Source organism: Delphinapterus leucas, chromosome 2 (genome assembly GCF_059928025.1).
Source record: "Delphinapterus leucas isolate spDelLeu-1000000601 "Yukka" chromosome 2, BTC_Dleu_Yukka2, whole genome shotgun sequence".
NCBI lineage: Eukaryota > Metazoa > Chordata > Mammalia > Artiodactyla > Monodontidae > Delphinapterus > Delphinapterus leucas.
Window position 1 is genome coordinate 1759570 of NC_143130.1, and position 72089 is coordinate 1831658.

At 45.1% G+C, this 72089-nt stretch overlaps 1 long non-coding RNA gene across 2 annotated transcripts; it reads right to left on the reverse strand.

Moving 5' to 3' along the window:
• Positions 1-39640: 39640 nt before the first annotated feature.
• LOC111178134 (uncharacterized) lies at positions 39641-48889 on the reverse strand. Of its 2 annotated transcripts, XR_016391837.1 has the most exons (4): positions 48035-48889; positions 44085-44147; positions 42000-42732; positions 39641-40507 (listed from the first exon to the last, which is right to left on the reverse strand). It is a non-coding gene; the product is annotated as an uncharacterized LOC111178134 (long non-coding RNA). The 2 variants fall into 2 exon arrangements; XR_002645594.3 differs by having other exon boundaries at positions 39641-42732; positions 48035-48888.
• Positions 48890-72089: the final 23200 nt, after the last annotated feature.

Here is a 72089-nt window from a genome sequence, read left to right on the forward strand (position 1 = left end):
GATGATGAACTATTGGTCATCATCTCACAAAAGTGCTGGAGACCCTGGGATGAGGGTTAACCCTTAAAGTAAGGCGGCGTCATTCTTTGAGGAAACCCTAAGCATCTATATAGGAATTGGGGGAATAGGAAAGGGAAGGAAGACCGGATCTAACTTCTCTGTGGTCTTAGGCTCTACACCCTGATAACAAAAGGTAGGAGAGGAAAGGGAAGGAGAGGAACAGAAGTGGTCCAGGTACAAGAGTTTTCCTTCACCAGCTGCCATTTCACCCACACGTGCCCCGAAGACAGGTCTTCTCCTCGAAGACCTACTGAGAACACAGGAAACTGGTGAGACATTCTCCAGTGCCTCTTGACTCAGCTCATGCCATTTCCCAGAGACCTGGGGCTGCAAAGATTCTTGGCATCTCTCACGATGCCAGCCCAGAATGCTCCTTGACTCTGAACATACAAGAATTGAAGCCTGATAAAGATTTGGGTGGTCGCCTCTCTCGTCCCTCTGTCTTCGGGCTAGAATTGCCCTGTCCTGAAGTATCTCAGCTTCTAATACCAACCGCAGATGTCACTAAACTTTCCCAAGTCTCCTTTCCAGCCAATCCGTACCCCAAATAATATTAAGAGCAAGCACGCAAGATAAATGGGGTAATGATTTTGTTACTATATTGATAGGGATATTGTGACTGTGTAGTTGTTGAGTGCCTCAGGCCAAACTGTCATCTTTGTATTTCCAAGGCTTTAATTTTCCTCAATTCCATTCTCCTCTGTAATCTTTGGCCCATTCGCTGGGATTTTTTCTAGAGCCCGGGTAGAAAACGTCAAGGTGTAGTGCCAAGGCTAATTTATTTTTTTCTCTCCAAACGCTCCATTTCCCACTTAGCAAAAGCTGGCTCCACGCTGACTTGCAGAAGTTGACGCCTCTGAGAAATCCGCCCTTAAGTGCAGAGTTAGCCAGGACACATTTTCCTGGGACGACGCCCCTTACCTGACAGAGCAGGGAGGGGGTCCTTCCTTCCCAGGCCCACATTTGCTTGTAAGGCCTGTCTGATCATTTACTTACAATTATGCTCAAACCTAACTTGAAAGAGGTGTGTTTTTTCATTCCCACTTCCTGTGGCCTGAAAAAAACCTGACAGTTCCTGACAGTTTGAATTTTATCTTTCCACTCTGGGAGCCAGCCGCACAGCAGAATTATATTCCTTAGTCAAACAAACGAACTACAGAGGGTCCATTATGTTGCCGCTTCAAAACAGGAAGCTGGGGCGAGTGATGGCAGAGGGCTGATTTTACATAATGAGGGATGCTTGGGGCAGCCATCGCCGGCCTGCCTGTTCCAGGCTGGAGTTTGGAAAGCAGGGCCCTTCGGGGTCTGCTCTTTCCCACCCTGGGGGCTTTGTTCAGCTTGGACAGACCCCCCACCCCGACCCCGGACCTGGATGTCCAAGTTCCTTTCCCTGGAGAAGCGCCGGCCCCCATGTCTGGCACAGGATCTACTTGTAGCTCTGAGAATTGACAGAACCATGGGGAAGTTTCCAAATACGCTCCCCACTTCTTCACTCTCCTCTGGGCCTCTAGGGTAAGTTTGTCTCCGGGCCCTGTGTAGGTGGGCCCAACCACAGAGGGAAGCCTCAGTGACCTCCGAAACCACCGAAGGAAGAAGGGAGCATCTAAAAGGTCCAGATGTGACCAATCAGGATGAGAAGAGGGAGAAGGAGAATGGTACACGCCATCTCCCTTCACCTCTGCGGTCACCCACCCTGGATGAGGCCAGTGCTTCCTTTTGTAACTATGGCTCCAACGACTACAAAGAACCTTCCAAAAGGCCACCGGGAGGCCTACGTTTGAGAAACCCATCATTTCCCCATCGCAGAGAAGCGGCCAGAGCAACCTAACCTTGCCCTCACCTTGGGTAACTGGACTTGGCTTGCAGTGCTCTGAGCGAGTAAACTCCTGATAGGCCCCCAGAGAGCCCTGTGCTGCTCATTTGTGAAGTTTTAAAACAATCTCACGTCCTCTGCAAACGGCCTGCAGGGGCCACCCACACGGACATGAATCACTGGTCTGTGTATCACTTTCATCTTCCAACAATGCCACCCACAGGCTGTGGGACCCAGGGGCTTTCAAGGGAAGTTGCAGGCAGGGAAAGGAGCCCAATTTAGGTCCAAGTTCACCCGCTCGGAGGGTGTGTATCCTTCAGGCCATGGAGGGGTCAGATCAGACCTCCTTTAAAATCCTTCCTAGTGACCCCCCCGGAGTGAGTTAAACCAGCAGGAACTTGGTTTCCTTCTCTCCCAGACCAGATTTCCTAAGCAAACTCCGAGATCCCCGGAGAGCAAGAGATTTATGACCAAGGTCATAAATTTACACGTGAATTTTCCCATCAAAGGCTATTAAGAATACAACTTTATAATATGGCATGCGTGCACATTTTTATTTTTACTTTTAGAAGGGTCCACGTGCTCAAAATAGTTGGCATCTCTGGTCAAAAGTCATCATGAGAAAAATCCACAGTTCTCTTAAGTAACTGTTACAGCTGAACCAGGTCCTAACACCCCACGCAGTCCAGGGCGCCCAAGCCCTGTGACCAAGCAGAAATGCATCACTTAACTGGTTAAAAAAAAAAAAATCTGGCAGGAGGATACCTTCAAGTTCCAGAAATGCAGACCTCAAGCTATGGGCACAACTGATTTATTGCATGTTCCTGCTCACCTGAAGAGTGTGAAAATAGGTTCATTTGATTATTGAGAGACTTGTATGCCCACCAAACAGAGGCCATTAATCACTGGGGGACAAGATTTGCTTTCAGTACTGGGAAATAAACTTTAATCTGTCAGGTACAAAAATGTTCCTGGGAATTAATAATGCAAGTAGCGTGGTGCTTCTGAGTGTGGCTATAAAAGACTGAAATGACCTCCTGTTGTGTGAAGCTGTGGATTAACTTCAACCTTCAGAAGATCCCAGGATCTGAGAGTCAGGGTTTGAACTCCTTCTGAGAAAAAGAAATGCTAAACCCTAAACTACCACTGCGTGAGGAATTCTAGTGACCCCGCTGCACAGCAACCGTTCCCAGTGTGGGGAGAGCCTACTTGGGCAAAACAAAGTGCCTGGAAAGTTTAACACCACTGAGGCTAGTTTATGTGAAAACTACACGAATACTTTAAATGCTTAGCATCTGATCAAAAAGAGATTAGCTCTAAGCCTTGGGAAGGTAGTATAGGAGCCATTACACGTCATAATCATTTCTGGAGAAAACAGATTCAGGCAAAATTCAACTGGGGTGAACATTTAATTAATTTGAGCCACGGGGTCCCCATTTGGGAACTCTGTCTGGCCTGTGGCCGGGCTGACTCGCACACCCTCTGACTCGGTGGTATCACCCGGTGCCAGCTCACATCCTAGAGGCAACAATGAGAGCAGAGCGCCACAGGTTGGGAATCTGGTGGCAAGAAGGACACAGCGGGTCACGGAGCTGAACGAGAGGGGTTCAACGGTGACCCATACGGATGTTACAGAAAATAGCCACACACCAAGGTGCCAGAGTTTTCACCCCAGGCCACTGTGGAGAGTCTCTGAAACTTAGAACTTTCCAAAACCAAATAAGGAAATGAATCTGAGAGGGTATCTCCCCAAGGCCTTTGGCCTCCCCAGGCCCACACGCCCACATTCCCAAAAGGCAGATGCCTGCGTCTTTGGTGGGATTTCCCAAAGCCTCCTGCCAGGAGGTGACACACTCGCCAAGATGGAGGTTCACGGTGGAAACCTGGGATTGACTTTGAACACTGCCGGTCTACACGCGCTCCAGAAAGTGGCCCCCTGCAGCTTATCTCCTTTGTTCCTCTGACAGCCCAGGGAGGGAGGGATGCTCTGGGGCCTGCTTCCTTTACTGCAGAAGGAAGGGAGCACATCACTGCAGCCTGCTGGTAAATTGCATGCCTCCCCTTCCTAAGGGTGAAATCAAACAGAAAAAGTTGAAACCAAGGGATGTGGGAAGATGGGGAGTGAAACAAAGGAAAACCAACTTTGTTTGCAAAACAAAAGAAGATAAGGGAGGGGAATCCCTCCTCCGGATCTCCTGGTGAGGGGCTCTGTGGTAACCAACCGCATGGTGTTTACACTGCACAGGACGAGGGTGGGGGCGGGGGGCAGAGGCCACATCCTCAGCATTTGGGGCTCCCCAGTGTCTTACTCATGCCTGGGACACAGTTGGAACGTGGCAAGTGCTCCTGAATAAACAGATACTAAAGGGAAGAAGTCAGAGTGGATTTAACTTAGAAGAGGGTTAAAAGAAAGATGTGCATCCCCCCCACACCCCCATAAGTCCACAGAAAGTGATTCGAATTAGGATAAATGTGAAGGCAGGATCTCTGGGGGAAAGGGCTGGCAGACAAAGGAGGTAGGATTCTAGATTGTTCCTGCAGACTCCTCAAGTATCTTTTCAAATACAAACTCCATCTTCACTTTGGAAGCGCAAAGAGGTAGAGCTTGGGATTATGTTTGCTGGCAGCCTCTTTCACCCAGTTGAAAGGGATTCAATAGAATAGTTGAGGCTGGTGTGCCAGGACTCCCCCTGAAATCTCTACTCTTGGGACTGGGAATACTGGCCAGGACAACTATCCCGAACAAATATACTGTGTATATATACTAAATACACACACACACACATATACACACACACACATATATATCTATATGTGTGTATACATATATGTATTTTTAACTTCAAGATTGGGCCTGTGAAAAGGCATTTTGCTTTTCTTTTTTAAAAAAGAATTTTCCACAGGAAATTGAATTTCCAAGACGTGTTCTTTCTAAATGGGAAGCTGAACCATAAAACAAAAGATCTTCATTTTAATAATTAACTTTTGATCTAGTCACTAACATACTAAGGGGGTTTTTTTGTTCATTTTTGGGAGAAGAGCTCAAAATAAATATTTTTCCTGAGTTTTGGTCATCTTACAAGATCAGGTTTGGTTCTTCATTTTTTTTTTTTTTTTTGCAGTACGTGGGCCTCTCACTGTTGTGGCCTCTCCCGCTGCGGAGCACAGGCTCTAGACGCGCAGGCTCAGCGGCCATGGCTCACGGGCCCAGCCGCTCCGCGGCACGTGGGATCCTCCCGGACCGGGGCACGAACCCGCGTCCCCCGCATCGGCAGGCGGACTCCCAACCACTGCGCCACCAGGGAAGCCCCTGGTTCTTCATTTAACACTGTTCTTCTTAGGTTGGGAATGCTATGATACAGACTTCTGGGAGATTTCTGAGAGAATGGTCGAGGTAAGCATTATGGACAGGTTAAAACTAAGGGAAAAAATATGCTATCCAACCTCTCCAAACGTCTTGCCTGTTCTCCTAGCATCCAACACCCCCTGGAGTATGAGATTACTGTGACAGTTAGAGGAGTTGACCACCTGGGTCCCATTTTCACAAAACGTTTGCTTACATTTATCATTTCTTTGTAGGCTTTTCTCAGCTGAGATAAGCTCTTTGGATTCTTTACTTACAGAAAAATTTCCATCATAGCTTCCGTATGCTTCTTTATTTCTTTGTTGCGTGGTTCTTCCTCACAGCAATGCTCCCCCTTATCCGCTCATTAGTCTAGCATAGGGCTCATTCATTCATTCCGTAACAGTCTTTATGGAATAGTGACAGAGTAATAGTGACACAAGCTCCCTGACCTCATGGAATTGCATTCAGTCAGCAACCAAGCAACAAACCAAAAACTAGTTACAAGGAAGCTTTTGGGGGTTTACTGCAAGATGAAGAGAAAGTAATTTAATTGACCCCAGGAAAACATTTATCCCCTTAAGCACAAAGGGGATAAGGTGTAGGGAAAAGCAGGGCCCTGTTCAGGCTGGGAGTCCAGCGCCAGCGTGTGACTCCTTGAGAGACGAGGAAGGGGACGGGTCTCAGCAGTAGGTCGTCACTGTTCCTTTAGAGCGGCTCTGCGCTGAGGCGTCTTCCAGGGCCCTGCTCGCAGCCCCACTAAGTGACTTCTTTCCAGCCGGGGAGTTATTTATGTTTGAGCCATCTACTTAGGCCACACCAAGGCTGCCCTCACCACAGGAGGTTTCTAGATGGAAACTTGCCCAGAGAAGAGTGGAGAGTAAGCCCAGGCCTGCTCGGTCTGTACCTGGATGTCTTTACCAGCGGGCTTCTCGCCCTCCACCACCGGCCCCCGGCCACCCTGGTGGTTCTGCATGGCCTCCGGTAGAAGCTGACTTTCCTTTTCTGCCTTTTCAGGGCGTTTACAGGCTCCGCCCACAGCCAGTCAGAAGAGGGCGAGAGTCACTGCTTGCTGTAGGGTCTGCAGTATGATGAGGTCGACGCCTCATTACCTCTGGTGGTGGCATCGCCGCCAGCCTGGCTCTCTTCCAGGTACAAATCCCACACCTGCAGACACGATGGCTACACCCACTCCCCATGAGCAGCCCCTAAGGTCTGGGGCAGGAGAGCTGGGCGATTTTGATGAGGCGTAGATGCAGTGGCCACGTGTAAGAGCGCCGTGAGGGAAGTGTTGGTAACAAAGTCAAGTGCGCCCAGCTGCCCACCGCACCCCACACCCAGCTGCATCCACACTCAATCTGACCCCCTCCCCACCTGTTTAGCTGTTACACAGTAACCGTGGGCACTTAGTAGACCCCGTGAAGGCCAAACATTGTTTCTTTGTTAAAAAGAAAAATACCCACATCTTGAAGGAGAAAATACCTGGAGCGTTTGCACCACGAGACAACAAACATTGCTCTAAAGAGACGGTAACTATGACCATGTGGTGTTGGCACCAGGGCAGACAAACTGACCAATTGCCAAATATGGAGTCCAGAGATATGCCGGTTCCTAATATGAAGACCTGATTTGTGACAAAGGGAATACACCATTTCATTGGAAAAATCTCCTCTTTTGAATAAATGGTGCTGGATCAATGAATATTCCTCTAGGAAAAATATGTATCTTGACATCATACTATACACAAAAAGTGAACTCCAGATGGATCATAGATTTAAAGTAAAATCATAAAAGAAAAAAATATAAGAAAATATTTTTATGACCTTGGAGTTGACAAAGACATCTTAAACAAGACATTAAAAAACACTACCCACAAAACGATAATGTGGCTACTTGGATTATATTAAAAATAAGAACTTCTGTCCATCCAAAAACACTATTAAGAGAATGAGGAAAGCAACCCAAAGATGGGAGAAGTTATTAACCACATATACATCTGACCAAAGACGCATATCCAAATATATGAAGCACTCCTACGAATCATTTTTTTTAAGTCAGCCCAATAGAAAAATGAACAAACACTTGAAAAGACACTTTATAAGTGAGATTATCCAAATGGCTTGTAAACCTATAAAAAATGCTCAACTTTACCAGTCATCAAAGAAATACATATTGAAATCACAGTGACATACTACTACATACTACCCAAATGATTTAAATGTAAGTAAAAACTGCTAACTATTGGCAAGAATGTGGAGCAACTGGAATCTCCCTGCACGGCTGACGAGACTATTAGTTGGTACAAGCACTTAGGAAAATTGTCTGGCATCACTGACCAGAGCTAACACATGGTACCTTTGGATGGGTACTTCCCAGGTAGGACTATGTCCAGCAGAAATGTGTGCCCATGCTCACCCAAAGACAGGTACCCAAGGGGCTTGATCTACATCCTTGAATTCTAGGCAAGGATAGTTATTTTATTTCTTGATAGTTAAACACATTTACAAAGGCATCTTCAGTTTTAAAGGCGGAGACAATACATTTGAGGCTGAGACGGAGGTTGTCCGTCTGATGGTAGTTTGGATGGTGGGTCAGCCGATAAGTCTACTCCTCCCTCTCAGGAGGAATGGCTGGTTGGAGAAGGGGAAAAAGGAAACTGCAAACTCTGACTCATTTGCTGGTGTGACCAAGGGGGCGTTGAGGGATGAAAGCGACACACCTGAGCCAGACTTGGAAGCCCATTGCAAAATTGTCCCCAAAGCGTGGTCCAAGTAACTTAAACATTTTGTCATATCTGGAACCTCGGGTTTTCAGCACTATTCCGTTTCCAAGTATTATGGGTTGAAGTGTGTCCCCTTAAAATTCATGTGTTAAAGTCCTAGCCCCCATTACTTTAGAATGTGACCTTATTTGGAAGTAAGGTTCTTTCAGATATATTAGTTAAGATGAAGTCTCCTAATCCAATATGACTAGTGTCCTTATAAAACGGAAACATTTGAAGACACACGCACATACACAGGTTAGAACACCACTGGAGGTGATGCTTCCACAAGCCAACGACCACCAAAGAGTGCCAGCAAACTACCAGGTGCTGGGAGTGAGGCCTGGGACAGGCTCTCCCTCACAGCTTCAGAAGGAAGCAACCCTCTGAGAGCTTGATCTCAGACCTCCATCCTCCAGAGCTGTGAGACAATAAGTGTCTGTTGTTGAAGTCTCCTGGCTGGTGGTTCTTTGTGATGGCAGCCCTAGCAAACGAATATACCAGGGGTTAAGATTTCAACAGTCCGATACAAATCACAGACTCCTCAGCCAGTGACCCACAAGAGCGTGTTAGCCGCAGTTATAATGATATCAAGGGCATGTGTATCTGAATATGGAAATTGCAGAAAGTGTTACTTTTGCCTTTGAAAACTAATCAAATATTTTGCCAGTTCCTTCCCCAAGAAGTCTTCAAAGTTAATGGGGCCTTGGAGATCACCTAAGGTCCAAACCCTCATTTTAAAGATGGTGTTGAGGACCAGAGCTGGGAAATGACCTGCCCAAGGTCAGCTGGCTTGCTGGGGATACACCTGAGGGTCCTGGCTTCCAACTCCCAAGTCTGAGATTTTTCTACTAGCTTGTACTTCGACCCTTGGAAAGTTTATGCAGACAAAGGAAATGTATGGTCCTCCTGTGAAATGCAGCTGTGAGCAAAGTGGCAGGAATCCCACCCGAGGCCCTGGCGAAACCATTACTTCACATTGTCAAGATTAAAAAACAAAAGTAGCAAAATGCTTCAATATTCCCAGTCCAAAGAAAAACAGATGAGGCCAAAATCAAATTATGTCCCTGAATCTTTGCTTAATCCTACAGGTTACTTGGCATTCCTATTTCCACATTTTTTGGAGATTCCACTATGGAACTAAACACATTGGGTACATTTAATTTCAGACTTGTAACAAATCCGATGTGCCAAACCACACAACTCCATCTCAAGCTAATTTTCCCCAGTGGGAGAAAATGTAACACGGCGGCAGCCAAAGCGTGTGCGTGAGTTGAAAACACCCACATTCCTAACCTAAGTCTTATACCCCTGTCATCTGTGTCTCTCCCGCCCTCTTCCCCACTCTCTCTGAATCCTTTCCAGCTCTTTGATTCTAGCAGAAAACGAAAGAAAAGAGACTTTCATACCAAAACCTAGATGATTGATCAATTGACCTTGAAACCAAATTCAGTTAATTCATGACTGTAAAGGTGTGAACTTGAATAGTACAGATAGCTGCTGGAAAAAAGCTTTTCATACTGAAGGGCAGAAGAGAAAGAATGAGAGAAAGGTTTACTTTTTCAGTCTATTCAACCTTGATATGACTCTTAGTCTAGAAAAAAATGCATTTTGGATAATAGATCCCAACTTTTTAGCACTCTGGTGGCAAATTCAAATGGCTCATTACTCATTATTTGGCAAACAAATAGTTAATATTAATCCTTCTAAAGACCAATGAGATTCTCAGGAAAATAAAAAAAATACTGTCCTAATTACAAAGGGAGGGAAGGGCAGTTTGAAAAATCATAATAGATTGGAAAAGAACTGACAAGGTAGCATTTAAAAGCTGCTAATATATCCAATGTATACAGCATCTACCTAATATTTTCATGATTCATCATAAGTTATAATCCAAAATGATTATTTGTCTCTGAGCCAGTAATCTTAGATAAAAGCTTATGGCAATATTTTATTAATAATTTTACATTTATTTTTCTGCCTGTTTTTTTCCTCTCCTCTGAAATGAAATGGTGGTAAATTGGCCTAAATTAACACATATTTGAAATATACCAGGTTAAACTTGTCTAACTGTCCAGGTCAATGCATCTAGCAAATACTTTTGTGGCACAGAGACCGGAATGAGGGAATGGAATCCCTAGGGACCTGCCTTCAGCCCTGGGTCACGGACCAAACCAGCACCTGCACTGGTGCTGAATGCAGAGCTCAGCTGGGGTAACAGATGCAAAATACATATTCATTCAACAAACAGTGATAGAGAGTCATTGTGTAAATATGAGAGTCCAATAGAAAATGTATTTGTAAATAAATTTTCAGGAAAGAAAGTTTCCCATGCCCATCAAACCTGGATGTTCAACACATTCAAGATGTTTGGAACTCCCATCTTTCAAAAAAGTTTTCCTTGGAAGAATAAAAGCAGAAGAGACGCCACCTACTGGCTGCAGTACGATAGTGCTTAAGACAATCCCAGAACTGTATCTGTGCAGCCCTTGGGGCACAGGAGGACAGTTAAAGGGGATCCATTTCCAGATTCTCAATTTCCACAACGTATTCTTCCCTAAAACTGCCCAAGAGCACATCTGCATTTTCTGGTTCTCTTTTTCCATCTCCCCTTTCACAATCACTTTCTTTCATTTTACTAAGGTAACACTTGCTTTTTCCCATTTCACATCTTAGTAGCTGTGCATTGCCCTGAGGTGTAAAAATGTACACCAAACACAGGATCATTTAAAATATAGGGGTAAACAACATAAAAGGAATGTACAAATGCTTATAACTGAATCACTTTGCTGTACAGCAGAAATTAACACAACATTGTAAATCACTCTACTTCAATAAAAAAATTAAAATAAAACAAAATAAAATATTGGGGTAGGTGAGGCCTCTTGTTAAGACCCAAAATCCATTCCCTTCCTATCCATCGCATTAAGAGATGTGGTTCCAATACATTTTTACTTGTAAGTTTAATAATTATAAAAGTATGTAAGATATTTGTTAATTTCATAGACCATGCTAATAACAGCTGTATTGACAGCTATTGAAGAAAAGAAATAAAAGCATTTTTAAACTTTGATTTTATAATCTTATGTTTGCTTCAGAGAAGCAGGAGAGTTACCAGTATGAAATTTTCTAATAAAAGTATACTAACATGATATTTGGGAAAGAAAATGGGATAAAAATATGATTTCAAATGAAATTTCCAACTCTTGAAGAGCTTATTCATGATTTTTAATGAACGCTAATAGGTATCAAATAACTAATATTCAGCTTCTACTAGATATGTTTAAAGAGAACTATAACAGGTTTATTTCTCAATGTCAATATTTGTACTAGACTAGAGATTTATAACTTTTATAATTATTTAAATTTATGATGAAAAATTTTAGGTGTCAACCTAAAATGGGCCAGCAGATATATAATTTTTCTAAATCATTTTAGGGAGAATTGAACAAAAAGCTAGAAGACTACTGTTCAAGACAGTTAGGGGATAGGGAAGAAGGAAAGAAGGAGAGAAAAGCAGATTACATCATATGTTGAGCTGAGTGGGTAACTTGAGGCCCAAAACAGTAACAGGACGTAAAAGGTTATAAGAGTGAGATGCTCTTAACATAAGAAACAGGAGTGAACAGGGCAGGTTGCTATGATTTGAAGCTGAGGAGAGATGCCCATTGAATATGTGTAAACAGACAATAATGATTCAGGAGTAAGAGTCCACATGTAGCCGAGTTTCCTGAATTTGACGCATCCCCTTCCATTCAGGACAAAAGGCACATAGTGGTTTTAAAACCCCGTAGTAAAATCAGGCTTAGAAACAGCAAATGGCTTGGTAATTCGTGCACATAAAAATTTATGCTAAGGTGCTTTCCATTAGGGAAGCTAAAGCTTAACTCTAATATTTATAACCTTCCTCTTAAAAGCTAAAATGAAAACCTCAGGTTGGTGAGAGTATTCAGAGCCTAGACTGCAATGCTTCCAGTTAATTGCCCCTGTCTGGAAAAGAAAACACTGCTTTCACAATAGGCAGTTTTCACAAGTGTATTGAAAGCCACTGACCGGAAAAAAATAATGAGTACAACTTCATTTTCTTCTTCCCTACATTTGGGTTAGGAAGAAAGTAACTGATCTTCACTCTAAAATCCACTCAGCAGACAGATTCTCTTCAAAATGTAATTATAACCTTATGATATCACTGATATGTGGAACCTAAAATATGACACAAATGAACTTATCTACAAAACAGACTCAGATACAGAGAACAGACTTGTGGTCGCCCAGGGAGAGGGATGGTGGGGGAGGGATGGATTGGGAGTTTGGAGTTCACTGATGCAAACTATTATATATAGAATAGATAAACAACAAGGTCCTACTGTATAGCACAGGGAGCTATATTCAATATCTTGTAATAACCTATAATGGAAAAGAACCTGAAAACATATGTGTATATATATAACTCAATCACTTTGCTGCACAGCAGAAATTAGCACAACATTGTAAATCAACTATACTTCAATTTTAAATACCATATACTGGGCAGCTTCAACAGCTGACATTTGTTTCTCACAGGTCTGGGGGCCAGAAGTCCAAGATCAAAGTGCCAGGTGATGGGGTTCCTGGTGAGGACTGTCTTCCTGGCTTTCAGAGGGTCACCTCCTTGCTGGGTCCTCACACAGCAGGGAGAGAGCAATCTCATCCCCTTCCTCTTCCTATAAAGCCTTCTAATTACCTTCCAAAGGCTCTGTCTCCAAGTACAGTCACATCAGGGGTTAAGGTTTCCAACATATGAAGTTAGTGGCAGGAGGGGAACAATCCAGGTCATGGCAATACTCTTCTCTTTTCTAATACTTATGAGAAAAGCTATTTACTCTTGAAAACCCAGACCCCTTTTAAGCTCCTCTCCCTCTAAGTATTTCTGTCTTCCCCATTCAGACATGGCCTCTTGAAGATAATTACCCCAAAAAAGCAGCTCTTCACCTAGTTAGGCAAGTCAAATCTAAAACCATTTTTGTGTTTCCCCAGGTGCTCTTTCCAGTTAAAAGCTAAGCAGAGACGCATGTCCCTGAGAGGAACCTCAGGGAACCAGAGGTACATGGGCAGTTCAGGTATGTTGCCTGAACTGGAAGCTTGTGGAATCCTGCCACTGTCAGAAAGTGAGATGGATGGAAGAAAGTAAAATGATTCCATTTTAAAAATGTAAATTAATCAGAGTAGACAAATTTAAATTATGTATAAATATGGGGTCCCTGGAAATTACATTTCAAGGTCAGGGTCCGGGGATGACTAATGGGAAAAAATACAAAAGATGTATCGTAGAAGCCTTGATTACTAGGGGGTGAGGGGAAAGACCTTGAAAAATGCTAAGTTAGCCAGTATATGAATGGAAGCATTGATTTGGGAAGCACATGCTTTTTTAAAGTTTTCAGTCCGAAAGTTAAAATTTACACCCAAAGTTTTGTTTCACTGCATCACATGTTGACCAAATATCTCGGGGAGTCTCCTTCCTTTAAGATCTTTCACAATTGACCCTGTTATAAAGGCTGATTTCCACTAAAGATACTTTTTTTCTGGTTTTCCTTCCTTATAGAGTTTTTAAAAAGTAGACGTGCTGTCTGAAACTGCTTTGCTTGATATCTATAACATGAAAGCAAGTCTAAGAATGACAGAGGTTACTAGGGAAGTATCACCCAGCTTGTAGCTGTGTGCTCTCCGGAGGAGAGCAACCTGTCTGCACAAAACCCAAACCTTATGGTATAAATGGCCTGGCTGTCAAATCAGGGCCATCCGGTCATGTACCAAATAATTCAGCAGAAGGACTGGGTCCGTGGGCCACCCAAAACTAAGTGCAGTGGCTGAGACTGTGTGGGGATGTGGCCCTGTGGCCACATTCAACATAAATACTAGAAGTGGGTCACCATGGGCAGGGGTGAGAACAGCTCCATCTACTGAAAAGCACCTTCCCCCAGCCCATCACGACTGGGAATAATTTCTCTGGATTAAGGCAGTCTGTCTCCTGAAAGTTCTTAATAAAGGGAGAAGAAACTATGTGGGTAATGGATGCATTAAGCCATCATCACCCAATATCACCTTTATATAGGTCATTCATTCAGTAAATGGTATCTGAAAGTCTACTGTTGGGAAGGTCCCACGCTGGGCACTGACAGGATGGATTGGATGCGGACCAAACCTGTAAGGCTCTGTGATCATGGAACTTACATGGAAGTACCTTTGACCTTTGGAGCGTCTTCTCAATGTTGTTCGTTCTGACGGGGTTAACAGCTTGACTCTGGAGCCAGACCACCTGGTTGAATTTAGGCTCCATCACTACAAGCTGGTGTCCTTGGGAACGTGAAATCGGGCTGACAAGAGTTCTTCTTCTTGAGGTGGCTTCAGGGATTAAATGAGATGACACACAGGAAATACCACACAGCGCGTGTACCTAGCATGTGTCTGTGTTTGTTGTTATTAGCCCCGTTGGCATTACTAATTTTTACTGCTAGAATGTCTCTGACATAGTCTAGGAGACGCATACATTGCCTGCTCACGTTCTTTAACAGATGAGCTACAATAACAACGACTACGTAAAACAAATAGAACAAAGGTACCAATGGCGGCAGATGCGTGGTGAAGGCTAGTGTCGGACACAGCTGTAAATGCAGGCAAGTTCCTTAAACTTTCTAAGGTTTAGTTTGCTAGCCTGTTAAATGGAGACGATAGTAGCTACCTCGTTGTTGAGATTAAATGAGTCAGTTTATGAGAAATGTTTGGCAGGTGCTATGACAGTGCAAATCTTTAACTGCATTGTCATTTTTAATTAAAAGACGAGGGCACTGGCCAACCCAGGATATCCACTGGGTGGTGCTAGGAAACACTGCCTCACGGCGAGGAGGTCCTCTTCAGGGGCCTGGGTTGCAGACAGCATCAGGACGGGCAGTTCTGATAGACGCTCCAGGCCACGTTCCCTGAATCCCTTTGGAAGTGTCACCTGTGCTTGAGGTTCTCAAACATTTTTGCTCGACCCTGCCTTCTGAGTGGGATCCTCACTCAGCCGACAAACAATTACTGAGTGCCTCCTGCATGCTCAGTGCTGGTGATGCAGAGATGAATGGGACACAGCCCCTACCCTGATCATCAACTCCACCTTGAGCTCATTGATTTGAGGTTTCTACGGTGCTTCCAGGTGGAGTTGGATATTCAGACAGAAGCTCAGGAGTGACGTCCAGAGTGTAGATCATAACTGGGGAGACATCGCCCTGGGTGGTAGTTGATCACGAGCGGGGAGCGCATGGCCCAGGACGGGGCATCAAGTGAGAAGAGCTGTGAGTGGGGGACCGGGTGGGTGTCCAGCAAGAACAGAGGGTCTCAGGGTCAGAAGGATGGCCCAGGGGACCACAGTCAGAAGCCAGACAGGAGAGTGTCCAGAAGCCAGAAGCATGAACGGACAAAGCAAGAAAGTCACCAGGAAGACAGAAGGACGCCTCCTGGATTTGGAACAGGGCGAAGCCCCTGGCCAGCTGCCTGGGGACGGGACGGATGGGAGACGGTAAGTAGAGACAGGCATCCTCCAAAGGCGTGTGCGTGAGAAGAAGCAGAGAGAGGTGGAGGCCCTACCAGGGCCCTGAGGGTTACCTGTGGGAGGAGGGCTCGGGGTTTTCATTTTTGGGGGGGTTTTGTTTGTTTTCTTTTTTAAGTTGGAAGAAAGAGATCTGATGGTGTTTATGGGTGGAGGGAAGCAGCCGGTGGGGAGGGACAGGCTGACTGCAGCCCAGGTGGGGAAGGTGGGCCTGCCCGTCCCCTTCATCTCAGACAAGCCGGGTGCCCGGGAAGACCTCCTGCTGCCGCTCACCCTCACACTTCTCACCTATAAAGTACAATATACCGAGTGAAAGGGAGAGCTGTGTATAAGGCTTCTCCATGCCCCAGTTCCAGCCTTTTAGCCATCTGGACCGTAAAGGGAAGAACTGTACAGGTTAAGTGTGTTTAGGTAACTTTCTTTGAAATGGAAACCAACCTTACAATCTGACATCAGCAAATGAGTGCGTTCGATAAAATGCAAAGCAGCCCGTTCAAAATCGTCGTTCGCTGGGGTGGCTGATTTGTAAGTGACATGCATCTCTCTCCTCCGCACTTGAATTAGGGGCCCCGTGGACTCACCCCTCAAGGCCCAGTCGAGGCTTCTCATGGAGACTGTTTACATTTCCATGTTTGAACACTGGGTGATGTGATCCTGGTACAGCCCTGTTGCCAACACAGGGTTAACACTTGGATTTATAAATCATTTATAATTCGACTTTCTGGCTAATCACAATAGAGAATTTGTATATATGCACGTGAGGATATTCAGGCACAGAGAATATTCAACAGTCTATATATACACCTCGCAAATTGCAGGAAACATATTCAGATTACTTCCATTAAGGCCCAGACCATGTTTAATAAATAGGCCCATTTTAATACGGAATGTTTTGACTAGTATCCTCACAAGATACTATAGCACTCCACAGAAAGCCACAATTGTCTTGTTCATGAATATCGTAAAACTCGTGGCCATGAAGCCCTTGGCAGGCGTGGTTTGGGACCCAGCCATGGAAGGGAAGTGGTAACTTCATTGCCTTGATGCACAGACATCCTGAACGTCTTTCTATGCGTTTCCAGGAGCCCGCATGCTCTGCATCTAGATTAGCTGATGGCAGGTCCCACGGCCACTCAACAGACAGCTTTGAACTGAGTGACACGAACAAGCAGAGGACAAACTCCATTACCTTCCGTGACCTAACAACTCGCCAGGGCGCTGGCCCTTCCTGACTCCTTCCAGACCTGACAATACACAGGGGTCAGCCCGCAACACAGAGCCCGGCCTCCAGACACAGGAGCCTCTCAAAAAGACACAATTCGGTGACCCTGTTTCTCCATCTCCAGGATGATTAACACGCGTGCGTTTGGGGACAACGTTAAAGTTTCTTGATTAGCCACGATAATGGCCGAGTTCAGAGGTCATTCAGGACCCCTGCTTTTCCCACCACAAGGCAGCCCCATGGAGAGGGGACACACAGGAAATCAAACTGGTCACTTTGTTTCCAGGATCGGTTCTCAGGTTGGGAGACTTGCTGGCAGGAGAGCAGGGTCGTTTGTCCAGGAGAAGACGCTGTCGTGTGTCTGTGTCCTGCACCCCCCTGCTCCCCCGAGGGCCGCTGTCTGTCTGACACCAGCGTGCTGGCATTGATGTGCCCCTCACCTTCCATGTGTTCAAACACTCTGTGGTTTTAATTAACTGGTTGCTGCTCCAAGAGCTGACATCAGATGCTCTTGCAATCTTCCCTGGTGAAGCAGGAGCTGCTGGGCAGAGGAGATAGGAAGTGGCTCCGCCCCCAGCCCCTGCTGGGCCACAAACACCCCATAAAGGCTCGGCTATCACTTACTAGAGAGCGTCACTGGGGAGTCGCCCAGCCCAGTGGCCTCCAGCTGAGCCCAGGCTGCCCGGGGGAGGGGAGGGAGGGAGGGCCCGGGGGATGCACGTCAGCTCACACTGATCAGCCGTGAAACCCTGGCCCGCACTGTGCAGATAAGGCACAGCAAAGGGGAGCTGGTGACCATTTTATGAAAAAGGCGATTCCGACGAGGTTTCTCTTTAAATCGCTGGAATGAGTGTTGCAAAAGAGCTGGGGTGCAGAGAAGTCAAGTCGGGAGCTGAAACAAAATGACTTAATTGCTTTGCCACATACACGCATTTTTGAAAATGAGAGGTGCAATGGGAAAGACTGCATCACCGCGATGTTAAATCCTTGGTTACTGCAAGCAAACACAGCCGCAAGCCTGGACGGAAAGCCCGTCCAAGTTGAAATGGACGCGAGACTGGCTCTAGTACAAACGGGGAGAGGTATGGGCTTGTGGGCAGACAGCTTTTGCATTCCTCTGGCCTGATGTCATTTTCCAGAGACGCAAGGCTGGACACTCCGAGCCAGAGGTTGTGGATGCCGACCAGACCAGGCGTGTGGTTCTGTGTTTCAGCTGTCCTGGAGGTCTGTGACCTAGTGGCTCAGTCTCTGCTGTTTGTAGATGAGCCGCATCTTCCCGAATAATTAGCAAAGCATACATAGTCCTCTTCTGCCATGAGCTTTCACCTCGGACGTGTAAAATGCAGAGCTGAGAGGGGTTTGTGTGGCCGAGTGGACTTGGCCTCTCTGCTGAGCCAGGTCCCGCCTGCTCCCTCGTAGGTGCGGGAACTCAGGCAGGTCAGCTTCTGTGAATGTCCCGTTCATTACCTCTAAGATCGGGTGAATAAGAACAATAATAATAACAGTACCCACTGTATTTGTTATCTACTGCTGCCCAACAGATTACCCAGAACTCAGCAGCTGAGAACGACAGACGTGTACAATGTCACACACTTTCTGAGGGTCAGGCAGCGAGAGCAGCTCAGCGAGGATGCACAGGTTCGGGGCCTCCCACGGGGCAGGTGACGGCCGGAGCCCCGTCCTCTGGAGCCTCGTCTGGGGCTGGGGGTCCACCTCCCTGCATGAGGCTCCCCACATGGCCGTGCGCCTGAGGCCTCATCTCCTCCCCTCGTGGGCCTCTCGGGGCCACTTGAGTGTCTTCACGATATGGCAGCTGGTGTCCCCCAGAGTCAGGGATCCAAGGGAGGTGAGGAGAAGCCACCGTGTCTCTGGCGTAGCCTCGGGAGTAGCCTGCCATCACTTCAGCTGCGCCCTGCTGGCCACACAGACCCACCCTGAGTGCGGCGACTACAAACGCACAAAGCCCGGGCGGCAGGGTCGTGGGGATGCCACGCCCGCTGAAGGGGGCCCTGGGGATGAGTGATGACCCTCAACTAACAGGAGAGAGAGGGAACTGATAAAGGAAAACGTGTACAAAAAGGGGCAAGTAAGAGCAACTTTCACGCATTCTGCCCGTGTTCACAGAGCCTCCCATGTGCCAGACACTGCTCTGGTTACTTGGATTATATTAATACACAAAGCCAAGATCACTGCACTCATGCAGCTGACATCCCAGGGAGGAACACGAGCCATTGAAACAGACATAATTAGTCAGTAGGTTGTACAGCCTGTTACAAGCAAGGAAGGGAGCACAGATGAAGTGGCATCAGGAGGGTAGGTGTGGGAGATGCAGATAGAAGTATGAAATATGGGGTCGGGGTCAGCCTCCCAGAGACGGGAGGTGGAGAAGGGGATGGGGGACGCGAGCCAAGCCAGTACCCAGGCAGGGGCGGAGTCAGGTGCAGGCCCTAAGGCGAGAGCACACCTCACCTGCGGCTGGAAGACGCCACCATAGAGCTGAAAGTCAAAGAGAGAAAGCCCGGGGGAGGGACGAGATCACACGGGGCCTTGGTTTGGGTGGGGGCTTACACACCCCCCAATACAGGAAGTGAAACCGACCAAGCTGCGGGGATAGGAAACCCAGGCTGTGTCTGCGCCGAGGCCACGCTTCCCAAGGCTGCTCCCAACCAACGCCGGAGCAAAGCAGGGCTCTGATCACACACTTGTCTGGGAAATACGGACTCCTCTGCAGGGGATGCCAGAGGCGTGCCCAGCCGTCAGGAGCCCACGCTCGGCCTGGCACCTTCCACCCACCTTTCCTCCGTCTCTCTTCACCTGGGGGCTGACTCACCTTGCAGCCTGATGGCTCTCCCTGCATCGTGCTCTCTCCCGATTTTTCCTTATGGGCAGGTCCTCTAATAAAATCCTCCCTCATTTAATGCCACCTTGGTGCCTGCATCTCAGGGGACAGACTAACGCCCCAGGGGAAGAGATTGTCTTGCATCAGATGAAGAGGTGGCTGTTGCAGTGTCTGGAGCAGAGAGGGGACACAACCTGAGGCGTTTTTAAGGAATCATTCTGGCTGCAGTTTGGAAACAAACCCTCGGGAGAAACAAGAGTGCAACAGGAGTCCAGGTGGAAACACTGCAGTGAGTCAGGCAGCGCTGAGGCTGGTGTGGGCCAGGGTGAAACAGGGGGGACTCTGGGGGGCCCGAGTACAAATCCTTTCCACACCGCCTCCGTTTCTTGTTTGTGAGAACTAGGCTTCATTCAGCCTCCTTGACCTTCCCTGAGCTCCAAAGTGCAGGTCCAAACAGCTGCTTCTCAGGGAAGGGAGGGGATGCAGGGACGAGGCAGGAGCGGTCAGGAAACCACAGTGCATCAAAAAGCCTACAAACAATAAATGCTGGAGAGGGTGTGGAGACAAGGGACCCTCCTACGCTGGGAATGTAAGTTGTTGCAACCACTATGGAGAATGGTATGGATGTTCCTTAAAAAACTAAAAATAGAGCTACCATATGATACAGCAATCCCACTCCTGGGCGCATATCCGGACAAAACAATAATTCAAAAAGATACACACACCCCAATGTTCACAGCAGCACTCTTCACAACAGCCAGGACATGGAAACAACCTAAATGTCCATCAGCAGATGAGTGGATAAAGATGTGGTACATATATACAATGGCATACTACTCAGCCATAAAAAAGAATGAAATAACGCCATTTGCAGCTACATGGATGGACCTAGAGATTGTCATACTAAGTGAAGCAAGTCAGAAAGAGAAGACAAATGTTATATGATATCACTTACAGGTGGAAGCTAAAAAAAAAAAAAAAAAGAACTCATTTATATAACAGAAATAGACCCACAGACATAGAAAACAAATGTATGGTTACCAAAGGGGAAGCAGGGGGAGGGGTCAGTTAGGAGGATGGGATTGACACACTACTATATATAAAATACATAACCAACACGGACCTACTGTATAGCACAGGGAACTATACTCAATATTTTGTAATAGGCTATAAGGGAAAAGAATCTGAAAAAGAACAAATACGAACCTTAAAAAGAAAACAGTGCAGTCCTGGGGCAGGGCCCTGGTTCCTCCTCATGGAATATACATAACAATATCTTCCGGTTCTCCTGCAGGAACAAAGGCCCCCATCCACGTGGAGGATGAGGACGGTGAATGCAGGCTGAGCGCAAGATTCCTGGAGCACCGCCCTGTTACCTCACCACCAGCCAATCAGGAGAAAGTCTGCACACAGTGGAAGATAACGAAGACTCTGACCCCCTCCCCAAATGATTCTCCCTTTAAAAACTTTCATGGTGGAGCAGAATCTTTGAAGTTGGTTTTTGGACATGAGTCCACCTTCTCCCCAGGTTGCTGGCCTCCTGAATAAAGCAGCCTTTCCATTCCAACTCACGTTCATCTCTGGAGAGCGGGAAGCAGCCAGACCTGCGTCTGGTAACGTGGGGGGGGGGTCGGGCAGGCGGGAGGTGAGGGGCGGTCTGATTCGGAGCACAGTTTGAAGGCAGAGCCGATGCAGTTCCTGGTGCGTCAGAGGTGAGACGTGAGAAGAAAAGGAGTTAAGGATTTTTCGCCCAAGAATCTGGACCGATGGAGTGGCCAATGCCTGGGATGTGGGAAAGCTGTAGGTGCGGCAGGTTTGGGGGAAATTTGCACACATCAGGGCTGATGTGTCCTGGGCATTCACGTGAAGGTCTTGAGTAGGGACTTGGATATATACACTTACGTGCGGTTTGGGACAGAGGTGTGAGCTGGGCTAGTCATCTGGGAGCTACCACGTGGGTGCATGGAGGGGGATGGGGCCTTGAGGTCAAGCAACTTGAAGGCCGAGAACTGGCCATTGGATTTAGCAACGTGGTGGTCAGAGGTCGTTAGTGAGTGTTAAGGAAAAAGATGGCCCCCGCCTTCCCTCTAAGAGGCCACCCCTCCCACCTGGGGGCGCTGCCCATCGTCCCCCGGACCCGGGCCCTGGACGGCTCTACACACCAGCCTTCCCAAGCAGCTCTGCGTGCCCTAAACTCCCTTTCAGGGACAGCCTTCCGGTTAGGCGAGCCGCTCCCTGCTGTGGTGGGGACCAAGTGCCCGCGGTGGCAGCTGCACTGCACACCTGAACAGGTGGCTTCCAGACATGGCGTTTCTCAGTCTAAGGAGATTGTTTGCGTGGATGGAACTTCACCTTGGAGAGCACGTCTGGACTCGTGGAAGTAGCACAGGGTGACACAGGCTGGACCGGCCGTGATGGGAGCAGCTGGCTCTTCCAGTTACCAGCTCTGCTGCTGCGCTATCACAGCTCACCTTTCTGGGTCTGGGCTGCTGGTTCTCTGAAATAAGGGCTTTGGGCTGACAGATGCTCACGTGTCCCGAAGCACCACACCGGGAGCATCTCAAAACATCATGGATTTCTGATAGATCTAATTTTATCATAAGAAATTGTTTAAAAATTCCAGCACAAAAGGAAAATTCGGCCTTCTCTCCATAGGCTTGTTTGACTGATTGGACTCTCTGTGTCTTATTCGACATGGGCTATGGGAGCGGGTAGGGAACAACTGTTGACCCCCATTTGTGGGCCTCCGGAGTCGGAGTCTCAATGTCGAGTCATGTGTTGCCTATTCAGTTAGAGATGGGCGGTATTTACAATGATTTAAGAAGAGTGCATGGGAGAAAACTGTAAGTTGAGAAAATTCTACTCATTAACTTATTTTTTTCCCTGGGACTTGGGGGAAAGATCAACCACCAATGATTACAATTCTGGAGCGACTTTGGCCGTAGGAAACTAGTTTTCTAGGCTAGAATCACCCCTAGACAATTGCTAAAGCCCCCCTCCAGCTGTATAAGTGTCTGAGATTCTGCAAAGGGACCCCTTTCTCCCCTTCAGCAGAGGGCTGCGGAGGCCGCCAGAGCTGAAGCTGCCTGTGACACTGCGTGCAGTGTGGGCCCCCGAGGCCAGGCTGCACCCCCAGCATCTGACTGGCTTCATTTTATTTTAGTTAATGAATTAAATAAGGTTCCGGGACAGGAGGCAGAGGGGACATCTAAAACTACCAGCTGTATCAAAGTGGGGAGCCAGAGGACAGCGTAGAAAGACCATTTAGACTTTCAGCCTCAGAATCAAAATATCTGTGAAGACACAGACACGTTTGAGCATCCCTTAGAAAGTAAAGCAGGGAAAGAAGAATCAATTAGTTCTCGCCGCACCCACCCCTTCCTTCTCTCCCATTTCTTTGCTTAGAGAGGTACCAGTGTAATTACCCACATTAGCCGCGAGATGGCAGTCAAGGAAAGGAAAGATAAAATTCTCTGCTGAAATAGGGAGACCAGCAGAAAGGGCTGGATTCAAGCTATAAAAGGAAATATGATTTTTAAAAATACAGTATCATAAGAGTAAATAGGTAAAATGTGAAAAAAAAAACCTAAGACAGACAATTCTTGCATATAATACATAACCTACCAATCCTTTAAGAGAAATCCCGTTAAAATTCTACCTGGAATTTTGAAACCATACCAAATCTATAGCTTACTTGGGATATGCTTTTGCTAGTCCACAGTTGCAAGGCCAGTATTTACGCTTCGTTTTATGCAACAAATGCTAATGTACTACGTGACTTCTGAAGTCTCTAGGTTCCAAAATTCCCTGAATATACTCCTGAAAAGTGGTGCAAATTCAGTTTTTGTAACCTGAATCGTACGTATATGCTGATGGATTTCAACGCAGTGTTCATTTTCATTGTTCTGCTCTGCCTAGCAGTTGCTAACCCTTTGGAACTAGTATCTGAAATGAGTCAGTGATATTTCCTGGAGCCATTCATTCGTGGGAGAGCCTTGCGTGGGTGTCCCCTTCCAACACCCCCCCACACACACCCCCCCCGCAGAGCTCCGGTTGCTCTGGGCATTGTTGTTGCCTTAAGGGTCCGGGACCTAACACAGAGCAGGGGTTCTGCAGTGGGGCCACCTGTGCGTCGTGGGTCCTTAAATGAGCCGGCAGCTCTGCTGGGATGGGGGTGGGGCGCTGGACCCCCGAGGGCTTCTGCCCCAGCGCAGGCCTGTAGTCTAGTAACAGGTTGCTGGGACCACCTGGGTCCTCTTCCCCAGAGAGACCTGAGTGCAGAACAAGGCACTGAGGCCAGAAGCCTCTTGGAACCAACATCTCAAATGAAGAAGCAGACCTCACGTGCAAGGTCAGCGAAACTTGAGGCCAGCCAGCTCTGCAAGAGCAGCGATGCAAGCTGGTAAAACCCGGGCCAAGGATCCAAATGACAAACTTCCAGTTTCATGGATGAATGGCCGCCTGGTATTTCGCTCACGTAAAACCTTATTAATATGCAGTTCAGAGAAAAAAGTGTGCTTGACGCTCCAAAGTGTTTAGTGTCGAAATTTCTTTTTTAAAACACTAAGGAACTTTCACAACAAGGGAGACTCATAGAGTCGGGACGGACCCCAAGAACTCACCTGGTTAGTTCCATACCTCCAGGTAGAGCAGGTCCTCCATCACACCAAACACAGAACACGAGCAAACCAAAAACCCTTTCCTTTTTGTTGAGTTTCCAGAGGAGACTGACCAGGTCCTCTGCCTCTTTCTCTTCACTGTTAGCACGTTTTTGTTCGTGTTCGGCTATGGATTAAGACAGACAACTCACATTCCGGCTCCTCCACTTACGGGCTGTGTGAGTTTAAGCAAGTTATCTGCCCTCTCTGAACTTCACTTTCCGCACTTGTAAAATGACTATTAGAATACCCCCCAATTAGAGGTGTTTCAAGGCTTCAATTAAAAAACTAATGAATATATCCAAAAAGAAACAAACTCACAGATATAGAGAACAAACTAGTGGTTACCAGTGGGGAGAGGAGAGGAGGGATGGGTGAGATGGGGGAAGGGATTAAGAGTTACAAACTACTAGGTATAAAATAGATAAGCTACGAGGATCTATTGCACAGCACAGGAAATATGGCCAATATTTTATAATAACTATAAAAGGAGTATAACCATTAAAAATATGAATCATTATATTGTACACCTGTGACTTATTTAATATTGTTTGTCAACTCTACCTCAATAAAAAAATATATGTCAACAACTGCACCTGTGGCTCAGCCTCTACAGCCGATCAATCTCTCCCCTACTCCCTGGGCTGGGATGGTGGGGTTGGCATAACGATGGGGGAAGTGTGATGGTCTGGGGTACCAGACCCTATTTTTCTCCCTTTAGTCCCGCAGCATGAAAATCATCTCATGACCCGTATGGCTGTCAAATAGCTGAGCATTCGCGGAGCTGACAAAGCCGGAATGATCCCAGCCCGGAACATAATTCCACTGCACACATAAATGGAGCATTTCCCACATGGTTCCAAACACACTGAGTGTCCTGGTACTGCACACTTTGTTGTTGATCCAAGGAAGATGGTTTTGTGTGTTGTTTGTGTTGACAATTTTGTAAAATCACAACCACGTTAGGTCTAGACTAAAGTAGATGAGTCACCCACTCTGTGTAACTCTGTCCGTCCACACTTGAGTGGGGGAGCGCTTGGCGGTTAAGTGCAGAGGGACACTGAAATCACCCATCCGTTGTCTCATCTGTTACGTCGACTTAGAATGAGCTTTGTGTAAAGGAGGTTCTATTAGCCATTCATTTCAGCATAGAAAAAGGGGTTTTAAAAAATTCTTTATGATCAAACAAGGGCACTGGGTCTGATTTGCAGCTGTCACAGTTGGTGTCCACAGCCCCCAGCCCTCAGGGGTCTTCTGGGCCTCCCCCTCTGCATGTACTCCCAGGAGGGTGGACCCTTCTCGGGGAGGGTCCTAGAGGCTGCGGGGACCCCTCTCAATGCACCCTTGGCGTCAGGCCTTGTTCTTAGCAACAACCAGGTTTTCTTAGTTTTTAATTGAAGTGTACTTTAGTTTCAGGTATACAACATAGAGATTTGATGTTTTTATAGATTATACACTTCAAATAAAGTTATAAAATATTGGCTATATTCCCTGTGCTGTACAATTACATCCTTGTAACTTATTTATTTTATACCTAGTAATTTGTACCTCTTCATCCCCTTCCCCAACCTTGCCCCTCCCCCTCCTCCTCTCCCCTCTGAAAACCACTAGTTTATTCTCTGTATCTGTGTGTCTGTTTCTGTTCGGTGGAATCTGAAAAATAAAACCAATGAACAAAAAGAACAAAGCAGCAGCCAGCTTTGAGTGAGGTCCCCAGGGGAGTCCCCTAGAGATCCCCACTCACCTGAGCTTACTTTCCCTCCAGCTCAGGCCCAAGGGAAGCTGGCCATCCCCTCACCCCGTCTCAGCTGAGAAAGACCCCTGGGGCAGCCAGGGCAGAGTCCCAGCCTTGGGGCAGGCCCAGCTGGGGGCTCACTTCCCCATTCACGTCCCCCCCAGAGCTGCCAGACTTGGCAGATCACTCGGCAATCTGGGGACATACTTACACCAAAATAACGATGTGTTGTTTCTCTGGAATTCAAATTTAACTAGAATCTGTGTCTGATCTGCTCCCACTCCCCACGCCTCCCCCCCAGGGTGATAGGTCAGAGGGGAGTCAGGGAGGCCGTGGAGAAAGAGGCCTGGCCAGAGAACCTGAGGAGGACAGGTCGCCTGGCTCAGACCGTGGCCAGGAGATGCCAGGGTTGCCTGCGGAGCCTGGTTGCAATTTTCGACACCAGGACCAAGCGGGTCCTCAGTAAGCTTTCCCAAGCCCCCTCCCCTTGAGAGTTAGGACTGTTCTGTTTAGAGTCAGGAAAGCATAGATAGGCTTTTGTATACTGGCGTCTGCAAAATCTTGTTGTTCTAAAGTGAAAGAAGCAGAAGGAGACACACAGTCCTGTGACCCCAGGGGAACCCATCAGGCCTGGGGGCTCCCTGATAGGATGACCTGGTCCGTCACAGAATCAGAGCTAATACAGGAGCTTAGCGGTCACCTCTGGGACTAGCCCACTGGTCAGGGGAGCACACCGAGGCCAGAGAAGCCAGAGGGGCAAAGCGACTTGCCTCGGAGCCCAGAACATTGTTCTCTCCAGGCTGCTGGAGCAGAGGGAGTGGGAGAGCGGGGTCTAGACCAGAGTCACGGTAAGTTAGGTCATCGCCCCTAAATTTCCTGAGTGATTCGGGGTTTCCCTGGGAAGTTATGAGTTGACGCATCACGAAGAAAACTGTCTATTGGGCAATCATAAGTTACCTGCAAATCTTGATCTCTTGAAGGTGGAAGCTGTGGTTGTGGGACTAGATAAGAACCTTTTTTTTTTTTAACATCTTTATTGGAGCATAATTGCTTTACAATGGTGTGTTGGTTTCTGCTTTATAACAAAGTGGATCAGTTATACATATACATATGTTCCCATATCTCTTCCCTCTTGCGTCTCCCTCCTTCCCACCCTCCCTATTCCACCCCTCTATGTGGTCACAAAGCACCGGGCTGATCTCCCTGTGCTATAGGGCTGCAGATTTCCTCAGTACCAAGGGCTTCATGACCTAAGTTGTAAGGCTTGTGCAAGATGTTTACGACATGTGCGTGTACCCTCTTGTGAGACAACAGAATATGTGCATATTGGTCTCTGCTTCCTGTTCCCAGCACAGAGCTCCTGAAACCCTTGTAATTTCCTAGGTGGTAAGAATGCTAGGAGCGACTCTTCTTCTACTATTTGGTCTTTGACCCCAGTTCCCGACACAGGGCTCCTATGTCCCTTGGGATTTCCTTGGCGATAGCAGTATCTTTTGTTCTTTTTTTTTTTAATTGGAGTATAGTTGATTTACATTGCAGTGTTAGTTTCAGGTGTACAGCACAGTGTGTGTGTGTGTGTGTGTGTGTGTGTGTGTGTATGCATATCTATTCTTTTTCAGGTTCTTTTCCCTTCTAGGTTATTATAAAATACTGAGTATAATTCCGTATGCTATGCAGTAGGTCTTTGTTGTTTATCTATTTTACATATAATAGTGTGTATCTGTTAATCTCAAATTCCTAATTTATCCCTCCCCTCCCCACATTTCCCCTTTGGTAACCATAATATTGTTTTCTATATCTGTGTCTGTTTCTGTTTAGTAAATAAGTTCATTTGTATCTTTTTATTAGATTCCACATATAAGTGGTGTCATATGGTATTTGTCTTTCTCTTTCTGACTCACTTCACTTAGTACGATAATCTCTAAGTCCATCCGTGTTGCTGCAAATGACATTATTTCATTCTTCTTCATGGCTGAGTACTATGCCATTGTATATATGTACCACATCCTCTTTATCCATTCCTCTATCAATGGACATTTAGGTTGTTTCCATGTCTTGGCTACTGTGAATAATGCTGCTATGAACACAGGGGTGCATGTATGTTTTTGAATTAGAGTTTCCTCCAGACATATGCCAAGAAGTGGGATTGCAGGATCATACAGTAACTCTATTTTCAGTTTTGTAAAAGTGTCTTTTGTCCTAATGAGGTGACTCTGGGTGTGCCCCTGGCTGGGTGCTTGTCACCAGCAAGACCACGCCAGGATTAGAAGCTTGGAATTTTCAGCCTCACCCCCGGCATTGTCCAGAGAGGGGAGAGGGGCTGGAAATGGGGCTAAGGATGGATCATGCCCACGTGAGGAAGCCTCCCTAAAATCCCAGGTTGGTGAGCATGCGGAGGTGCTGGGAGAAGAGCGCCCCAGGGGGAGCAGGGAGCTCTGCACGCCTCCCCACACACCGTGCCCTGGGCATCTCCTCCATCCTCACCCTCATCTGTGTCCTCTACCGTGTCTTTTACCATGAACTGGGAAACAGCAATTAGCTGGTTTCCTGAGCTCTCTGAGCCGCTCTGGAAAACCAGTCAAACCCAAGGAGGGGCCTCCGATCAGAAGTACACGTGACAACCTGGCCTGATTGGTGTCTGAACTGGGGTCCAGGGGGCCGTCTCGTAGGACTGAGCCCTTACCCTCTGGGTAGACAGTATATGAACTGAGTTAAACTGTAGGACACCCAGCTGGCATCTGCAAAATTGCTTGGTGTGAGACACGCGTGCGTGCACACACACATCTGGTGTCAGAAGTGAGTAGTGTGAGAGTGAAGGAGAGACACACACCGGAGAGAGAGGTTTTTTCCTACTCACCTCTGCTTTCAACAGTTAAGGTCCCCTCGACCTTGAACTAGGCCCTCGAGGGGCTGAGCCCTCTCCTGGGGGCTAACTCATGACACTGCATCTCCTAGGATCTGCGTGGGTCTGGCACTCTGAGCGGGGCAACCCTCTGTTGCAGGGCCGACCTGTGCACTGGCTTCTACCCATTCAATACCTGTAGCATCTCCCCGCCACGTTGTGACAGCCAAAAAAGTCCCTGGATGTTGCCGGGTGTCCCCTAAGAGCCAAACTGTCTCCCCGTCCCACCACGGAGGATCCCAGATCCACAGCCCTGGACCCAGCTCCTCTTGTATGCTGTACATCACGTGTTTGTAACTTGCTTATTTTATACGCAGGAGTTTGTACCCAGCTCCCCTCAGACACCGCTCCAGCCTCGTGTTCTGTGAATCACCACGTACACACACTCGGTTGAGTCCCACCAGCGAGGGTTGCAGTGATAACTCTTTAGCCAAAGCTCAAGCCCAGATACCCCTGTTGCCAGGAGAGACAAGATTGGCTCAGCTCCACACACACCCAGACCCATCCGCCCACATCACGGGGCCGTAAAATCCAGCGTGAGCTGCAGGGGCATTGGAAGAAGCCACCTCTGATCCCCTGTATGTTTTCCATTTCCTCGGACCCGGGTCACTGGGCTCCACCCCCAGCTGTCTCACTGCTCCCGGACCCTTCCTTTTGGTAACTCCCTGGATGGGCCTTCTACCATCTAGATCCTTGCCCCTGGCTTCCACGGCCCCTCTAACTCTACTAAGAGCCCCTGCTTCAGTCAGAGCTGGCCGTCACAGCCAGGAGGGCAGGGGTACGTTGGAATTTACTAGAGTTTCAAAAGCTAGCAAGAGTACCCCGGTCAACCCAGAAGTTTCCATTTCTGGCGACCAGGTGAATAAATCCAGAAGAAGCTTCCAAGCTTTCCACCCAGCTTCAAAAGGGTCACCACAGTCAAGAGCAGAGGAAGAATGGAGGGGAAATGAAAGGAATTCTTGTTCTGTGTTGTGTTGCACAAAGACCCATTAGGGTGAGCAGTAATCCATGCTACAAGGTCATGGGAGCAGCACACTGGCCGGCGGACAGGGAAACTGAAAGAAAACTAAGCCAAGGTTTTGTGGAAAGTCCATGGGACAGAGCAGACCAAGTGGATGTGATGTGAACTGCCTCCCGGGCCCCGTTCCTTTTTTCGTGGGTGGGTGGGAAACCGCACACTTGAGGAATCGAGCTGTGTGCCTGCTGCAGAGGGGACAGCATCCCCTGAGACTTACAGGTGGAAGCAGGAGGCACAGCTGGGGGAAGGCAGTGGCCCCGGTGGGGAGAGTGGGACTTGACGAGAGACAGACGGAATCTCCACAACCTAAGAAACAATGAAGATGTTTTTGCAAAGCCGGTGTGCTTAATGGGTTGGGGAAACAAAGGGCCCTTCTGACTTGTACAAATTACATTTGGGTTGGGTAACCTGATGGTTAAAAGAGATATCAGCCTAGACAAACGGTGAGAAGGTTCCAAAAGTTAATCACTCACCAGGCTTCCTAAGGGCCAGATTGCCCGGCAAGAAAGTCCACCGTCTGGCCCCGAAGGCGTGATCTGTCATAAGGCTCCGGAAGAAGAGGGAGGATGATCTGATCTTACAGATACCTCCCTCCCTGTACATGTGAGGCCGGGGGAAGGGGCTTCCTGCCTCGGCGGCTACCACTGGCCTCCAGAAACGTAGTTGCGTCGTGGGTGAGGTATGCAATCTATCTTGGGCTGTTATAACAAAAGTACAGCAAACTGGTGGCTTACACAAGCATTTGTTTCTCACAGTCCTGGAGGCTGGGAAGTCCAAGGTCGAGGCGGCAGCAGATTGAGGGTCTGGTGAGAGCCAACTTCCTGGTTCCTAGAGAGCATTTTCCGCTGTGTCCTCACATGGTAGAGGCGGGATGGGCTCCCTGGGGTCTCTTTTCTAAGAGCACTAATCCCATTCACACACGCCTTTATGAACAAGATTGTATCTGGTTTTACAGGAACTTATTTCAAGAAAACAAAATGCCCAGCACCTTGTACAGACCCAAACCACGTTCGTTCTCCTGTTACCCCTGCAGCTCTAGATTAGTAGGTTGGTCTGTTGGAGCAGGGTTTCTCAAGCTATAACACATCCAGGAACCCCTGGGATGACGTGAAAACAAGGATTCTGCTTCAGCAGGTCTGGGCAGGGCCTGAGATTCTGCATTTCTACCAAGTTTCCAGATGGTGCCAGGGCTGCTGGCCTGTGCCATACACTTGGACTAACAGGGAGTCGGGCTGGCCCTGCATAATTGATGTGACTATAGGCCCTGCTCGGTTGCTGTCATCGTGACCTGCCGTCTCAGTACTGTTATCCTGCTTTGAGGGCGTCCTGCAAACACAGCTTAATGGGCCAGTGTGTAAGAAATTGCCCATAGAGTCCTATCCAGTAAGTCTATATTTCTGGACCTAAGTATGACTTTGCCCAAACTCCCAAGAAAAGAATAGGTTCAGACCCAGCTGAGTGAAACCACTTTGTTCACTAAGATGCCCTACATCCTGATGACGGGACCCATCAGGAAAACACAGGATCATACAGACTTGACTCCCCCATAATTCTTCCCAGACCCTTTCTTTGGCCTCTGTGACCCGAATCCTCAGAGGAGAAAAACTCTCCCACCCCGCCACCCACAGTTGCCAGGATTTAGAAATCCTTAAGGAGCCTGAAACTGAGGATTGGTTTTTGTTCTTGTTTTCTACTTCTTTTGGAGTTTAAAAAGTTAAAACAATTCTAAGCTCACATGCCAGACAAAACGGATCATTATAGTAAAACTAGAAGGGCAGACTTCTTGTGCCAGAAAGTAAGGAAAACTCAAAGAATGGTGGGGATATGTCAAAAGGACACAGGCGCTAGCTTGGGGTTCCCTGTAACAGCCTCATTTCCTGGTTTCTGTGTTTGATGATTTGACATCTGGGGCCTTGCTGACTCTGGAGGGACTGCCCCTCCGGAGTCAGCTAATTCCTAGAGACTGTCAGTGACTACTCCAGAGCCTGCTTTTCATATGCAAACCAACCATTTTGGGGCCCATATCCCAACCACATCCTCTATTGGGCTCTCAGACTCAGGGTGCTGTTCCCTGGCCTTAATCAACCAAGGCCAGGTTCCAGAGAAGGAGAGACGACCCCGGGGCCCCAGGGCTGCTGAAATGATCAAACCAGCTGATCCTAAACCTGCCCACACAGCCCACCCATTCCTTCCTGTGGAAATGATAATAAAGCCTCCCTCATTCTCCCCTCACTTCCTGTGCCTTGTGACTAACCCTGGTGCTTCCCCTGGTGAGCATATCCTCCTATTTCTAGGGATCAGCAAGAATAACAAGTGTCTCATTTCATGACAGGCACGGCCATATCTGCACGTCCTACCATACTTGATTAAAATAATCCTGGGCACCCTTAAAGCCCTACCCCTAGTCAAAGTGGAGACAACTGACCATCAAAGTAAGTAATGATAATAATGGATTATACCCTGCTGCATAGAATAAGAATCCATGAGCTCTTATTGATAATAATTAATTAATAAACAAACAAAATAAATGGGGGAAAGAGAAAGCCCTTTCTTAGAGAGTCAACCAATGAATGTAAAAGGAATGAGGAAATCAGAATCCACTAACAATAAATGTTAAAATGAGTGGTTAAGGTTTGATAGGAAAAGGAGATTTATATAGACTCAAAGTATCTCCCCACAAATTACTTTTTAATTAGAAAGGAAAAATTAGTAACTTTATGGAAGAGAAACCTGGTAGCTACCACCTTGACTGAAGAGGGAGATGGTTCAGCGTGGTGGACAGGGATAAAGCAAGCAAGAGGCCACGTGAAGCTTGGAAAAATCTCTAAGGTCTGCATCAGGAAGGACTTTTAACTAAATCTTGGAGAATATCAGAAAATCAAATTAAACACAGGCTTTTTTCCCCAGGCACTCCAGCTGGTTGAACATCTCCCAACTCAAGCAAGTTGAAACAGGGTGGTGTGAACTAAAGCTACCTGGCATTTGGGTAATTCTGTTATTTCCAAAGTACTTTTCCAAATAGTATCTCACATGGTGCTGTTTTTCACAGCAGTTCTGTGATGCAAGGTATTGTGATCTCCTAATTTCACATATGAGCAAATTAAACCCAGAGGTTAATGACCTGCCTAAGGTCACACAACAGAGCCATGACCTGACCCCAGGGTCCTGCCGACACTGCCCCAAGGTCCCTCCCACACTGCACTGTCACCCGTATTCACTAGCACCACCTGTGTCCCTTGAAAAATGCCAGGCGACCTCCACATTACAAAGGAAAATGTTCTAGAGGGGCAAGAAAAACACCCTCACACTTCACGGAAGACACCTCCACCACCGCGGCACCTGTGTTTTTCTCTGGGGATCACAGTGACTTATGATATTAAATCTTTCAGAGGTCCATTTTTAGAAACATTACTAAATTCCAGCGCTAGTTGCATGAACTTGTCTGCAAGGTCTTATCATGTCCGCATCTTACGTTAAAAGAAGGAAGTTTCAGAGCCTACCAGAAAATTGTATTTCCACATCTGTGAGGGAGACGGTGTGAGGAAGGAAAGGCTGGAAAGTAGGATTGTGTTAAACACGTGCAGCACCTGTGAGGAGAAAGGCCAGCTCACGTGGCCAGAGTGGACCACGGGCACAGACCTGGCCAGTTTCCCAGAAAGTTAATTGGACAATCAAATAATTACATCTGCTGGTCTGAAGCTGTTTCCCCGATGGTAAAACATTCCATTGTGGTGCTGTGATTTCTCATAGCCATTTTTCGGGTGGAGCAAATGATTTACTCCATTGGTATCTTTATAAAACTACTACCTCTGCAAAACACCGTCCTTCAGTTCCTCATACAGGTAAGGATGAGGCAGTCGAGTGCTTTAGTGCATGGCCTCTGGTCACACAAACTGCATTCAATTCTTGGCTCAATACTTACTGCTGGAGACAGCTTGAACAGTCTATTTAATCTCTCAAAGACTTAGTTAACTCATCTGTGAAATGGGAATATTAACACTACCTGCCTCAGGGTTGTGAGGATTAAGTGAGTTATTAAGAGTAAAACACAGTTCCCTGCAAATAGTGAGCAGGGAATAAACACCGCCCATGGCGATGCTGCTGATAATAATTTGCTTTGCATAACACAGGGGATGGTACCAATTTACCATCAGTAGAGCATGTGCTCCAAGCCGTGTTTCTAGCTGTGGCAGGAGCGATGGTGACTCCTCGTGACTTATTCCCATCTTCCTTACCAAGTAACTACCCTTGTGCATGTCTACAAGAGAATGAACGGCAGGGGTTAAAGGAAGTCAAAGTGACCCAACACAAAACAGCACACCATCATGCAAATGGCCACCTGTTCCTTTTAACTGACTCATATTTCGATCACCTTACAAAGCAACGTCACCATGGTAGACTGGATAAGCTATCATGGGATGAAGATGAGCTGTGGGTAATAAGTACATGTATGCATCACCTTCGGGCTTTACACACTCCATTAAAGGCCAATTTGGCAATAAAAATATTGAACCATACAAAAGATTCATTCCTTTTAACCCATACCCATAAATTTAGTCTAAAGAAATAATTACAAAGAAAATAGTTGAATGTGCAAAATTATTTCCAGTATGAGTATTTATAATCATGAGGATCTTGTAAACAACATATAAATCTAACCGGATGAGAAGATTAAGGAAATTATAGGGTATTATTTGATGAAATTGTGTGCAACCATTAAAATGATAAATGTGAAGACTGCATATGGAATTGTCAGGATACAAGACCAGTATACAAAAATCAAATGTATTTCTATACACTTGCAATGAACAATCCAAAAATGAAATTTAAAAAATGGCTCCAGGGCTTCCCTGGTGGCGCAGTGGTTGAGAGCCCGCCTGCCGATGCAGGGGACACAGGTTCGTGCCCTGGCCCGGGAGGATCCCACATGCCGCGGAGCGGCTGGGCCCGTGAGCCATGGCCGCTGAGCCTGCGCGTCTGGAGCCTGTGCTCCACAATGGGAGAGGCCACAACAGTGAGAGGCCCGCGTACCGCAAAAAAAAAAAAAAAAAGTCTATTTCATTTAGCTCAGTAAACAACTGGCATAGAGGTGTTTGGGAATTTGGGGGAGGGGAGATATTTAAACAATTACAATGAGGAAACAACCCAAGATAAATGAAAGTACCCTCCAAGAATTTCTTGCAGGTAATTTCAATATATACTTAACCAGGCATCATAATCCATGTTTACGCGTTATTGCCGACTTTTCTGACTTAAGTAGGATAAAAAGGAGAGAGAGCCTTTTCATTTGGTCTTTTGACAGGTCATTCTCTCTCCCTAGCAAAGTGGGGCAGTCCTGGGCCAGGACGCTTGGTACCGAGAGGCTGCTGCATCAGGGAAACCTCAGCACAGCGGGCTCTGGCTGAGTAAGCACACCGCCACCTCCTGGCAGGAAGGGGAAATGCAGATATTCCGGCCCTGACCTCATCACGGTGGGGATGCTGCTCCGGGATGGGATGCGGGCCTGGGGGTCCCGCCCGTCTCCGACCGACACAGACAGCAGACAGCCCAGAGCCCTGGGTACGCAGCTCTGCGGGGAGTCACCCTGAGTGCACCCTGAGGCATGTGTGTATTCTTTTCCGAATTTTCTCCCATTTAGGTTGTTATATATTATTGAGCTGAGTTCCCTGTTTTATACAGTAGGTCCTAGTTGGTTATCCATTTTAAATATAGCTGTGTGTACATGTCAATCCCAAACTCCCAATCTATCCCTTCCCCTTGCACTTCCCCCCTGGTAACCATGAGTACGTTCTCTAAGTCTGTGAGTCTGTTTCTGTTTTGTAAGTAAGTAAAGGGATCTGAATTTTTGTAAATAAGCAAAGGGAGCTGATTTTTTTTCTCCAAAGAAGACAAGGACCGGGGACTTACATCAGGCCCGCTGGCCCTCATGGTCTAGAGGTTAGGATTCAGCACTCTCACTGCCGCAGCCTGAGTTCGATTCCTGGGCAGGGAACTGAGATCCTGCTTCAAGCCCCTGCACCCCGAGGTCCCTGCCCCCCCCATCAAAACTAGCTTGCAAACTAGTGCAGCTGGAGGGCTCTGAATGGAGGTTTCCAGATTCCCTGTCAATCTGTAGATTTGAATCTCAAAGGTGGGCTTCACGTGCCTTCCCTGGAAGGAGAGCACCCCCTGCCAGAGAACGTGATGGGGAAAGGTTTGTAGAAGAAAGATGTCATTTTAAACAAGACCAGGATTTACTGAGCGTGGACAGTGTGCTTTTATCTCACTTAACCCACTTATCTCAGAAACGTCGTGATGGTATGAACTCAGACCCCTTTTTACGGATGAAGAAGATGAAGCTTGGAGAGGCCAGCGACCTGCCTGGACCACTCGGCTTGTCAGAACCTCAGCAGGGTGCTGGTGACATTGCATCTCTTGATTTGTATGGTTATTAAATAGAATTTTTAATTGGTGGAAATTTACAAGCTGTACAATTATGATTTATGCACTCTATACCTATACATTATGTTCTTATTTGAAGAAAAACTTTTTAAAATTGGCCATTAGTTAATAACTGTTCAAGCTGGATAATGCATACAAGGCAGTTTACTACACAATTATCTCTATATTTGCTCGTTCTGGATTTTCTATAACGAGCTAAAAATTTTATACTACAGAGTCCGAAAATGAAGTTTGATTCAAATTTTATCTGGAAAAACCAAACTAACAAGGGAAAAAACAAGTTTATCTGACACTTAACACGACGTAGGTTAAAACTGTATCCATTAAAGAAGATGTGGCACATATATACAATGGAATATTACTCAGCCATAAAAAGAAACGAAATTGAGTTATTTGTAGTGAGGTGGATGGACCTAGAGTCTGTCATACAGAGTGAAGTAAGTCAGAAAGAGAAAAACAAATACCGTATGCTAACACATATATATGGAATCTAAGGGGAAAAGAATGGTCATGAAGAACCTAGGGGCAAGACGGGAATAAAGACACAGACTTACTAGAGAATGGACTTGAGGATGTGGGGAGGGGGAAGGGTAAGCTGGGACAAAGTGAGAGAGTGGCATGGACATATATACACTACCAAACGTAAAATAGATAGCTAGTGGGAAGCAGCTGCATAGCACAGGGAGATCAGCTCGGTGCTTTGTGACTGCCTGGAGGGGTGGGATAGGGAGGGTGGGAGGGAGGGAGATGCAAGAGGGAAGAGATATGGGAACATATGTATATGTATAACTGATTCACTTTGTTATAAAGCAGAAACTAACACACCATTGTAAAGCAATTATACTCCAATAAAGATGTTAAAAAAAAAAAAAACTGTATCCATGCACCAATTCTCAGAATGAACAAAGGGAATGCTCAGTAGATCTATGATGGGCTTTGCCGCACTGTTGAGTTTCACAATGAATCCATAAAGCCCGAAATCCAAAATCCAAAATTGCTTTTGCCCAATTCAAGTGCTTCATCCCTTTTCGCAGGGACCGCCCCTAATCCTTTGGTAGTAAGATCACACTCTGGAACGACATCTGAGGTCATCCTTGCTGAGCTTCTCTCTATCGCTGGCCGCTCTAATTCGGCCAGGTCCTCATTTGTCAGTGACTTTACAGATGTTTTGAGCAGTTCTCTCAATATCACTTTCGACACTCTCATGAAATCCCAACTGTTTTGCAAGATTTGAAATCCACTTTGCAGTAATGTGCATTCTGTTGGAGCTATGCTCTCCAGAAGCTGACCACAGCAGACAACGTGGAGAGAGTGACCAAGAAAACAATGGGTGGAGACCAGTTCTGCTTCTTCATTTTAGATAGAGAGAAAAATCCTACTTAAAACATAATACAAAATATAATCTTGGAGTAAAAAATGGGGAGAGATTATTTAGCATTGACTGACTTTATGTGTGGCCAGAGCATTAGGGAATGTTGTCACGCTAGTTAGCCTGGACTTCCTCCAGCAAAGTGGTAGCTGGTGCCACATGACCCAGCAAACCCGCTCCTGGGCACATATCCAGACAAAACTCTAATTCAAAAAGATCCATGCGGGCTTCCCTGGTGGCGCAGTGGTTGAGAGTCCGCCTGCCGAGGTAGGGGACACGGGTTCGTGCCCCGGTCCGGGAAGATCCCACATGCCGTGGAGCAGCTGGGCCTGTGAGCCATGGCCGCTGAGCCTGCGTGTCCGGAGCCTGTGCTCCGCAACGGGAGAGGCCACAACAGTGAGAGGCCCGCGAACCGCAAAAAAAATAATAATAATAATAAAAGATACATGCACCCCTATGGTCACAGAAGCACTATTCACAATAGCCAAGACATGGAAACAACCTTAGTGTCCATCAACAGATGAACAGAGAAAGATGTGATATATATATAGATATAGATATGATATATATATACAATGGAATACTACTCAGCCATAAAAAAGAATGAAATAATGTCATTTGCAGCAACATGGATGAACCTAGAGATTATCATACCAAGTAAAGTAAAGCCAGACAAAGACAAATACATATGATATCACTTATATGTGGAACCTGAAATATGACACAAAAGAACTTCTCTATGAAATAGACTCACAGACATAGAGAACAGACTTGTGGTTGCCAAGGTGGAGGGATGGATTGGGAGTGTGGGATTAGCAGATGCAAACTCATATATAGGATGGATAAACAACAAGGTCCTACTGTAGAGCACAGGGAACTATAGTCAATATCCTGTAATAAACCACAATGGAAAAGAAAAAAACTGGCAACTGGGGGGACTCCGATAATCAATATCCAGGTAGCAAGGACCCTATGTGTAAAGGAAAAGAATCTGCTCCCTCAAAAGCATTAGCGACTGGTGAAGAATTTCTTGACATTTTTTGGAAGAATCCCAGAAGATGCAGGATGCATCGTGTATCTCACATTAAACCAGAGGTCCTTCCCAGACCGTGCAGCTTCAAGAGTTTTTCTTATCTCCCCATCCCTCCTGCCATGGCCACCTCTCTTGATCCCATTTTCCTTCTCCTAGTTTGGCATTTTGCTCCTTCCCAAAACAGACCTCAAAATCCTTTCATTTCTCTTACATAGAAAGATTCAGCTTGACCCCCAACTCCGATCCTGGAACTGCAGACCCCATTCATTACAGCTTGAAGCACGAAATGATTCCCAAGCCCCCAGCACCTCTCTGTTTAGGAGGCCCCAGCAGACTGGATTTTTTTTTTTTTTTTGAGCTTATCGTTTGCGGCCTCCACCAATCAAACCATCAGCATGTTCCTTTCAGACAGGGACCATGCTCTCCCCACAACAAACTGGTGAATGCTTTTCCCTTCACCCTGGATGTAAGGAGAGAAAACTGAAAAACTGCTTTAACGTGGATTATCTCAGAGTGGAGAAATTGTGAGAGATGTGTGTTTTCCTCTTTTTGCTTATCTGTATCGTCTGAATGTTCTATAATAGGAACATCTATTTAAAAATCTTACCTCTTTCAAAAGATTGCATTGAGCATGAAGTTAACATATGTAATAATGTCAATGAAACCAACTTTTTACCTAAAAATTATATTTTAAAGAGAAAGGTGTATATTTTTTTTCCTTTATCTCAAAGTGAAGAAGCATAAAAGCTTTTCTATTCGTTGTGTTTTTTCCTATCTGTCAACCACTTGTATGCTCCATTGTTTGCTTTTTCTCGCATCATTTTTGGGAAAATGTTATTTAACAAGGATTCTGGTAAATGCAGCAGAAATGGCCAAGGAGCAGTTTGTAATCAGCACATTGCTAGTATAATCAAGAGGGCTTTAACCATTCAGGAAGGAACTTCCTGCCCTTTGTTTAATTAAAACAGCTTCTCTTGAAGATTAAAAAAAAAAGAAAGAAAAGAAAGAAAAGAAAGGAAAACCTCTTTCCTGACTAGTATTTACACGAAGAACTGCCTGCATTAAAAAATCCACAGCCCATTAAGTGACATCATTAAGCCAACTGCTTATTCCATCGTGTCAATGACCACGGTCACATGGAAGCAGGAGAAATATCTTCACCTCTCGAGTAGGGAGAGCAGCCAGTCCGATCACGAAGTGAGGCTTAGTCTCCGCACGCTGTGATAACAGCTTCTGGGAAATTTCCTCTGGGCTGTATATCTATCGAAATCAACAAGTTTGCGATTGATGGTGTCACATTTCTGACCAAGGCTTGATTCTCTTCCTCATACTCCAGCCAAAATCCTCACCTGGTGCAATGAATTAAGAAGGCAAGGAAGGCAAGTTCCAGTTGGATGAACTTGACCAGTCATGTGTCCAGCAAACTGAGCCAATGACTAATGGCTCTGCCATATTAGCGCTGAGAGCGTTCTGCAGAGGCTGAAAAGGTCCCTTCCACCGCTGGTGTGTCTCCTCCTGTGTCCCCACGTCAGGGCTCTCACGCCTCACCAAACGAGACCCCCAGAAGTCACCCTGACTCTTTCTCCCTTACTTCACACAGCCAATCAAATTTAAGTTCTGCCAGCTCAGCTTTCTAAACATTTCTTCATTTATCTCTTCTTTCCATTCCTGCCCCTTCGATACTGCAGCTCTTTTCAGTTTTTACTTATACAATTCATTCTTTGCAGCTAATTAAGCTGAAGAAGCCTGGGAATAAAGTTTGAAACAAAGGTTAATAAAGTCTTGGCCTCGTAACAGCCACAAAGCTGGCACCATCTTACTTCAGGTCTTCATTCTCTATCCAGTATGCAAGGATAACAGGCTCCGATGGTCTCACCCTTTCAAACCCACCATCACGTCTTCGGCATTACTCCCTTACTGGAAATCCTCCACGGCTCACTCTGCTTTACAAGATGAAGTCTACTCCTCAACCTGGTTCTCTACAGCCTCTGACCCCTGGACAGGCTCTGTCCACCCGCCTTCTCATCCTGCCCTACCTCACATTGCATGCTTCCCCCACGTCTCATACACATCTCACGACTAACCCCTACTTGTAACTTACAGCCTAATCCAGTATCTCCTTCTTCAGACCTTTCCTTATTCACAGCTACCCCCAAACACACACACAGATCTCTGACTCCTGGAATGCCCTGTGCGTGTCTATTATGACACTTAGCACGTTGAAGTAATATTATTTTTCTATCACTCTGCTTTCTCTCTTGAAGGCAGAGTTTTGTATTCATCTTTATATCTCCATGCCCCAGCCGAGTATTCAGAAAACTCAGTGAATATTTAGTGACTGAATGCACGAATGTCAGAGAAGAAGCCACAATGAGGTTAAAGTTTTGGCTGAAAGATAAGACTTTTCAGATAGAAAAGATGAATCTTTAATGAGAGATGCATTCTAATGGTGAAATTTAAAGAATCGTTGATGAGCAAGTGTTTTATAGCTAACAACTTTCCCTATCATGTGATTCTGAATTTTTTTTTTCGTATTGCCAATTCCTGTCATACAGAAGACAGGGTTCTACACAGAGATTTATGTAAATAATATTGATAATTTCAGGTAATTGTAATATAAAGATTACATATTTAATTTGGGAGAGAAGGTCAAGGAAAACATTAAGAAATATAAAGAAGGTTCTTCTTTCTTAATTAAGGGCTATCTTTAAGAAATTGAAAAGAGGAAGTAATGAAGCTACATGTGAAAGAAGCATGAGCGTCCATAAAAGCAAAGGAAATTTCAACATTCTGGTGTTACCCCAAGTAGAGAGAGGAATGAGCGCAGAGTTAAAATATCTAACAACTAGACTATTCTTACAAGAGAAACTAGAAAGAAGAGAAGGGAAAAAATAGAAGCACAAGAAATATCAGAAACAAAACGGGAGTGACTAAAGGAAATTATTTTCTTTCTGTTTTATAGAAAAATAAATCCATATGTTCAAACAGAATAGTAGCAGCTGCTCTGTTGCATCTCTGAGAGTTCTGAGTGAATGGGGGTAGGGGTGGTGATTCTATGGCTTATTTCTTCTGTACTGGCATCAACTGGGATCTTCTCGACAGTGAGATATCCCATTCATTGTATCAGTTATCTATTGCTGTGTAACAAAATACCCAGAACTTAGTGGGTTATTGTTCATGATTCTCTGGTTGGCAACTTGGGCTGGGCTCAGCTGGGCAGGTCTTCTGCTGGTCTTACCTGGGGTCACTCATGAGGTTCCCAATCATCTGATGGATTGCTTGGGATGATTCCTGTAAGATGGCTTCACATGTCTGTCTGCCCTTCTCCATATGTTCTGTATCATTCTTAAGGAGACCAGCCCAGACTTCTTTACCTAGAGGTCTCAGGGAGCAAGCGTGACCGAGCTCCAATACGCAAGTGCATTTTGAGCCAACTTGTGTCGCGTGTGCTAATGTCCCTTGAGCCCAAGTAAGTCATATGGCCATGCCTCTGTTTCAGGGGAGGAGCTAACGTACCCTATCTCTTGATAGATAGCCACATTGCATATTGCACAGGGCATACACAGAGGAAGAGGAGGAATTTGTGATTGTTAAACAACCCTCTTCAAATACCTTCTAACTTATTTCTGAGGATCCTGCAGACTCTCAAGATGCCAGTGGAATTCATACCTGGCACTTCCAAAAGTTCAGTCTAGTGGAGGCTGCTGAAGGAATTCATAACGAGCAAAGATCTCAGAGACCAGGGTGTTGTCCATGGATTGGAAGGTGTGTCCCACTCATTCCACACACGCACTCAGCATGTCACTCTGTGTTTAAAAATCATCCTGTTGGGCTTCCCTGGTGGCGCAGTGGTTGAGAGTCCGCCTGCCGAGGCAGGGGATGCGGGTTCGTGCCCTGGTCCGCGAAGATCCCACGTGCCGCGGAGCGGCTGGGCCCGTGAGCCATGGCCGTTGAGCCTGCGCGTCCGGAGCCTGTGCTCCGCAATGGGAGAGGCCACAGCAGTGAGAGGCCCGCGTACCACAAAAACAAACAAACAAACAAACAAAAAAGTCATCCTGTTCCTGCAGCAATAAACCCAAACTCCTTGGTGTGGCATTCAAAGCCCTTCACTATTTTTCCCTCCCTGCCTGCGGTTTATTGCTTACTGTAAGCTGGCTTATTTGTATTTAGTAAGTACACAGTAAGCTAGTGTATTTGATACATAATGTCAAAGACAACAGAAGCTATTTCTTGCTCACTTATAAATATCAGGGGCAAAATACTGGCGGGGCAGCCCTCTCACAAAATTGTTATGGTCGCCAGGGTGATAGTCTCTGCCGTCGTCAAGCATGGCTTCCATAACCACGTGGGCGGTGTCCCCATCTGGAAGGGGACTAGAGCAGAGCAGAGCCTACAGAGGAGGCTGAAGCCCAAACTCCGGGCTTGGAGTCGTGCACATCACTTCTGCTCAGCCCTATTAGACCTCGGTCACATGGCTACCAAAATTCATCCTTGGTGCTCCCGTTGCAAATCACCCATTGCTTCCCCACAGCTTGGTGTCAAACGCTCTCCTCTCTTTTCTCCAACTGACAGGCTCCTATTTATTATTAAGATCTAGCTCTATTTTGTCACTTCCCCTGTGAAGCCATCCCCACCTGCAGAAAGGTACTCAGGCTTTGTACTTCTTCCCACTAGAGCACCAACAGTACTGATTAACCAGACTTGTTATTCAAAGTGCTGAATAGCTAGGCTTTGCTAGACTTCAGGGTCTCCTGGGTGGGAAGATGCAGTATTCACACTGGCATAGGGGTGCACAAGTCACTGTGTAGATACAGCACAGCGCAGAAGTGTTGAGTGAATGGAGGCATGGAGGGAGGCAGCTTCTGACTCAGGCCAATCATAAAAGCCACCTCCTGCAACATTCCCACCTAGAGGCATTCCAGAATATTCCATCACACTATGGGGTGACCAGAGAAGGGCCGCAACTACTGTTTCTGAGCATCATGGCAAAAAGGGTATGTAGCCCACCCTTTTTCTTCATGTTCTTTTATATTTGGGAGACCCTACGGCTCTTGCATAAAAGAGATGCTCTGTGATAGCCAAACCATAGCTCAGCAGTGAGCCTGAGGCCAGAGGACCACTCCACCTGTGCTTGTTCCCCCATCAAAAAGCAGCAAAGATGTGTGCCCTCACTGGCAATGAAACACAAATTAAAATATAGACACTTTTCTTCCCTACCATCTTAGGAAGTATTTTAAAAAATTTTTAATTTGCTGGAAAGGGTGATACTTCTTTCCTATCATCCTAACAAAGCTTTCAACACATTTTAATGCTTAACACTCACCAAGATGTGTTGAGACAGGCACTGTCGTCGTCTTCAGATAGAAGTAGAAGCTGAGTAATGTACCTAGAAAACAAATTGGCAGAACATAGCAAAAAACATTACAATGTTCCTATCTTCTGCTCCAAGCTTCTAAGTCTAGAAATATATACTCAATAAACAAGGAAAGACATCAGCAAAACTTGAACACACACATGTTCATTATAACATTCTTTACTATGCAACAAAAAGGTACAACTTAAATGCATAGTTTTAAAACACATAAGCTTTAAAAAATTAAAAATACACAGAAATTATAAATAACATGAGTCCAGACTGATATAAACAATTGATTGAATACATATATAATTGGGAGAGAAGAGGCAAATCTCCCATGGAGAAGAACTCCAAGTGATTTATGTAGCTACTCCATTTTCAAGAGGGTGAAGCATAACTGCCCACTCCTGAAGTGTGAGCTGTGCCAGTGGCTGCCTTCCAAAGATGACAACGTGGTAAGGGAGGGGTAACTTTACAGGGGAGACGCTGACAAACACGGCTTCAGGTGTTTCACTTTGGCCAGGTGACCAAAGTGAGCACAATAGCGATCATTATGTTGACAGTGTGTGCCCTTGACATGATGGAATGAGGATGGTGCTTTACTGATGTGGTCTTCCTCCGAAACCCACGACCCCAGTCTAGCCATGAGAAAAACTATCAGACAAATCCCAACAGAGGGATGTTCTGTAAGATTCGTGGCCAGTACTCCTCAAAACTGTCAAGATTGTCAAAAGCAAAGAACGTCTGAGACTGTCATAGCCAAGGGAAGCCTAAGGAAACATGACAAATAAATGTAATGTAACTGTAATGTATCAACATATACACACTATATAAAAAATATATATACATAATGTTTAACCGAATCACTTTGCTGTACACCTGAAACTAACACAATGTTGTAAATCAACTATACTTCAATTTTTAAAAAAATAATAAATAAATGTAATGTGGTATCTTGAAACAGAAAAGGGACAGCAGGTAAAAACTAACAAAATCTGATAAAGTACAGGCTTTAGTTAATAAGAATGTGTCAGTATTGGTTCATTAATTGTAACAACTGTACCAGCCTAATGTAAGATGTTCAAAATAGGGAAAATTAGGTGCAGGGTATATGGGAACTTGACGTACTATCTTCCCAATTTTTCTATAAACCTAAGACTGTTCTAAGAAATAAAGTCTATCTTTTAAAATGTATTTAAAATACACAGGATGGAATATAATTAATATGCAGTGTAATAGGTGGGCTACAAATCAAGGTCGCACCTCTTTCAAGATTCAAATGCCGTGGCTCCTAGTGTCCATTGGGTAGCCGTGAAATTACCGTTTCCTCCCTTATTTTCCCTTCGTTAGAAACAAAACCTGGGGAAATCACAGATGGCCATGGTGGCTGAGTGGTCCTGCTGCAGCCACAAGGCATCACTGCTGGCAGGGGCCGGTCCCAGAGCCCAGCTCCATCCTGACCATTGGCAGAAACACAGCATTGTCCCAGGCACCACCACTAGCAGCCCAGTGGTCCCTGGATACTGCCGATTTCTGTGCCGTTGCTCAAATTTCAGGGAAAAAGGGGTGTGCTCAGGCCAAATAACGCTGACAATAAGGGTAATGACGAGAGTGAACATTTACTGAGCGCCAGGCACTGTCTTAAGCCCTTGGCATGTAATAATTCATTTAATCCTAACAGCCATCCTAAGGAAAGTCCTATTTTATTGCAAGCCCATGGTGACATTGACAGTTTCTTAAAAATTAAATATATACTTATATGATTTGGTCCAGCAATCCCACTCCTAGTTACTTACCCAAAAGAAATGAAAACATTTATACCAGAACCTGTACATGAACGCTTATAACAACATTAGTCATAGTGCAGAGAGACCGGAAACAACCCAGGTGCCCTTCAACGGGAGAGCGAACAGACAAAGAGAAGGACCTCCATACAGTGGGGTACGTACCACTCAGCAATGTAAAGAAATCGACTACTGATCCACACAACACGATTTCACTTACTGCACGCCCGTGACGTGGTTTGACATGTCGCTCTGTCCTCTGAGTTTCCCATGAACATGCTCTTAGATTTATTGTTGAGATTTTGAGGAGATTCAAGTTCACTTAGGTGACGAAACTACTTCATAAGTTCTTCCACCAGAAGGCAGTCTGGCAGACTCTCTTGTGGCGTGACCCGCTATGGGTGACCAGTGCCTGGGTACATTAGTTCACTAAGGATTTGCAAAATGATGATATTCTAATTCTGATATCACTTTTGGAATATTTCTACAAAGAGAAAATTCCCCTCATCAGCTATTTGATTAACCAGAGGTACAAGACAGATGGTTAATTCTTTCCCTGTGAGTTAGTCCCTAACCTCCTCCAATGGTAACGAATGAAGGGTTTTTTTAATTATCACTATGGACTCATAATTTTTTTTTTTTTCCGCGCAGGCTCAGCGGCCATGGCTCACGGGCCCAGCCGCTCCGCGGCACGTGGGATCTTCCCGGACCGGGGCACCTGCATCGGCAGGCGGACTCTCAACCACTGCACCACCAGGGAAGCCCTGGACTCATAAATTTGAATATACTTATTCTTATAGATGTTCAAATGGTCTGGTATTTGGCTAGAAGGAACTTTTTCAAGTTTTCTCCTGGGTCTTTTGGACATGACCTTAGTGTTTACTTTTTTCAATTGAGAAGTAATCAACATGTAACATTATATTAGTTTCAGGTGTACAAACATCATGATTCGATACTTGTAAATATTGTGAAATGGTCACCACAATAAGTCCAGTCTTGGTAGTTTTGATAAATTCCTTCCTTTGGTTAAGACAAGATGTCCCCAGCTCATCCTGTGGAGTTCCTATCCCAGAACTGGGTTCAGTCATTTCTGCAAAGAGCTCTTATTCCTTTTAGTGGGAAACTAGTCAGAGACCACAATCTGGGTGCTAAAAGTCAAGTTTAATTTCTTAATATGCCACAGGTTTCAAAAACTTGACGTGGTCTGGGCCCCCTGGTGCATTTAAATGACCCTACACCCACCACTACACACACACACACACACACACACACACATAAAGCGAGTTCCTGGTCCCTTTCAAAGGATCAAGTGCATCTGCCTGTCTGTCTCAGAGGTCTGACCACAGTCAGTCTACTGCTCCTCTACAGCCACAGGTCTGGATAGAAGAATATTCCAGGTGGGTGGGCTCACTTCCAAAAGCAGGAAGAGGCAGTTAGGATTCTTTTCCACAGAAGGAATAGAGAGGAGATTGGTGAGTTTTCCAAACATCCACGCTGGTAAAAGCAGGCTTTCTCCAGCCCACACATCATTAACTTCTGGTAAATTAAATTCTCTAGACCAGGAGCTGGGACACCCTGCTTCCTGCCTATGCAGAGCTGGCAACAAACTCAGAGAAGAGCACAGGCTCGTGAAGCTTTGTAAAACCCCTGAAAAGGGGCTTGAGGATGTAACGTATTTTCCCAAAGAGTCCGCGAAATGCCCCTAACGTAGACAGAAAATGCAATTCCCAGCTGCAACTGCAAAGAGTTTCCTTCTGAGTTCCAGCTGGAAGAGTGAAAGGGCAGTGGCAGCCCTAGTGAACCTCCTGGGATTTTCTGATGCTGAAGAAGACGTTGTGCCTGAAACTGTCCGTGCGTCTCTCTCTCTCTCTCTTTAGTCTGAAATTTCAAAATGCTCAGGAGAACTTAAAATGGGAAGTTCCCGTAGCTCTTTGGGTCAGAAATGGGAATGCGCTGGGGGTGAGCAACAACTCTCAACCTTCTGATCTCTGGGACGTGAGAGTCAGGGGATTGTGAAAAGACAGCAACAGGGAAAGTATCAGCATTCTGACCACAGTGTGGGACAAAGGCCATGGCTGGACCCAAGGCCCCACTAAGTGAGCACTGATGTTAGCTTAGGGGGCAGTGACTCACCAGCTTGTGACGAGCACAGGCGATTCTCAAGCCAACACGGTTCTCTTTTACTCATCAGGCTGAACTTTGAAATCTGTCCAAGGTGACACTGAAGTGGTGGAGAAACACGGCACTGCGGAGAGCTGAGGAAACGTTGCTTTCTGTCCCGGGCTGTTTGCTCAGTTGGCAACAGGTACTTTCAGTGACTGACACTCTGTGTGGTTAAGTAACAAGCAAACAAGAACATTTCAGTGGCTGTGGCGAAACACAAGGATGAACTAACCCCGCAAACACACAGAAAGGTGGGAAAGGAAAAGAAAAGCATATCCGGTTGTGGTTTGGGCCTGAACGGGTTCTGTGACGTCCAGAACTGGATCCTCTTTGCAGCCAAAGAAAATGAGCGGCAGGGCGGGGTTTGGAGCATTCACTCAAGGGACAGCTGAAAGCTGTGGCAGTGTTTAATCTGAAGAGAAGGCTTAGGTGGGAGTTTAGACTTATTCAAACATTTGAAGAGCAGGGACCCACGTGAAATGCAGAAGGGAAGTTGTAGCTTCCTGAATTTTGTAACCATTAGAACTCTCAGAAATGGAAGTGGCTGTCTGGAGAATAAAGCATTTCTGTTGGGGAGTGTGTTTTAGCAGAAGCTGGACAAACATTGTGATGACTGTAAATTCAACCACAACTGAAGTCAGAATTGGGAATCCTGCCTGTGCTTCCTGGATGCCAGGCATCAGACTACGGCCTTTTAGTATATAAATCCTCACAGCCTGGGTTTCACTATTACTCCATGTTACCGAAGAAGAAACTGAGGGTCAGAGAGGCTACGTAATCTGCCTAAAGTTGCCCAAACGTTATGTGCCTGTATTCAAACATCATATACTCTCCATCATGCTAAATGAGGCATCAATCTCTAAGCCCTTAAGGAAGAATGGGTATTATTTTAAAATGTTATAAAAATTCTACATTGCTAGAGCCATGAATGAAATTCTCTCAAGTATAAACACTAATGATTCCCCAAGCATCTGATGGCATGCCGACGGACCTCTCTGCTGAAAATCCATTGGTTTCAAGGTTTTAACAAAAGGAAATACATCAAGGGCACCTTTCAGAAACTTCTATTAGGAAACCCAGAAGTTAAACTTGTATTATTCATACCATAAAATCAATGCAACATGATTTCCTAAACTAGTGATCTGTATGTTTTTGATGTTGCTACACTTGTTTTATTTCGTAACCATGCTATATCTACATCGTTCATTCTCAAAATATGGTCTAGCGACCCTTGGGTATCCTCGAGATCCTTTTAGAGAGTCCTCAAGGTCAAAGCTATTTTCACACAAATACAAGTATATTGTTTGCCTTTTTCACCCCATTCTCTCATTCTTATCTCTTGGTGATTTTGTTTCCAGAGGTTACACAACTTATGATTCCACACAGATTGAATGAAGAAGCAGGTACAAGAATCCAAAAGTGTTCTAATTAAAGCGATTTTCAAAATCATAAGGCCACTTTTTGCAGAAATTTTTTTGGTTTTTGGAAAATAGTTATTTTCACAAAAAGATATTTATGCCAACATGTAATTGTTTCATTACTATTATTCTAAGTAAATTAATAAATAGATACGTTTAAATGTCTCAGGTTTGGCTTGTAGTACCATGAATATCAATGGATGCAACCACCGCAAACAAGAGCTCTCGGGTCCTCAATACATTTTTAAGAGCATAAAATACATGACATGTGTTTTTTGCACAGGCTCCGGAGGCGCAGGTTCAGCGGCCACGGCTCACGGGCCCAGCCGCTCCGCGGCACGTGGGATCTTCCCAGACCGGGGCACGAACCCACGTCCCCTGCATCAGCAGGCGGACTCTCAACCGCTGCGCCACCAGGGAAGCTCTGACATGTGTTTAAGAAGTAAATATCAGTTTAATGAATGACAATTTGCCTTACTTTGATCTGAACTTCACATACCACAATGATGTGTACCTGTCCTCTACTTCAAACTGTTGATACCCACCCTGTGGTCATCCCCCTAATGGTGTCCAGGACTCTGAAGTCTCCCATCCTCCCAGAGAGGGTTCAGCCCAGGCACCCAACAGACTGGCAGCCCAAAGAACAGACCTGACCTAGTAACTGTACTTGGATTCTCCAGTTTCACAGATGACACTAACTTTTGAAGGTTTATTACTTGAGCATTTATCTCCCTTATCTCATCGTACCTCTCCACAACTCGGACTTTTTGGCCATCAGAAGAATATGTCATTTTAACCACCAAGTTGCTGAATCACTGATATTTCTTGCTGTCCTATCTACCGTGGTCCATAACTATGAAGGGTCTGAGATTTTGCCCTCTTTGCAAGCTAACAGTTTAGCCTGACACACTTTCAAGGATACTGACAGAAGACAGGCGACTCCTGGGTCAGGAACAAAGGACTTTATTACTCATGGGAATGGAGTAGTCAGAGTGCCATTTGGGCCCCTTCTCTGAGCCCTCGTTCCTACGGGGCGATGCAAAGAGGCCCAGCTGTTGCCTGCAGGCACCTGAGTTGAGTTACAGAAGAGGAATGCTGAGCTTGGGGAACCCAAACCTTTCATAATGGGCAGTAAACCTCCCTGCCCTTTGCCCCAGAAGAAGACATTATCTTATTATGTCGGAGAGTAAATAAACCTGTCCTTTGCTCCAGGGGACACCACTCAATCTTCAGCTCCTTGTACTATGTAAACGTCCCTGAATAGACAGTACCAGGCAAAAGCAGTTAGTGCCTCTGCAGGCAAGCTAGAGAGAAACACAGAGACCCTGGAGAACTGTCTCCAAACAGCCACTGCTTCCATTTATACACAGTATCTAATCCTTGATCCAAATTTGCATTATTTTCTTTTTTTTTGATGCTTGATAGTTGAGAGAATATTTAGCATTAAATCCTGGCCAACTTTTTTCCAATCTTATGAACAGGCCATAAGTCCTTCCCCTCCATCTATTTGAGTATGATCATCCTTTGGAAGAGTTTCCTGAGATTTTTCCCCTTCCACCGAATCCAAGGTAGATGTTTGGACACTCTCTCTATGCCTACAATAAAACTCAGAAACAAATTCATGCAGACATCAAAGTAAGAAGGGGTAGAGGTGAGGGTGGGGAATTGTAAAGTAAATACCAAAAGAAAATCTCATTCTAGAGGGTTTTGGAAGCTATGGATAAAACGCTTTGTCAGAATGTACAAGCTCTTACTTTCGCATAAAGGAACTTTTTCCTAAACCAACAAAATAGGATGTTCAACCAAAATTCACTTTTTTAAATCTACTTAAATTTCTGAAACCACATCCAAGAAACTATCAACAACAATTTCTTCTAGAAAGAACAAGTCTGGTCAGAAGAGGAAGGAGAGCCTCACTTCATTTCATTCTATAGTTTAACTTTTATGATGCAGATAATTTAACATTTTTATATAGCGTTTGCTGTATTGCCCCCTTTGTGTAGGCACCTGGCCAAAGATTCCTCAAACTAAAGCTGTCCTTTCTCTGCACCTTGAGCCAGCAACCTGCTCTGCATTATCTACCGTGACCCACAGCAGGCGACATCAAGAATATCTAATGTGAAAAACCCTTAACACAACCAATCCACTGGAGCAAGCCTGCCACTCAAAGTAGGTGAGAAATTTTTCAAACCAGTTTGTCCTGGATACTCTTCTCAAACAGTCTTGAAAATGCTGACAGACCTCACCAATACCAGGGGTATGAAAGTTAAAAATACTGGACAAAAGTCTTTGTAGTCAGGACAGATGTATCAACACTGTGAATTTCAAATGACCTTTTAGAGAGAATTCTGATAGTCCTTGAAGGTTAAAGGAGAAATTTCCCACCAAAGTCTGGGCTTGTCCGTCACTGTCATCTCCTATAAATTGGTAGCACACCATAGCGGAAAAAACCTGAGACTGGGGAGTCAGTAACATTTGGGTTTACAACCAAAATTCGTCATTAACCAGCTGTGTGGCCTTGGGCAGGTGACTTAACCTCTCTGAGTTTCAGTTACTCATCTGAAAAATGGGGATGAGGACACCTAGCTCCATTTGATGGCTGTAAGTAAGTAGAGAGCGTTCAGCAAGACGTCACTGTGTTGACGCAGGTGGGAATCACAACTTGTTGTCCCCAGTGCGTCACGCTGAGTCGCCAGCTCATGATGACAGTCTGTGCCCCAAATCAGAGCGGGATGCACACAGCACGGGCCCTGGAGAAACGCCGCCCAGGCTCAAAGCCTGACTCCACCGTCTCTAGTTGGGGACCCCGGGTACATTCAGAACTGCTCCCTGCTTTAGTTCCCTGCCGGCAAGTGAGCAGAAAACCGGCCTCCCGGAGGGAGATGGGAGCTGTCTGCCAGTTAGCACTAAATAATTGCTCAGATAACACTGGTAACTTGTATTATTGGAAGGGCAAGTCTGGGAGTTGAGCAGAATCATGCCCCAGACCTGAAATGTGAAGCCGGGCAGGAAATGCAGATGTCCATCTAGACACAGAGGGTCTCAAGAGTACAGGCACTTAGAGGAATTCTCTGAGAAGAGACTTCTGCCAGCACGGAGCGGCCGAACTCCAAAGTCTCCCGTGTCTTTCGTGTGCGGGAAAGTAAACTGGTTGTCCTTCCAGCAGCCTTTTCGGAGCCCTGTCTCTGGCCCCCACTTTATAGAGCAGGCACTGCTCCGTCGAAGTTGTTAGACGCTTTTCAAACTACAGCCGTAGAAGGGCTTGGTGATGGGCGGAAGCCCTTTGGGAGACACTAAATGTAAATAGAATCTTCCACGCTAATTATACAGTAGACCTTTGCCTTTCCCGAGGCCCACAGACCCGGAGACTGATGACAACAGAAACAGCTCTTGAGTAGACGACGTGCTTTTCAAGAATCACATTTCTTCCAGGGTCGTGTTTCCTTTGCAGATCTTCAATCTGCTCGCTAACTGTAATTTAAATTTTAAGAAACATTTATCACATTGGATGTGGCCATTTTTGTCAAGGAAACACACCTTTTCAACTCATAGGCCCACTGAACGCACGGTGGGCCTGTAGCCAGGCTGCCTGGGTTGATACCAGCTGTACTTACGGGTGGAGGGACAGCGGGCTTGTGAGCCAGTGTCTTTCTGCCTCGTGGGCTGCGTCCCAACATAAAATAACAGCCCCTCCTTCCTAGGCATGTCTTGAGGCTCAGAGCACATAGATCTGTGGTCAGAGACCCCCCGCCCCATTACCCTCCCGTTTAAAACCCGCACCTCAGTGAAAGCTTTCTTTGCTTGCCATGTGACGTGCATCTTCATGGTTACTCCCAACCAACGGTAAGACAAAGATAATGTAAATCTGCACAACTCATCATAGAACTAAGACCACTTGTTGGAATATCTGATATGTTCCAGGTGCTCACATTATTATTTCTAATCTCTACAGCCCGGCTCGAAGATTATTATTATCTTCATTGCATAGAAAAGGCAATTGAGGTGCAGAAAGATGAATCACCTGCCAAAGGTCGGCCAGCCAGGAACAGCGGACGCAGGGCTGCCCCACTCTGAGCCCCATCCCCCGCGGTCAGGCCCCGTGGTCTTTCCCTAAACCTGCAGGGAACATGTGCTTCGGGGCAGACCTCAGCAGGCACCTGTGCCACGAAGATGCCCTGACACACAGAGGCCTGGGCCCGGAGGAGGCTTGTCTCTTAAAGCACCATTTACTTTTCCTTCTTCACAATTCACCAGTGATGCAGAGGGCAGAGCTTCTCATCCTCTGGACCCATAGGATTTGTTACCTCAGTAGCTGGTGTCATGCGTAATATGTCACACCTGTCAGGGTGAATTCCACAAGGTCACACCATTCGGGATGAGGGGCAGACTTCCTGGGGGAAAGGGACAATTCCATAGGCCAAGGGTCAGCAAGAGAAGAAGAAGGCCTGAGATTTGGCTTCGAGAAATAGGTACTAACAAATAGAACAAACGTAAGCAGATTTCATAGAGAACGGAAAAGTCAAAGGTTTCGGTGGGTCAGATTTCCAGGAGCTTATTAAAAATACAAAGGATTAAATTCAGGGCACCTCTACATCAGCCCTATTCTGTACGTGCTCCAAATCAGTGATTTTTACCAATGGGACCAAGAATAAAGAATTCCCTCTACGTGGAACCCTAAGTCTCTCCTCGCCCCCTGCTGAGGAGACGGACCTCTGCTCACCCATCTGAGTTCTCACCTTCCCGTGAGAAGACCATTCTCGGTGCCAAAGGAAATCTATTTTATTGTTACTTTCTCCTGGTCTCACTTTCCTGGGATTAACCATTATGCATTTGCTATTTCCTCACATCCCTGTGCAAGGCCATGCTTTTCTATTCAGTGCAACTTCACTTTTTCCAATGTCCATCACAATCTACTACATTATTTCACCACCCACTTTTTTTAAAAAAATACGCGTTTATTGGAGAAAAGCAAGGATTATTCTATCTCAATCACCGTCACACACCTAGAGCTGGTGGAGTGGTATGCGTGTGTTGGATAAATGAACGAAAAATCAAATGAGTCAAAACCACACGGGGTCCTCTTAAACGTTAACAGCCAAGGAGAAGGCAAATTTCAACACCGTGTGGAGTAGACTCGGGCCTTGGGGGTTAATTCTTTTTCTCCATTTGTTGCACTAAAATAGAAGGAATAAAGGCGGATTTGGATTTCCCACTCTCCCATGTTGTTTCACTCACCGCTTCCCAAAAAGAGTTTTTGGTGGAGAATTAGGATATTCAGGGTCAATAATCACAGTGTAACCCATCTCAGAACAGAAGTAGATCAATTGATGTCTACACCCTGGGGGGCACCATACGAAACACAAAGCAAACGACGGCTTCAAGTAAAGCTATCATAGGTACCGCCTGCTGGGTTGGTTAAGATTGTTGTCGGGCCATAAGCAGCAGGGTGCACATGACCTTCCCAGGGGCTCCTGGGTCTGTGCTGTGCTTCAGCCCAGGCTCTGCATGGCTTTGGCTGCAGAGGGCTGCGTCAGCACTGGAGAGAGACCTGGGAAGGGCGACAGTGAGCCTGAATTTTGAAAACTCATCACTAGATGGCATCACTGATTTGTCAAGTCACACAAGGAACTGGTTTTTCTGTGTTCTTAACTAATTAATGAGATGCCCTGGGATTTTTCGGTGCAGTATTTTCCTTAGTGGTTGGTAACTTGTTGTGACCATTTCTTTGAGTGTAATTTTATAATCAGCAACATGAAATCCTGAAGCAGATGCATGAGAGTCCTGTGAGAGTCCTGGGTGCCACATGTGATCTCCACGTGTGAGCTGGCCAAGAAACGGCTCTCTGTGAACCATGGTTCTCAAATTTCTACACAGTCCACTTTCATGGGCAGACGTCAAAGAAAAAAGATGGAGATCAGAAGGGTGTACGCAAACCAAAGAGTACACAAAATTCAATTCAGAATAATACCGTACACGGTTCAGAATTTGCGACATTGCCAGTGTCATTTGTGCCATATCGTGACAACAGGGAAACGTCAAGTTTCAGTTGGGTCACAATAGGGTGTGTGAGATATTGTTTCTGTCGTGATTTCTCCTCCTGCCGACGGACCTTTCCTGGATGGAGAATTTCAAGTGCATGAAGACAAGTCCTGAGTCTCTAGTGGCCCATCAGACTTGGTCTCTCTAATTTACTTTGGGTGCTAAGAATGGTACTCTTCAAACAAACATCCAGCCAAAACTATCTACTACTCTTCAAGTCTCGTGCATGAGCCTGAACAACTCCCAAGCTAAAAACAATCATTGCTAGCATTTACTGAGCACCTACTGCATGCCTGGTCATGTGTCGAGCCCTCCACCGGCATGTCTCATCCTACAAGAGGCCTTTGAAGGAGGTACTGTTAAGATCACACTCATTGCATGGCAAAAGGAGAGGCTTCTTTAGGTCGTGTTCCCAGTAGCAGTAGATCAGGGTTCAAATCCAGACCTAATTAACCACTACATTATTCCAGCCCCCCAAGACCAGTGAACTGCCAAGAAAAAAACTTTTTAAACTCTTCACGGAATTTTCCTGTAACTCAACAGGGGCTCGTGGGCAACGCTGATCTTGGAGATTTTCTGCAGTCCGCCTCCTATGTGGCCTCCAACGGGCCCAATCACGTGGCTCCTTTATACAAGACTGCTATGGCACTTTGGATAAGCTGTTTCCATAGGGTCGGGATGTGGAATATTTACCACTGGGTATGAAGCCTTTTACACATGTGGATCACGTTAAGCCAACATGATATCTTGGATGTAAGAAACTGGGCTTAATTAATGAAGTGCCTTACGTCTATATATTTTCTATTTTCTATATATTTATATTATTTAGATATATAATATGTTACATACTTATATGTATAACATACAGCACTTTTTCAAAATACGTTATCTTCTCCCTGGGTTCTCAGAACAGAGCTGTGAGCTAGAAGAGAGGCACTATTATCCCTTTATCATATGCAAGTTAATAGCTCTGTGCAGGGCCAGCCTTGCTGATGGGCAACCGATGTAGTCACACAGGGCTCCATACTCTGAGGTCTCAGAAATTGAGGATTAATTAATTACCCGTTAAAATTCTTTCCAGTTTGGTCTTTGAATTTGTGTTTTGTCAGGGAAGTCCGATAGGAGGATGGGACACGTCGGGGGGTTAGCGTCACCTGCAGTCCCACGCCTGCTGCCTCCTGGCCTCCAACTTTTTGGCCATATGCTCCCGGCTGCCACCGCCCGTCCCACCCGCCGAGGCCTGGACACAGGCCTGGAAAGGGCCAGGCTGGGATGCACGCACCAGGCACCCTGTCGCACGGCGGGGCCCTAGGGGTCTGTGAGTGTCTGTACTCACCCTCGAGCTGTCCCTGTGCTTAAGGGGGTGAGATCCTAAACAGAAAATACAAACCACCACGGCAGGTGGGCCGAGACGCGGCAGGGAAGATTTTTTCCCCACTTTTAGAACAAGTCCACAGTTTCATACCGCACCGGACGTTGCAAATTATGCACCTAGCCCTGGTTCTGTGAGTCGCTCAAGGTTCCAAAATCAGTGCAGACCCATGAGGGGCTCCTACCATGCTTTCCACCGAGTCAGACTGGCAAGGAGCCCGTGTCTTACGAAAGAGTTCGGTAAGTTTCTGCAAGCAGCAGTATCCCTTGGGGGTGTTTAAAAACCAGATTCCGAGAATAAAAATGCATTTGTGGGGCTTCCCTGGTGGCGCAGTGGTTAAGAACCCGCCTGCCAATGCAGGGGACACGGGTTCGAGCCCTGGTCCGGGAAGATCTCACATGCCACGGAGCAACTAAGCCCGTGCACCACAACTACTGAGCCTGCACTCTAGAGCCCGCGAGCCACAACTACAGAGCCCATGTGCCACAACTACTGAAGCCTGCGCGCCTAGATACCGTGCTCCACAACAAGAGAAGCCACCACAGTGAGAAGCCCGCGCACCACAACGAAGAGTAGCCACCGCTCGCTGCAACTAGAGAAAGCCCGCGTGCAGCAACAAAGACCCAACGCAGCCAAAAATAAATAAATAAATTTAAAAACTTTTTAAAAATGCATTTGTGCACACCTAGGAAGGATGTTCTGCAGGGCAGGGATCTTTGTCTATTTCGATCCATATCCCAAATGCCCACATCAGGACCCGGCATGTAGTTGGTGCTCAAAAAAATATTTGTTGAATAAATGAATGAGTGACTGTTCAGAAACCCTTCTCTAGAGAGGTGTTATCCGGAAGGCAGGGCCTGTGTCTTGTTTCCTCTTCCCCTCTGAGCAAAGGACAAGGCCGAGCTCTGTAAGGGAGCCAAGTTCATTCTGGCTCATGGATCAGTAGTTACCTGGTGGAACGGGCAAAAGTCAACAGGCCATTGTTTCATCCAGGGAAGTCTTTACGTGTTTCTGCTCCCGTGACAGCCACCAGGGCCCCCAAATAATGCCATGAGCATTGCTCTAATGTCCACTGATGAATGACCCGAATGACCACAAAGTACATATGTGGCCAGGGTGAACCCTCCCCAGGAAGGAACGTGAAGGTCTGGGTCTTTCCTCAGCCTCTGTCTGGCCAAGTTCCATTTGCCTTCGGTGTGGGACTCGGGGGCCAGGCACACCCAGCCGCACGAGGCCCCAGAGAAGAGCATCTCGGGCAGGGAGGCAGGCAGTTGCCGTGGTGAGCCGTGGTACTTCCAGCCTGCACATCTCACAGATTCACAGAATGTGGATGCGGCTCTCATAAAGGGCTGACCACAGAGCCTCAGAGGCCTGTGTCCTCTGCCAGGGTTATCTGAAACGCCGTGCCCAGGAGTCCGTGATGCACAGAGAGTTTCAGGAAGAATGCCTGGTGGGCAAGCTCCCCGTCCAGGTCCTTATTAAGTATATTATTTCTACTGGAGCACATTCAGTTACATAGAACTGTCAGACTAAAGCCTTAACTATGTAGCACCCAACTCCATGAAGTGTATTTCTCCATGACTGGGGGAACGACGTTGCTTACTCTAGGAAAGAGATGTTAAGCAGCCATGTTAATGTCTTTAAAAACTTATTTTTTTATTTTTAAAATACTTTTATTGTAGTATAGTTGATTTACAATGTTTAAAACCTTAACTGTTTTTAAAATGAGAAAATTGCCAATCACCTATTCTCCATATTCACAGAGGGCAAAACAGAAGGAAATAGATTAGCAGTTTTGAATGGAGGTTTTGAGTAGATGGATTGGAGGCTTTTTAATGTAAAGATGACTAATATACAAAACAGCTCCCAAGAACGCGTATAACACCTCCCTCACCAGAGAGATAAGACAAGGTACTTGTATATTCATTCAACAAGCATTATGATAAGCCCCAAACAAGTACATAACACTAAGCTAGGTGCTAGGACAGACATAAAAGAAATGCAGAACAGGGGCTAATGGGAGAGATGGAATTCACACATGACACAGCAATCTCACATACATTCAACATACATGTAAGTGCCTTCCAGGCGAAAGAAATAGATTCGAGTTTGGAGAGCAGGTTATAAAACTGAATCAGAGTTCTGCTTTTAGGAAGAAGGTGGACCAGAAATCCTGAAACCCTTCTGCTACAAAATCTGAAAATGTTAGATAAAATTCAATATTTTAAGTGAATGGATGAGCTTGCAAGAAACTGAGGAAGCTCTCATAAGAATGAAGTAGAAGCACAAGTTCAGGGAGACAAGCCAACATTGACTTTGTGGCTGATCCAGAGACGTTTATCACCCACGGTCATTTAGCCTCTGTTTAGCCTCGCTTAGGGACAGAGGAGACAAGACTTCTGCACCATTTGAAAGGGAGTCAAGTCAATGAACACCCCCTATAACCTAAAGACACACACACACGCACACGCACACGCACATTGCCCAGACCCAGGAAAAGACTAGGTCCCCAGGAAAGGGTGAAGTAAGAAGAAAAAAACTCTACCTCCTGGGAGCATAGAACAAAGGATAGGTCTATTTCTGCTTTGGCTCTGGGAAAAGGTTTTTAAATCCTCCTTGAGTATTCCTAGCCACTGACCAGCCTTCATGTCAGCCTGGAAAGCCACGAGTGGAGACTTTTGATTTAAAGTGGACATGATTGACAATGTCTTCACTGCCAGGAAGAAGCAAATGCAAATCCCTCCTGAAAATAAGTATACTCGAACCAACGAGGCCTTAAATAATTCCCATAGTAAAATGACAAATAGCAAGGGCTCACATTAAAAAATTATAAACGCACATGGAAGCAAGACACCATAAGCAAGAATGAGCAAAAAGAAGAAACAACAGGGAGCTCTCCAAAAGGACTTTGGTATTGCAGTGAACAAAAAATATAATTACTATAAGCAAAATTTGAAGAGTGAATACCATATTAGACACAATCGAAGAGAAAATTGGAACGTGGAAGATAGTTCTAATATACATACCCTAGAGGGACAGAAAATGAGAAGAAGAAAACATTAAAGAAAGGCATAGTGACATAGAGTGAGAGGGACCAACATACATTCAATCAGGGTTTAAAAGCAAATATAACAGAAGTAGGGATGAGGCACTATTGGAAAAGGTAAGTCTGAGAATTTCCAGAATTGATGTGTATTCAATAAGTCCAACAAATCCCAGAGTAACCTTTAAATGCATGCCTTTTGAAACCTTATAGTAAGCTTCAACATTACAAAAACTAAAAGATCTTTTAAGAAGTGAGAGAGAAAAGACAGATTATCTGCTGAGGAATGAAAATAAAATGAATAGTTATTTCTCAACAGCAAAAGTGGAAGTTAGAAAACCGTATTAATAACAATATAAATACTACAAGAAAGTGAATATCAACCTAGAATCGCCTGAAAGAAACTATCTTTTAAGAAAAAGAGAAAAATGGGGACATTTTCAAAAAAGAAAAAAAAAAAAGTGAGAATGTTTAACATAACAGATCCTCAAAAAGAAATTCTTAAAAAACAGGCTTTAAGAAAAAGGATATGATGACAGAGAGAAGGCCTGAGATACAAGAAAGTTCAGTGAGTAGACAAAGGGTAGGGAAGCGTGTGGGAAATCTAAACTATAGACTATACGAACCGCTATACTGTTTTAACATGTGAAGTTCAAAGTGATTGGACAGCATTAGTACGGGAACTGGGAGTAAAGAGACTGGTGTTAAAGCATCAGGATTCTTTGATTTGGGAAGAAAAGAAAATTATTACTTAACTTTGGGTTTTGTAAACTATTCACGTTAAATCATCAAGGGCAACCAATGAAAGAACCAATAACTTATCAATGGAGGGGGAAAAAATGAATGACAAACATGCCCTACTTCACATGGTTGAGACTCAGAAACACAATTTTATGCCAAACCAAGTTCACACAGTAGAAGTTGATTTAAATAAAGTTAAAAAAATTAGCAAAACTAAGCAATATCCTTGTTTAGGGATTCATAAAACGTTGGTAAAATTATTTTTGAAGAAGGCAAAGAAGTGATCAGGATCATAATTAGCTCTGGGAAAGGAATGTAGGAAAGGCATTTGCTAAAATGCTTATTTCTTAACTTGGGGTAATGCATATATGCTCTTCTGTTAGTTTTGATGTTAAGTGTGAGTGTTATTATTATTTGAAACGCACATAGGCATTATAGGTATTGTTCTAAACTCTGAAGTGGGTTTACACTTAAATTAGCTTGCGATTGCTGAGAAACACACCAAAACTCAGTGGTTTTAAACAGGAATCATTTATAACCGCCATGCATCTGCAGATTCTCTGGGGCTCAGCTAATCTAGGCTGGCTTGACAAGGGACAAAGAAATGGGCTCTGTTGCTTGGAGGAACTATAAAGTCAGATGGCAGAAGTTATGAATAAAGAGAGAAGTGAAAACTTGAGGTCAGTGATATATCATATCACAGCTCTGAGGGGATTCGTTCAATAAACCAACACATTTTTTCCCCTTTTTATTGTGGTAAAATACACATAACCTAAAAAGTACCATCTTAACCATTTTTAAGTGTACAGTCTTGTTATTAAGTATATTTACATTATTGTGCAACCATCTCCAGGACCCCTTTCATCTTGAAAACCGAAACTCTTTACCCATTAGGCAGTAATTCTTCATTCTTTCATTCCTCCAGCCCCAGGAGACCACCATCCTACTTTCTGTTTTTATGAATTTTATGATTCCATAAGTGGAATCACATGGCATTTTTCTTTTTGTGACTGGCTCATTTCACTTAGCCTAGTGTCCTCAAGGTTCATCCATGTTGCAGCGTGTATCAGAATTTCATTCCTTTTTAAGGTGGAATAATATTCCGTTGTGTGTATGTGCCACATTTTTTTCAGCCATTCACGTGTTGATGGACACTTGGGTTGCTTCCACCATTGGGCTATTGCGAATAATGCTACTACGTACAGGGACGTACAAATATCTCTTCAAGTTCCTGCTTGCAATTCTTTTGAGTATATACCCAGAAGTGGAATTGCTGGATCAGACAGTAATTCTATTTTTAATTTTAAAGGAACCACTATTCCGTTTTTCATTGCGGCTGCACCATTTTACATTCATTCCAACAGTGCACAAGTGTTCCAGTTTTTCTGCATCCTCACCAACACTTGTTATTTCCTGGGTGTTTTTTTTTTTTAATAGATATATACATTAGCCATCCTAATGAGTTTGAGGTGGTCTCTCATTGAGGTTTGAATTTGCATTCAAGCAATGATGAGTGATCCTGAGCGTCTTTTCATGAGCTTGTTTAGCCATTTGTGTACCTTCTTTGGAGAAATGTCTCCAAGTCCTTTGCTCATTTTTTAACCAGGTTGTTTGTTTTGCTGTTGCTGAGTTGTAGGAGTTCTTTATATAATCTGGACATTAATCTCTTATCATATAAATTATTTACAAATATTATCTCCTATTCTGTCATTTATGTTTTCACTGCATTGATTGTGTCCTTTGATGCACAGAAGTTTTTAACTGTGTTACAGTTAATTTATTCTTTTTCCTTTGCTGCCTGTGCTTTTGGTGTTATATCAAAGAAATTATTGCCAAATCCAATGCCATGAAGATTTTTCACTATGTTTTCTTCTAAGAATTTTATAGTTTTAGCTCTTACATTTAGGTATTTAATTTTTGTATATGGTATAAGGTAAAGGTCTAATTTCATTCTTTGCATGTAGATACCCAGTTTTCCCAACATTTGTCCTTTCCCCATTGAACGGTTCTTGGCATCTTTGTCAACAATAATTTGACCATATATATAAGGGTTTATTTCTGGGCTCTCTATTCCATTCCATTGGTCTATAGGTCTGTCTGTAAGCCAGTATCACAGGTTTGATTACTGTAGCTTTGTAGTAAGATTTGAAATCAGGAAGTGTGAGGCCCCCAAGTTTAATCTTCTTTTTAAGATTGCTTTGGCTATTTGGGAATTGGACAAACTCTATTGAGATTTCATATAAACTTTAGGATAGATTTTTCTATTTCTGCACACATGTCATTGGAGCTTTGATAGGGATTGCAGTGAATATGTAGGTCAATTTGGGTACTATTGACATCGTAACAATCTTAAATCTTCTGATTCATGAATATGGATTGTCTTTCCATTTACTGTTATATTTAATTTCTTTCAACAATGTTTTGTAGTTTTCAGTATACAAGTATTTTCCTCCTTAGTTAAGAATATTCCTAAGTATTTTATTGTTTTCTTTTCAGTTTGTTTATTGTTAGTTGATAGATTAACTTCCTTTTTTTAGGCATAATGCCTTAAACACACGCCTAAGTAGGTCATTCATTCAATTATATCTTGAGTACAAAAAAGTTAATGTTGAAAGTAGATATATTGTATAGTCATAGAACACTTAAAGAAAACTAACCAATAATTGGGTATATTCCCACAAAGAAAATTCAGGCCCCAAAGTTTTACAGGCAGGTTTCACCAATTATTCGAGGATTCAAAAATTTGAATATACTAATTCCTTAAGAGAATATATAAAGTCAGGAAAATTTCCCAACAAATCCAATGAGATTAATATGACCTCCTCACCATCAAATCATACAAGGAGTTTGAGAAAGAAAATATTAATCTTGAACACAGATGCAAAAATCTTATACCAGATATGTGCAAAATGCATCCAAGAACACATTTAAAAACCAGATCATCACTGAATTCATTCCAGGAATGCAGCCAGATGGCTTAATTTAGAAACAGTCCCACATTTTATCACTAAATACATTAAAGGAGAAAACTATGTGTATCTTATAAAAAGGATTTGATCTTAGTAAAAACATTTGATAAAAATTCACCAACAATTCATTAAAAAAAAAACAAAACCTCAGCAAACTTGTCAGGATCCAAGCACACTCAAATGGGGTAACTTGAAAGAGTTTAATGATTTACATACAGCAAAGGCATAATGAAGGGAAACCAGTTGAGCTAGTACATGCCTTAGGTCAAGTTCCCTTAAAAGCAAGACCTGAAACAGAATTCAGATGCATGGATTGTATCGAGAGTGTTTTCGGGAAAAAAGGAAGTGAGGGAGGCAGAATATGGCAGGAAAAGAAACTAGCAAGAACGTGATCTACCTGGAGTCTAGCTTTGGTCGGATCCCAGAGGAATTTCTGGAGCTTCAACTGCACCAGAGTTGGTCTTACCTTTAGGCAGCCTAGGGAGTCAGCCTTAATACCACTGGGTATGTTCATTCCCATCATACATCCGGGAATCCAGGCAATCGCCATTGGGTGAGTCTGTGCACTTAGTGGACCCACTAAGAGACGGACCTGGGCTAAGACTCCATTTACCACCTGATTTCCAAGTGCCTCTACTCGGGATGGCAGTATCAGCTCAACCTGCCCTGTATCCAATAGTCCTCAAAAGGTGTGGCGGTACCGCTTTCTTCAGTATTTTGTACCCAAGTAAATTTTGGGGGGAAGGACCAGGAAAATCACTACTTCATGCAATTTCCATGATGCTTCAGGGTCCTTTATGGCCTCTCCTTCAGTTGATAAGTTTTAGGTCTAAAAGCTACTTAGAAAAAAAACAAAAGGGCCCTAACTTTCCACTGTGGTGACTGACCTCAGCCTTCTGCTCACCTATTTTTGAGGGCCTTTGATTCTATATATTGACTAATACCCTTGAAGTCTGTCCATCTCTCTTGTCTGAGGCCCAACACATTCTAGTAACCGTCGCTATGGACCTCTATGGATAAGAACTATTCAAACTCTGCAGCCCTTTCTGGTCATTACACGCACCTGGCTTCTGAGGGTTAAATGCTAGGGATCCCAATTCTGGAACGATATCTCTCCCCTTCAGCCCAGGCGTACAGAAGACCACCTCCACTGAGCTTGCCAGCAAAGTCGGTGCTCCCCTAGCCAGCACATCCCTCATTATCTTAGTAAACAGGTGTCCTGCAGGGGCTCCCAAGAAGCAACATCAGCTGGTGGTTTCCCCATCTTACATAGCAAATTACATAGCAAGTTACATAGCAAATCACTGCAGCAGGCCCACCTCTCAGGGCCTTTGACCCCTCCCCACACGGTTGCCATGGCACCATGCCAGCCACTCTGCTTCCCCATCACTCTTTCTGAGCAAAGCCAGGCAGCCAGGTCCTCACTCTTGGGCCCTTGCCAAGGTGGTCCCTCCTACTTAATAGGAGTCTCTCCATATTGACAAACACTCCCTTATCCAGACACACACGGATCCACCTTGATTCTGAACCCTCAAAAGCCACTCCCAGATACAGACTTCCTGCTCCTGCCAGGGCTGAGTAGCCAGGGCCTGCAGTGATTTGAGGGTACATACTTCTCTGGCCTTAGCACACGCCAGGCTGGGATTTAACCTCGAATGGGTCTGGTGGTCTGGAGGGGAGGGAAGGGTAGATGCTGAGGAGGACAAGCATTATCCCGACCAGCCTCTGCCTCATTTAAGGCTTCCGCACGGTCCTCGGGAGGAGGGGGGTCGCTATTCTTTAGAAAGAGGAAAGAGCCCTTTTCTTTATGAGGGGGAGTGGGCCACTTCCCGGCTGCAGACGGTTTAGGGGAATTTGTGTCTTGGCGGTTTATAAATACCAATAACCAGATTGCCCCATGCAAAGCTTTAAGGTTCTACTTCTTTCCTACCAGACCCCTGACTTTGACAGGAGGCTTATCAGGGCTGAGAATGTTACCTTCCGTAAAGCTCTGCTACTCAACCAATTGGTTCCTGAGCTCAGAACTCAGCTTTGTATACCCTCTAACTTTAGGAGAAATTAAGATTTGTTTAATGCTGCCAAGGAAACCCTGCTTCCACACTTTGCTTTGAACTGATGACTGATAGCCCCGAGCCTGACATTTTCTTCCTTCAAAGCATCAATTCAAGCCCCCTATTCCACAGTTCTTTGATGACTAAGGTATACCTTTCAAACAGATGAGATACTGCATAAGCCAATGCATCTATTTCCACCTATATTCCAGCCCAGTGTAAGAGAGGTAAAAATCTGTGCAGTTGCATTGGTGCTGCACACCAGGGACTAGCAATACTGCAGCTTCCTCCAGGGACACTGCAAATAAATGTGGAGGAAATAGACCATTCGTTAAAAGGGGCTATTCATTCAAAGGGGTAGTTATGCATTACAGCTAAAAAAGGAGAAAATGGATTCCTACATTATATCATACACAAAGTGAATTACAGGTAGATTAGAAACTAAATGTCAGAGGCAAAACAATGAGCTTTGAAAAAATAGTCTTACAACCCCAAAGTAGGAAAGGATTTTTAGACTAGATACACATACACACGCATGCAACTGAAGCCCAGAGAATCTCTTGCACATGAGCACCCAGGGACAGGAAAAGAATGTTCCTGGTAGCGTTTTTGAAAAAGCAAAAAGGCCAGAAACAACCCAGTTGTTTCTTGATGGGAGAATTGATCAATAAATCATGGTATTTTCTTATAATGGAACACTGTACATCACCAGATTCATAATGAAAATGAATGAGCTACAGCCACAGACATCAGTATGAATGAAGCCTCGAAACTTTAAAAGCAAGTTGCTGCAGAACACAGACAGTCCGACCTTGTTTCCAGGTAGCTCTGGTGGAGGGAAGGATGTGGGATCAGAGCAGTCTGCAGGATGGTTAATAATCTCAGCCTCATTAAGAACAAGTGTATTTGATTCTTCTCTACATATGTAAGAGTTCACCATCTTTTAATTAAAAAAGTGAAACTTATGTGACAGGATCCTTTGCCTCAAGCTGTTCGAAATCTAGGGAGGGAAGTGAGACATATAAGAAAAGAAAACTCTGAGACAAAATGTTTAAGAAAACTGCACGAGGGAAGAATGAATAGAACTAATATCATAACTGGGATGATCAGGAAAGGCTGGTGACGTTCAGGATGAGCCTTGAGAAGATTTTTAAGGACTTGAGAGAAAGGGAGGAAAGTTATCATCCAGGGTGAGTGCAGATTTGGAGAACTGCAGAGGATCCTGGGAAAATGAGGGCAATACTACATGACCTGATCCCCTAGGAATTCCTACCACCCCATTTCTTTAGAACAACCTCCACCATATCCAGGGTCTACCCATTTTCTCCAGTGAAATAGAAAGAGCACGGCTTTGGAGCGTAAAGAAAGGTTTAACTGTAGCCCCGCCATGTACCATCTCTATGATCTGGGACGGACTCTCCTCCTTCTGTGGAAAATGGAGATGCCACAGTTGTCCCACAGTTATTTCAAGGTATGAAAAATGTGGGCAACTATGGAGAATAGCATGGAGGTTCCTTAAAAACTAAAAACAGAGCTACCATATGATCCAGCAATCCCACTCCCGGGCATATACCCTGAGAAAACCACAATTCGAAAAGATACCTGAACCCCAGTGCTCACCGCCACACTATTCACAACAGCCAGGACATGGGAGCAACCTAAGCGTCCATCGACACATGAATGGATAAGGAAGATGCGGTACATATATACAATGGAATATGACTCAGCCATAAACAAAAATGAAAGAATGCCATTTGCAGCAACATGGATGGACCTAGAGATTATCATACTAAGTGAAGTAAGTCAGAGAAAGACAAATACCATATGATAGCACTTATATGTGGAATCTAAAATATGACATAAATGAATCTATATACAAAACAGAAATAGACTCAGACATAGAAAACAAACTTATGGTTACCAAAGGGGAAATGGGGGGGTGGAGGGAGAGATAAATTAGGAGGCTGGGAATATCATATACCCACTACTATATATAAAATAGATAAACAAACAAGGACCTACTGTGTAGCACAGGGGACTCTACTCAATTTTATGTAATAACCTATATGGGAAAAGAATCTGAAAAAGAATATATATATATATATACACACACAGATATATACGTATAAATGAATCGCTGTGCTGTACACCTGAAACTTATAGGATATTATAAATCAACTATATTTCAATAAAAAAATTTTTTAAATGTGGGTAAATGTTGGCTCTCCTTTTCTCAGGACACAGTTGTGTCAATGGCTTGATTTTTATCTTTGGCTTGACTTGTATCTTTAAGTTCTACGTAGAGCAAGTATTGCTTCCTTGGGCCCAGAGAGAGGTGGCCTCAAAGCCAGCTTAGCCATGACCCGGAAGGCTTGAGGGAAGCGGTTTGTCCCTGCAGCTCCTGCCCTGAGGCTCAGTTTCCAGGCTTGAAAAACAGAAGACTGAGTCGAGGGTAGGAAAAGAGTCCATCTCACTTGCCCCCCAGGGCAGCAGCTGAGTGGGGCGCACTGAGTGAGGAAGACTTCTGACTTTGCTTTCGGCCTCAGTGGAAGAGGAGGTCCTGACCTGTTCATGTCTGATCACTGGGCCAAGATCAAGGGCAGTGGTCTGTCCTGTTCTATGGTCTCGTGAAGTCAGAGGCCAAGTGCCATAGCTGGTCCACTGTCCAGACACTCTAAACAGCCAAGGTTATGATGAGCTCCCTGTTCACCAGGCGTTTCTTTCCTCTAAGTAAACAAGTCAGTTTATGCTTTAGGCAGATTTTAACTCTAAAATGAATGTCACCAAAGAGCTTAGTGTACTTTTAGGAAATGTCCCCTTTTAAGTTCCTAGCTAGAGTGACATCAGACAGAAGCTTCCAGATGGAGAGCAAGCTTCTCTGGAGGAAAGTTGTGACCTTTCAAGAGGGGTGTTAAATAGCCTCTCCTCATTTCAGCCAGGCCTGTGTGTTCCCACCTTGATAATCCATGCCCATAACAGTCAGATGTGAACCTTTGATTTGGTGTATGAGTCACCACAGGCCAGCATGGGACAGGGGAATACCCCGTCCACCTGACAAAACGTCACTACGGCCCGGGGGGTGGGGTGAGTCAGGCAACAGCTACTCTCGAGAATCTCTGGCTTGATATTTCCCCCACTTGGCTCAAGTACTTGAGGGGCTTTCTCCTTGTTTACAAAAGAAAAAGCAAAAAAAAAAAAAAAAAAAAAAAAAAAGCGCCAACACACCAAATGGGATTTCAGAAGCTGGTTTCCAAATTGTTACATCCTGAATCCTTTGAAGGACTCTTTTGCTTGTCTGTTTTCACTTTTTGTCATGAGATATTTCAAAATTATTTAGGACAAACCGCAAGGTACTGACCACTCAGCTTCAGCAGCTGTGAATTCAAAGACCGTCTAGTTTCATCTCTACCCTCCCCACTTCCCCCGTCCCATCCCCTGGGTTATTCTGAAGTAAATCCCATATATCATATCATATTGCCAGTAAATTCAATGGGGTTTTTTAACTTTTGTTTCAGAAATTAAACAAGCTATGGCCAAGCAAGTGGGCTCTGTCAGCAGTAAGAACCCACGTGTTACTACTCCCCCCTTACGGACGGTAACTTGTCCTAGGTCACGGTGGTGGTAAGTGACAGAGCCGGGGACAAACACGGGCGGTCCAGCTCAGCCAGAAGATAAACGATTGGAACTTGGAGCCCTTGTTAAACTGCAAGTGACTCTCTAATAAGAAATACTGAATGTGCAAGCTGGCTGCGGGCTTGCATAATAGGCTCAATCAGTATTTTTTCAAGCACCTGCTACGTTCAGAATAAGCACTTCTCCATAAGCAGAGTTTTGCAATGTGCAAAGCCCTTTGAACTTCCTGATAGCCCTCTAAGAGTTATTACTGTGCATGCTTTAGGAAGGAATAAACTGAAGTTCTGAACAGCCAGCCAAATCTCCCCGACATTGGCTGGTAAGAGGCCAATTCCCTTCCAATGGGCAGGCTAGGTGCTGCCATCAGCAAATGTGCCCGGAGAAGCAGAAAGCCTGCAGAAATGTAAGCTGTGTGTCTCCCTCTCTACCAAAAAAGCAAGCAAGCAAGGAGTGAGCAGTTTTTCCTGAAGGAGAGTGAGCAGAGTGTCAACTCCTGAACCCACCACAAGTTACCTAGGATAACTAAAGGGCTGCATGACTCGCGGATGACTGCACCCGCGATCCATGCCGTCGTAATAAACGTCAGTCTGAAAAGACGACATGTGCCCTGGAGAAAATGAGAGCTCTGATTCGAAATTCTAAATTACTAGAAGCCTCTGTCTCAAGCTCAGCTACCCTCCCCAGACCCTCTCCACCCTCGGGCTGCTTGGCCCACACTAACCCCCGCAAGGAAAGGGTGTGTTTGGATTCAGACACAAAGTAAAGGCACACAGAGAAAGTCCATCAGAGGAGTGGCCTTAAGAGGGAAAAAAAAATTGCAATAGATAAAGGAATCTCAAGAAGCCACAGGAAAAAAACTACGAGCACTGAAGTTACATTTCCTGTAGTTTCAGGGAAAACATTCAGTGTCATTGTTCTGTGAAGCATGTCCACAGTCCGCTTGCGCACAGGGCAGCGAGGCTGGGGTGCTTCCTGCCATCTTCACTCCTTCTGGGAAGTCTTACAAAACCACCCAGCGGCGTCTTTTTTTCTTTTTAGTTGAAGTCGAGTTGGTTTACAATGTTGTGTTAATTTCTGCTGTACAGCAAAGTGACTCAGCTACACACACACACACACACACACACACACATATTCCTTTTCATCCTCTTTTCCACGATGGTTTATCACAGGGTATTGAATATAGTTCCCTGTGCTCTACGGTAGGACCTTGCTGTCCATCCATCCTATGTATAATCGTTTGTATCTATTAACCCCAAACTCCCAGTCCAGCCCTCCCGAGTCTTATATCTTGAAACCTCTCAACCAAAATATTTGTCACCCATTTAATAAAGCGCTCCTTCTACATACTGAAAAACAAGGCATGCATTTATTTCAGTGTACCAAAAGGAAAAAATGTTTACATGACTTGCTAATTGACATGCTTGCATTACCTTTGCATGAGGTACTTAAAATCTACTTCTAAACAATCAAAGAATTATGACATGCACATTTTAAATCAATTCAGGGTTTAGTCTGTTCTAGTGAATGATTTCTTATATGATAGATTTAACCAAAAAGTCCTTTAAGAAGCCAGTGTTATTTTTTAACACAAGAGCTAAATATTCAGTCAGATTTCTGAGTATCTTTGTCAAATCATGATTTTTAATTTTTTTTTTTTGACTTGGCTTTTTCCCAGATACAATAGAAGCCAAAAAAAATCTGCTTACGTGGAGATACTTTTTAAGCTACAGTAAAATTACCAATTCCTAGGAGGCAGATACCAATTCCAAGTAAAATTAACAATTCCAAGGAGTCAGTTTCTCCTTTGGGAAGGGGCTAGGGTGTGTATCTTCTCTTCCTCGGGCCCAGGAGGAGATGATGGCGGGGAGGGGGAAATCAAAGCAGCAAGGCATTATGGGAAAGTCTTTAAATGATAATGAACCTTGTGTTTGGGCGGCACCACCTTGTGTGCATCATTGATCCTAGCTTCCAGTCCTCAGAGGTTCATCCCCTGCTGATTTCCTTCAAATGGAATGTCAAAGCCATCCCAACTTCACCCCCTCACCCTCAAAAAACTAACAACCTAGATTCAGTTTTGTGGTTCTTGTTGTTCTAAGGAATCTAACCAGACACTTTTTTTCTCGCATGAGCTTTGTAAACACTCACTTACTGCTGTCCTCTGGTTCTCCTGAGCTGTGAAACCAGCTGGGGACCTCTTGTCTGAAAGAGTTCTTAAGGGCCAATAGGCAGTTAATGTGGATTCGGAGCTTAGATTCTATCCTGAAGTTTAGACGATGCTGACCACGAATTTATTTTTAAAATACACTCTTCAGGAACAGCTTTTGTTTGTTTTGAAGAGCAGAGCTCTGATGACTAAACTAAAACATTTGTTCCAGATGTACCTCTGCTCCGAAGGAACCAGAATCAATTTTCCAACCACATCTCCTTAAACTCCCCAGCAAGGAAATGAAGGAGTGAGCTGGTGATGGTACACCCTCTGGGATACTGATAACTAACTGTGAGCGAGGTCGGACCATGGCCCCAGCATTTTATGTGCATTGCCTCATTGAACCCTCATAACTCTTTGAGGCAGCAAAATTATAATCCTCATTTTACAGATAAATAAAACCAACCCACGGAGAGTTTAAACAACTGCCTAAGTCACAGAGTGAGTCACGAGTGGTCCAGCCAGGACTCAAACCTGGGCTGTCCATCCCAGGGTCCACATCGTTACCTGCTCCTCCCTGACAGCCAGCATTATCTACACAAGGGCTACGGTG